Source organism: Pistacia vera, unplaced genomic scaffold (genome assembly GCF_008641045.1).
Source record: "Pistacia vera cultivar Batoury unplaced genomic scaffold, PisVer_v2 Contig531, whole genome shotgun sequence".
In the NCBI taxonomy this organism is placed as follows: Eukaryota; Viridiplantae; Streptophyta; class Magnoliopsida; order Sapindales; family Anacardiaceae; genus Pistacia; species Pistacia vera.
Genome location: NW_022196370.1, coordinates 82,753 through 154,841, shown reverse-complemented (window position 1 = coordinate 154,841; position 72,089 = coordinate 82,753). Strand labels below are relative to the sequence as shown.

Sequence of the window (72,089 nt, the reverse complement as noted above, 5' to 3'; positions counted from 1 at the left end):
AACCGCGGTTTGAAACGATTTGACTGTAAATCCTGGTTATTTGCTTTCTTTAAACCGGAAATGCAAGCGGGTGGCGGTTGGACCGGTTTGACTGCCTGGTCCGGTCCGGGTTTCTGAACCTTGTTAAACATATAGTTCTTTTATGTCAGTATGAAACATGTAAGGTGTAGAATGTTTACGTCTATGCTAAACATATGTGGTTTACGATTTGTTCAGTGGACCATGACCGTTATTATATTTCAAAGGTAACCATGGAATCTTAGTGAACATATGTTCTTCTTCTTTGTTTAGAATATAAAGGGAGCGTTTGGTTGAATATTCCTATAAATATTACAAATTCTATTCCCAAAATATTTCTTTGTTTAATTATTTAGGAAATATTAGTATTTTTTTAATAAATTTTAGACCCATTAACTGACTTAATTTCATTAATACCTCCTGAAAAAGTTTAAAAATTAACAAAAACACCCCCACCCACCCAACTTCCCAGATTCTGGCTACCACCGACTGCTAAAAATGATTGGAAATGGCCAGTATTTCACAAATGTGACATTTTTCAGCCAGATCCACTATGGATCTGGCCGGAAAAGGCCACATCTGGCCGTCATCGACTTTCAAAGAAATGGCAGACGTTGACGGTCAACGACGGCCAAATCTTGGGCATCGTTGACCGAAAACGACGGCCATATATTTGGCCATCGCAGACGGCCAGATGTGGACTTTTTCGTTCGTCGACAGCTAGATCTGGCCGTGATCTGCCTTTTCCGGCCACATCCGACCATGATCTGGCCTTTTTCGGCCACATCCATGGTTGATTTTGTCGGAAAAGGCCATATCGATGCCCTATCCGCCTGATTCGACTGCTATGCATCGTAATTCCCTTTCCTGGTAGGATTCCAACGGTGGTGGCCGAAATTTGGGAAGTTGGGTAGATGGGGGTGTATTTGTTAAATTTTAAAATTTTTCGTTGGTCGATTAAGCGATCGTACTAAAAGGAACTTCGTTTACACAGGGTCGCTTAAGCGATCGTTCATGTGATTGGCAGAATCAAATCTTCCCAGGTGCATGATCGCTTAAGCGATCCGAGATATCGCTTAAGCGATTCGTGTCTTTTTGTCTTGGTCGATTAAGCGATCCGTGATATTGCTTAAGCGATCCTGTTTGAAAAACCCTTTGTCGCTTAAGCGATATACTTAGTCACTTAAGCGATCATGGGCAATATATACTTTTCCAGCTTTTCTCCTGAATTTTGACAAACTAAAATTACCAACATGTATTAATTCCATACTTTCTCCTGAATTTGACAACCCTAATTCCAAACTAAAATCACCAACAAATATTTAGGCCATGTAACAAGAAATATAAAGAATGATTCATTAAAGGTAACAATAAAATTTAAAACATCAATAATTGAAAACAATAACTCATTAACAGTTGGCCTTTGCAACTCCCTGAATTTCATCCTTCTTCAAACCTAATTTTCTAGATCTGCATGTGATTACTTCTGGTAACTGCTTCTCTTGTGGCCAGGTTGCTTGCAAATTGAGCACTTATTCATCTTCCGGGGAACCTTAGAGGCTGATGGAATACGCTTAACTTTTTTTCTCCCCTTTACTGTCTTCTTGAATGGCAGATGGATGATAATGTCAGCCAACTCTGGTGGCACTACCCATTGCTCTTCTGGAGGCATTGGATATATTGTTTCTAAATAAGCTAGCATGTAGTGATCTGCCATATAGAGAGGGGAGCAAAGTTCCATGTAAATTCTTGAACCAAAATCTGGCTTCCGTTGGTGTTTCAGTGCTACTAGTGCATGAGGACAAGGTAAACGTTGAATGTAAAGCACTTTACAGCTATAAGTTTTACTGACAAGGTTAACTACGGCATCCGAACCATAGCCACGCACAGTGAACTGTTGAGCCTTAAGAGGATAGGCAAACAGTGCATTTGACAGTTCCATATGTTCTCGCAATAATTTTTTAGCTGACGGAACAAGGGTTATAGTAAAATTATCTAACTCCGTACGATGCTCATGGAACCACTATGACAATGTCCTCTGGATTGCATCAAAAAGTGCAACTATTGGAAACTCTCTTTCTATTAACAACTTCGAATTTATAGACTCCGCTATATTCGTGGTCATGACATCAAACCTTCTTCTAGGAAAGTAAGCTCTACTCCATCGCTTGAAACCAACATCATGCTCAAGATACTTAGCAACTCTATCATCCTTGATTTGGATTTGCTGGAAGTGCTCCTCAAACTCATCAACCCGATAAGCTTTTGCTGCCATGTAGTATGTCTGAAGGAGGCCAGCACACTTAAGCTTTTGTTTTATGCTCTCACCAAGGTGCCTCATACAGAATCCGTGATGTGCTTGACGGTAAATAGTGGCAATCTCCTTCTTAATAGAGTTGTGCCTATCGAATATTATGCATAACTCGTCACTGTCAGGCACTATCATACGTAATTGCCAAAAAAACCAAGTCCACGACTCGTCATTCTCAGAGTCAACCACACACCATGCAACAGGATATGTGTGATTCTCGTTGTCCTATGCAGTGGCCACCAACAATGTACCTCCATACTTTCCCGCTAGAAAGCAACCATCAATAGGCAACACCTTTCTCATGTTTAGAAAACCCCTTATAACAGAACCGTAAGCAACAAAAAAATATTTAAACATCATATTCCTGTCCCACTTCAAAGCCGTCTTGCTACCTTGGTTTGTCAACTCAAGCATATAACAGTACGCTTCTAATTAGAGGTGGAAATAATGGGCCGGGTTAGGCGGGCTAACCCTAACCCGGCCTGTAAAAAAGAGGGCTCAAACCGGCCCGCCTGAATGGCGGGCCGGGTTGAGCCCAACCCGCCAGCAACCCTCGGGCGGGCCGGGTTACACAATGGTAACCCGGCGGCCCGCCGGGTTGCTAATTTGTCCTCTTTGCAAGAGGCCCGCAACCCGGCGGGTTGCTGGCGGGTTGGCGGCGTTGGCTACTGCCAACCGCCGGGTTGGCCCGAAAAAAAAAAAAAATTTGTAAATATTTTTATTTTTTCAATTACACTTTTACCCTTGAAATCTAGCCGTTTTATAGCCGTTGGAGGGGTCTTTTTCGTCATTTTCTTTCCCTATTTTTTCTATAAATTGGACCTAAACTCTCAATTTTTCTCACAACTCAAATCTCTTATTCTCATATTCCTATTCTAATCTCTATTCTCTCAACTCTCAAGTTTCAATTATCATTTATTCTCTAATATTTTGTTATCAATTTGCTCTTTTAATTTTTATTAGGTTTTGCAATTTCAAATCATATTTCCAATTTCCATATTCCAAATCTCTTTCTTTAATTTTTATTTCTTCTACATCATTTTTTTTCAACTACAAGTCTACAATGGATAGATATTCTCTCCATCAATTTCAATGAGGAAGAAAACTATTACCTAGTCCTAGTCCAGCTGATTTTACTATGAATGCAGGAGATTCAAATAGTCCGCTGTCCCAATCCCAGTCTCAGAATCCGATACACCTCACAAATATGCCGTCAATTCCAACAGCGCCGGTGGTTCTAGAAGTCGTCCTGTAATCGTCGTCCTCGTCCAACTTCATCTCAAGCTGAGGCGGGATCATCAACTGCCGTCGAAAGCGAAAACAGACACACATCAGACGTTTGGGCGCATTTCGACAAGTTTTACGAGACAGAAAATGGCGTTCAAGTCAAGGAAAGCAAGATGCAAATATTGTGCAAATGTTTATAAAGCTGATTCAGGTAATGGTACTAGTACTTTAAAAAAGCATGCTAATAAACATATTAATCAACATGGAAAAGAGAAAGCAATCAAACTCAAATAAAATATGGGTAACTTGGCGTTATAATTCTGATGTATATGGGAACAGTTAGCTTATATTTGTTGCATTGATCAACCTATTATATGGCAGAAGATAAATTTTGAAAGATTTGTTCAAAATTCATTTTTCAGGATTTAAAAGTTATTCTAAAACTGCAACTAGAAATGATTTAATAAAATTGTTTAAAAAAATGAAATTAGAATTAAAAAATAATTTCATACTTGTCATATTAGTGTGGCTTTAAATGCTGATATTTGGAGTGGTAGAGTAAAACAGATTATATTTGTGTGACTAGTCATTATTTTGATAATGAATTTAAATTAAATAAATCTTTATTAGGATTTAGATTAATGGATGTGGATCATAGTGGTTTAGAAATCTATAATAAAAATATTGAAGTTTTAGAAGAGATGATATTATTGATAAAGTGATAAGTTTAACTTTAGAAATGCAAGTTCTAATAGTAAAGCTATAGAATTTTTCAAATAATTATCTTTTATATAATAATTTGAAGTTTTTCACAACGTGTGCATGTCATGTATTAATTAATTGTGAAAAGTGGTATGAAAACAATTAAAAAATATTGATAGAATTAGGGAATCTTTAGCTTGGATTACTAGTAGTAATAAAAAGAAATGCTAATCAAGAAGCTTGTATAAAATCAATATGTCTCCTAGAACTTTTGCATTAGTATGCCTGTTAGATGGAATAGTACTTATTTAATGCTTGATTCATGTTTACCTTATGCTAATTAATTAGTTATTTTGTAGCAAAAAAGAGGTCATCCTCATTTGGTAGAAAATGATTGGAAGATAGCTAAAGTATTTCTTCTTTTCTCAAATGTTTTTACAAGCCACTTTACAACTTTCTGGTGTGTATTACCCTACTAGTCCATTGGTAATACATGCAATTATAAAAATTTCCGAGTTATTTACAAAAAACAAAGATGATGAAAATTTACATGCACCAATAAAGGCAATGGAAAATTTTTTTTTGAAATATTGGAGACCCGTTCCTTTTCTTTATTGTTTAGGTGCTATATTGATCCTAGAATTAAATTAGCAGTTTAGAAAATGGTCTTGACAATTAAGTGAAAAATTACAAAACGAATCATATATCAATCACAATAGGAGAGGTAAAAAATAGTCTTTCGAAGTATATTTCCAATATGAAAACAGGTATGGGAACCCGCAGTCGCAAAGAGGCGAAATATCCAGAGAAGCTGTAGCAGAAGAAACAAATGAAGACTTATTCTCTTGGAATGCACTGAATAGGCGAAGAGGACCCGAGTCCGAAGCACAGCCTCCTCTTCAGACGCACCACCACCAACAACAACAACAAACTAATATGCTGTCCTCCATGGAGTCGTAGAGTAATGAACTTCAACAATATTTGGCAACCCCCGAAATGTTTTCAACAGGTCACTTTGATCTCTTAGAGTATTGGAGAGCCAGAAAATGTATTTTTCGGTATTATCAAGACTTGCCTTGGATGTTTTCGCTGTTCCTGTCTCAACCGTCTCATCCGAACAAACATTTAGTGCAAGTGGAAGGATTTTAAATGAAAGGAGGACTAAACTTGCTCCAAAAATGATTGAAGTCCTCACATGTCTTCGAGATTGGGAACGATCGCGCCATCAAGATCAATACGAGGTTATCGACAATGCTTTAGTAGAATCATTTCAATTTTGTAATAAAGATGATACAAATGAGGGAGGTCCTAGTGAACCCCCCAATTTAGTTGTTTTGTAAAATGTAAGTTGTAAATTAATTGTCAAATTGCACTCTTTTCTTACCAAGTTTTTCTCCCATTGGGTTTTTCTTGGTGAGGTTTTTAACGAGGCAATAATTGTTGTAATTTCTTATTTTATTTTGATAAATGAATAAGTCTAATTTTTCTATATTACAATTTTATTGTATTAAAATTGAATTAATATTTGAAATGTTAACAAAAAAAAATTGAATTGAATTGAATTATTGATATTTGAAAAGTTAACTAAAAACAATTATATTAAATTATTTGAAAAGATAAATTAAAAAAACAAAAAACAAAAAAAAACACAAAAAAAAAAAAATCGGGCTAACCCGGCCCGGACCGTGCCTAACCCGGCGGGTTAGGGCTGGCGGGCCGGGCTGGGCCAGCCACTTTCCCTTAATTGGTGGGCCTAACCCGGCCCGCCTTTGTTGGCGGGGGTTGAGCCAGCCCGCCAAAACATGTAACCGCCGGGGCCGGGCGTCGGGCTGGGCCGAGCGGTTACTTTTCCACCTTTACTTCTAATACTGCGTACTTGTGCTCTGGGTACCCTCACAAAATCTGTGCATGTTGTCTCCCTTTCAGCATTTCCCGTAACTAACAGTACATCCAACTCTGTGCGCACAAGTCTCTGAATGTCTTTAGGAGATGGACCTTTCCTCAACGAACCGACTTTTGACAAATGTCCAATACATCAACGGAAGCTTGTCAATACCCATATGAAATATGTCACAAACCACAAGTGTGCTACGGGTATAGTGCTAAGAATAAATTTTTTGACTCTGCCAACCTTCTACAATAAACCACACATTGCACTTTCGGTCACGACATGCAACGTCACAGCCAATGAATTTGACTTTTGGTGATGAACTCAAAATTACCTCTCACGGCAACAAGTTTAGCTTCCTCACCACTTCCCTTTGTTGTTAAATAAATATCCTAGTGAACTCGATCCATCCATAAAAACATGAGCTGATTCATTACTACCTCAATTGCCCCCTCTAAACTGCATAAACGACCATAGTGTTCTCTTCCTCACAATCTACGCCTACATAATCTGTATTTAAAGGAATCTCTACATCTGTGGGAACATCACGAGGGTCTCCTCTCAACATTTTCATTTGCCCCCATCACTAACTTTCTACAGTGTCCTCCTTACCACCCAATTCACCATCTACTCTTGATTTTTCAAATAACAAATCAATGGCCTTGTAGTTCAAATAAAACCAGGCAAATCTCTGCCTACTTCTCGTTATCCCCTTCCTTTGAAACAACTTCCGACGCTTTACTACAAAAGAAACCCTAAATCGTCCTCGAACCATTATCGACCACATCAATCATGTATAACTTCACACTTTCATCGACTTTAATATAGCAGGAGGTACCTTAAATGTTCAGGAACTCTGCTTAAAACATACTTTACACACTATATCACTACGCGAGCAACTCAAATTACCTTTTTAATTATTTATCAATCAATCATCAAAACTAACCTTGTGCTCACAGCAATTGGTAACTTCTTTGCTCTTCCCAATCCACTTCCAGCTACTTTCTTCTCCACCACTCACCAAAATATTCAACACTCAAAACAACTTGTCCCATGTGTAATAATAGCCAACTACCGTAATGCAAAGAAAAAAATATTCTAAATGCTGTACTAAGGTTCAAATTTTAAAAAGAATCGCACAGTCGTTATATGGTCTGTGTATCGCTTAAGTGATCATGGTTATTATATGAGATCGTTAAGCTAATAGCCAACTACCTGTAATGCAAGAAAAAAAATATTCTAAATGTTGTACTAAGCGTCAAATATTTTAAAAAGAATCTGCACAGTCGTTATATGGTCTGCTGTATCGCTTAAGTGATCATGGTTATTTTACTGGATCGCTTAAGAACTACCTGTAATGCAAGAAAAAAAATATTCTTAAATGCTGTACTAAGCGTTCAAATATTTTAAAAAGAATCTGCACAGTCGCTTATATGGTCTGCTGTATCGCTTAAGTGATCATGGTTATTTATACTGGATCGCTTAAGCGATCAAGTGTATCGCTTAAGCGAAGCGATCCAGTATAAATAACCATGATCGCTTAAGCGATCTTATGCCATTTACTGATCGCTTAAGCGATCTGCTCCTATACACCAGACTTTTACCAGATCGCTTAAGCGATTTTATGCCACATACTTGATCGCTTAAGCGATATATCTACTGCATTACCAGACCTACCAGATCGCTTAAGCGATCCATCATACCCAAAACACATTTTCAGTTATCTCCACCTCCAATCGATCCATCATACCCAGAACAAATTTTCAACAAATTTCACTCCTTTCAACTTGCATTATATCAAACACAACCCAACAACCTAAACAACTAAATCAAAATTATAACCCAAACCCCATCCATTATTAAATCTTGGTAAATCTAAATATAAAATATAAAAAGGAGATACACATACTTAGACGAAATGTCAGGAGGAGGAGGAGGGGGATCTTTGGGGGAGAAGATGTTAATGGTGGAGGAAGAAGAAAGTGTTAATGGCGGAGGAACAAGAAGATATAGAGGAATGAGGAAGAAGAAGATGTAGAGGAAGGAGGAAGAAGAAAAAGATGCAGAGGAAGAAGAAAAAGATGCAGAGGAAGAAGAAGATGTAGACGAAGCTAAGAAGAAACAACAACCAAGTAGAGATGCGTTAGTGGCGGGAGGAAGAAGAAGGTGTTTGGGTTTGTTTGCAAGCATTTCAGGTTTTTGGGAATATAGTATAATTTTTAAAAGTTACATAATATTTCATTAATCCTAATTAAGCACTAATCAAGTTTAATTACCCTTAATCAATGATATAGCTATTTAGTTAATATTTTAAAACTTGATAGCCTTTTAATTAAATTCAAACTTCAGATATCCTTTTAATAAACTGTCCCAGATGATTCAAGTTTTTGTAATGCTCTTAGACGAAACGAAGAAGAAGCTGAACTGAATCTGAATTTTTCTGCTGCTTTTATAGAGTTGATTGGAATTGAAGATACCAGCCGTTGGATCTTTGTTTGATCAATGGTCTGAAATTGTCCATTCAAAGCACAAAACGGCAGCGCACCACTAACTCCAAAACGACGCGGCTTCAAGTCTTCACTCAACAAACATGTCTATGTAAAAGAATTTAGTGTGACTTGAAGCTTTATTTATTGAGAACCCAGCTGGAAATTTCACTGATGGAAATTTAAAAGATTATTCATGTAATTACTTTGCAAATTCAATATTATTCATAGAGATATATATAATAATCATCAAGCAATTCTTGATAATAACTACTGAACTATGTAATAGAAAAATGTCAAAGTCTTTCTTGAACTGAATTCTACCGAACCTGAAGTTTTTTATTTCGGAAATAAAAAAATAATGCAGATTTCATAATCATTGATCTAAGGTTCCCATTTATTTCACCATATATTATATAACTACCTTGCATATGTACTTAAGCTCTTAGTTCTGCTAGCATGAAAAATTGTAAATATATATTAATTTTTTTAATGGATTTAATCAAGTAATTGAAATTTTGTTGGAAAAATGATAAACATTCTAACCTTTACATGTAGTATATATAAATTGCTAGCTATAAAATCTTTATAGACCTTGTTTAAAACTAGATAATTTGTAGAGGTAAATCTCCTCCATAATTGTAAAACCAAAAACTAATTAAATTATGTATTTCCAAGCAAGTTTTACAATCAAGTAAAGAGGTAAAAAAAAAAAAAAAATTCTTACATCGAGTAATTATTATTATTTTTTGTAATTTTCAATGTGTAATTTTATAATTCTTTAAAATAAATAAATGAGACTTATAAAAAGCTCTACTGGTCTGAAATAATAACTGTCTTAAAAAATTTAAAAAAAAAAAACAAAAGTGCTAAAAATGGGCCAGTGCCGGTGGGTTTGTTGTCCCCTCTGCATTGAACTTCTCAAATTCTTTTCGTGTATACTTTAAAGAACTATAAATAGATCAACGTATTTAAGATGATAAGATCTGTAAGATTACATTCACAATAAACCTCTTTTCAGGCCAGCTTACAATTTCAATGTAGATATTTATACTCCTCAATTATTATATCATTCTAATAATCTAATTCTTATGAAAACAACTAGTTTTAAGGAGGGAGTTTATATGCTTTTGGGCACAATCTATTACTTTTACCAAATTGACGTTGTGGGGTAAATAACTTCTAGCACAAGAATTGAAAATATGTGCAAAACTTACCTAACCCAATCTGAAAACGAATAATAGCTCATATGCTTTTTGGCACAATCTATAATTTTGACCAAATTGACGTTGGGGGACAAATAACTTCTAGCACAAGAATTGAAAATTTGTGCAAAACTTACCTAACCCAACCTGAAAACGAATAATAGCTTGTATGCTTTTTGGGACAATCTATTACTTCGACTTATGGAAATTGCTTTGCCTTTATAATGAAGTTTTCATTGAATTTCCTTCAACTTTCACTGTTGACTAAAAATGTATCTATTGGTACAAACTATTGCTACAATTAATGGACATTTGTTTGCTTTTTTAGTGAAATTTTCATCGAATTTCCGGCTAAATTCATCGTTTGACTAGAAATTAAAAGATAAATACCCATAATAGACGAAAACAACATCGAGTCCAGAGTTAGCTCTAATAATATTAGGCAATTCAACTTGTATATTTTCCTATATGATACCCAAAATAAAATTAAAAAATTAAATTAAGGAGACAATATATCTTAAAAGAAATAGTTATATAAATTGAATATGTGTCAATTGATTGACTTAAAACCAATAATAACATATATGGTTAACTATAACTAGGGGTAAGCATTGGTAGCGGATAGAACCGAAACCGACGGGTAGAACCGGAACTAGTGTTGGGATTATGCCTTGAATCTCATATTGCTTAGGACTGAGAGTTGCAAGGGGACTCATCCCTTCAAATAGACTAGTAGATTGGGCTTTTAAAATATCTCAAAAAGTGTAAAATAGACATGAAAAGAATAGTCATTGTGGGTTGTTATTAAGGGTGTAATTGGACTTTTGGGTATAGTGTAAGGAGTTTGCAATTTTTCTCCTCTAAAAATTGCACAGTTGTAAGCTTTTGCGTATTGGATTGTTTGAGTGGATAGTAGACATAGGCTAAATTGATTGGCTGAACCACTTTAAAATTCTTGTGTTTTGCTTGCTTTATTTTTTGTTGCTTGCTTTAATTTTGCATTTGAGTTGTGGGAATCCTTTTTTTCAACAAGTGGTATTAGAGCCCACGGTTCATGATGTGGGAGAATACAAACTCGAGAGGAGGCTGGATTTAAGAGTACATCAGTGACTGTCAAGCATCTCAAATTTTCTGGAGGTGTGTCTAAGTTTGAAGTTCCTTTATTTGATTGTAAAATTAATTTTATGTTATGGCAAAATATGATACAAGACCTTTTGGTAAAATAAGGTCTTGATCAGACATTAGAGGAGATTAATCCAGAGAAGATGTCTGATAGATAATGGAATAGAATTTAGAGGAGAGCTGTTAGTACAATCAAATTGGCTTTAGGTCTTGAGATAAAGTACAACGTGCTCATTGAGTCTACACCAAAGGGTTTGTGGGAAAAATTGGAGGGTATTTATGCGTCGAAATCATTGACTAACTGATTGTGTTTTTCAAAGTCCTCCCTTCATTAACTAGAAAAGTGTTTGCAGTATTTGAAGTCTCCCTTGCATTGACTTGAAAGGTATTCGTTGAATCCAAACCCACTTCTTTTTCTTCTTCCTTTTCATTAAATTTGAGCAGATTTGAGGAGTTTTCACCATGAATTTTGATTATGAATTTATACAGAACATCTTTAGTATCATAAGCGATGTCTCTCATGTCGGATACCCACTTGCGAATTATAGCATCGTCAATTTGTTTTTCTTCTGCATCTTTTATGAAACATTGCATCCATTCAAGCTCATTCTTCAATGACTCAACTTGATAGGGTGCCAAGAGGGTGGATGAAGGTGTCTATAGAAGCTTGACAGGCTGCTTGCTGTACTTGACACCAACCAGGCCTGATCTGATGCATACCACTAGCCTCCTATCCAGGTTTATGAGCAAGCCAAGTGAGGTACATTACAAGGTTGCAAAGAGGGTGCTACGGTACATTAAGGGCACTATTGAGTTGGGAATCTGGTTAAGAAGGACTGAAAAATTCAGTTTAGCTAGCTATTCAGACAGTGATTGGGAAGGCTCAGTTGATGACATGAGAAACACTTCTAGGTATGTTTTCTTTGTCAATCATGGTGCCTTCAGTTGGCTTTCCAAAAAACAGGAGACACTAGCCCAATCTACTGCTGAGGCAAAATACATTTTTGCCGCTATTGCTACAAACCAAGTAGTCTGGTTAAGAAAAATTTGGGGGACTTGAGGCTGAACCAAGGTGAGCCTACTACCATCTATTGTGATAAAATGTTAGCTATTGCAATATCTAAGAATCCTATTCTTCATGGTCGAACTAAACACATCAAGATTAAATACCATGCTATCAGAGAGGCTGAGCAAAACAAAGAAATTAGCTTGGTTCATTGTTTGGGAGAGAACCAAGTTGTTGATATTAGACCAAGGGATTGAATAAGTCCAAGTTTGAAGAATTCAAACTCAAACTTGGAGTTTCCAGCATGAATATCAAGGAGGAATGTTGATCAAGATGATATTATGCTGGAAACTCATGAAGGTGGTCACATTTTTGTAATACTGGAGCTGCATACTTTGGCAACAAAAATTGAAGTTCTGTTGCTGTTTGGTTCTACTATAATGCATCAAAATTTCTTTAATTGATATAATGTACACCTTAGGTAAATTCAGCTAAAAATTTTCTATTGATTAGGTGTTAATGTAATATGATGTGTTTGTAGTTGTTAGCAAAGTATGGCTGATTATTTTGATTGTAAAACCTGTTGCAGAGTAGGTGCAACAGTATAATAATCCTTGTATATTTTGCCGTGTTGCTTAATGAATTCATATCATTCACGCATTATGCTTTTGTAAGTTAACTTTGCTTTAGTTTTTCCTTAGAATTCTCCAGCTTTAAAACCATCATTTGGTATCAGAGCCTACCGTTGAGCCTCAAAACCAAAACACAACTCAACTTAACCTTTAAAGATCTTCTTCATGGCAACAAATCTAACGCCCCTTTCTCCACCTATCTTCAATGGGGAGCAGTACCATGTTTGGGCTGTCAAAATGAAGACCTACTTGAGAGGCCATTCCTTATGGAAATATGTGGAGGAAGAGAGACAAATCCCTTAACTTGGAGCAAACCTAACACTAAATCAGATTAGGGTACATGAAGAAGAGGTAGCAAAAGGCTCCAAGAGCACTCTCTTGCATCCATTCAGTAGTAACTGACCAGGTTTTCTCTAGGATAATGGCTTGTGATACTCCTAAAGAAGCTTGGGATAAGCTCAAGGAGGAGTTTGCGGGAAGTAGTCAAACCAGAAACATGCAGGTCCTAAACTTGAGAAGAGAGTTTGAAATACTCAAAATGCAAGAAACTGAAAATGTCAAGGAGTATGTGGATATATTAATGAATGTGGTGAACAAGATTAAGCTACTTGGTGAAGAGTTGACTGATCAGAGGATTGTGATGAAGGTTTTGGTCAGCCTACCCGGCAGATTTGAAGCAAAAATCTCCTCACTTGAAGACTCCAAAGACCTGTCCCAGATCAGCCTAGCTGAACTTGTGCATTCCCTTCAAGCACAAGAGTAAAGGAGGTTGTTGAGGCAGGAAGATTTGAGTAAGGGAACTATGTTTGCAAGCCAAAAAAGGAAGGGATTTCAAGGTGAAAGTAGGAGGTATGTTGGAGAAAAGAAGGGAAAAGAAAAAGTTGACAACCAAGGGGCAAAGAATACAGGTACAAGAACCTTTTCTCCTTGTCCCCACTGCAAGAAAAAGAACCACTCTGAAAACAGATGCTAGTTCAGGCCTAGCATACAATGCAGGTCTTTTAAAAAATTTGGGCACATTGAAAGAGTGTGCAAGAATAAGGGGAACCAGCAGGATCAGTAAGCTCCAGTAGTGGAGAATTTCCAACAAACACAAGAGAGTTTTGAGCAGTTGTTTATGGTCTTGGAACGCGTGGTTGCAAGCAGCCCTGATGTGTGGTTGATTGACAGTGGCTGCCCCAACCATATGACCCAAAATGCCAGCAATTTTGTGAACCTAGATCAGGGCAATCAATCCAAGGTGAAGGTGGGAAATGGTGAGCTGTTGGAGGTGAAAGGCAAAGGTGACATAGTTGTCCAAACCAAAACAGGTATTAAACACATAGATGATGTTTTGTTTGTGCCTAAAATCAGTTTAAGCCTACTTAGTGTAGGACAAATGTTATAGAAAAAAATTCTCTGCATTTCAAGGACCTTACTCGTGTTATTTTAAAGGGTGAGGGAACTGAATTGATGAAGGTTAGGATGTAGGGAAAAAGCTTCCCTGTAGAATGGGGAAAACTTGTCTTTTAAAACCACTCAGCTAGGATACATGACTCAAAGTTGTGGCATAAGAGATTTGGACATTTCCATTATCATGCCTTCAAGGAACTCAAACACAAAAACCTTGTCCATAACTTGCCCGAAATTGACCAATGTGAAGGATTGTGCAAAACCTGTCAAATTGGCAAGCTTAGCAGGTCCTCATTCCTTGTAAATAAAGCTTGGAGAGCAAGTGAAAGACTCCAACTTGTGCACACTAATGTGTGTGGTCCAATGCAACAAACTTCTCTAAGTGGAAGTAGATATTTCATCCTTTTCATAGATGATTTTTCTAGGATGACATGGGTGCATTTCTTGAACCAAAAGAGTGAGGTAGCTGATATGTTCAAAAGGTTCAAGCTATTGGTTGAAAAGCAAATAGGTTTGACACTTAAATCATTGAGAAGTGATAATGGTGGAGAGTATACTTCCAATGAGTTTGAAGAAGCATGCAAAGGGGCTAGAATATGGCATCAGTTTAGCAGTCCATACACTTCACAACAAAACGGAGTGAGTGAGAGGAAGAATAGGACAGTGATGGAAATGGCAAGATGCATGATGATTGAGAAAAATCTGCCAAAAATTTTCCAGGCAGAAGCTGTCAACACTGGGATCTATCTTCTTAATTGGTTACCAACCAAAGCTCTAGACAACAAGACTCCTTTTGAAGCATGGTATGGTGTCAAGCCAAATGTGGATCACTTGAAGGTATTTGGAAGTGCGTGCTATGTTTTTGTTCTAGCAAACAAAATGAACAAATTGGATGAGAAGGCTGAAATGGGCATTATGATTAGATATAGTAGCCAGTCTAAGGCCTACAGAATTTACAATCCAAGCGTTAAAAGGATTGTGATTAGTAGGGATATCAAAGTAGATGAAGGAGCCACATGGAATTGGGAAAAATGCAAGTTAAGAGAAGGACCAGCATCCAACATGACACAGATCCAGAAAACCAGATATAGAATTGAACTTAGAAGAAGTGGATGAAATACTAGTCTGTGGTACTGGGTCTCTGCATGAAATATATGAAAGGTGTAATGTGGCTGAATTGGAGCCTACAAGTTATGTTGAAGCTACAAAATCTGAGGCCTGGAAGGCTGTAATGCAGAAGGAGATGAATGTGGTTGAGAAAAATCAAACTTGGGAGCTGGTAGATAGACCACTTGATAGGAGAGTAGTACAAGTTAAATGTATATTCAAAAGGAAGTTGAATTCTAATGGATCAGTGAACAAACTGAAAGCTAGGCTAGTTATTAAAGGCTTTGTACAACAATTTGGGGTTGATTTTTCAGAAACCTTTGCACTTGTGGCAAGGCATGACACCATTCGGCTTCTCCTTGCAGTGGCAGCTCAATTCAAGTGGAAATCTTCCAATTTGATGTGAAGTCTACATTTCTAAATGGATGGCTTGATGAGGAAATTTACATTGAGCAACTGGAGGGGTATGAAGTTAAGGGAAAGGAGGAGAAGGTTTATCTACTCGAGAAGGCCTTGTACGACCTCAAACAAGCCCTTAGAGCCTGGTACAGCAGAATCAATGACTATTTGTCCAAGCTAAGATATGTTAGAAGTCCAAATGAGCACACCCTTTATGTAAGGGAACAACATGGTAAAGTGATAATAGTTTCTCTTTATGTTGATGACCTCCTGGTGATTGGAAGCAATCTTGATCAGTTGGGAGAATTTAAAAGGGCAATGGAGATGGAATTTGATATGACTGATTTGGGTGAAATGAGCTACTTTCTTGGCATGGAAATATACCAAAGCTTAAATGGTATATTTGTGTGTCAAAAGAAGTATGCAAATGAAGTGCTAATGAAGTTCAATATGGACAATTGTAAATCAGTTGATATTCCTCTGATTCTTAGCCAAAGGTTGAGCAAGGAAGATGGTGCCAAGAGGGTAGATGAAGGTGTCTATAAAAGCTTGATAGGCTACTTGTTGTACTTGACAGCAACTAGACCTGATATGATGCACACCACTAGCCTCCTATCCAAATTTATGAGCAAGCCAAGTGAGGTAGATTACAAGGTTACGAAGAGGGTCCTACAATACATTAAGGGCACTATTGAGTTGGGCATCTAGTTCAGAAGGGTTGAAAAATTCAATTTAGTTGGCTATTCAGACAGTGATTGGGCAGGCTCAGTTGATAACATGAGAAGCACTTTTGGGTATGTTTTCTTTGTCAATCATAGTGCTTTCAGTTGGCTTTCCAAAAAATAGGAGAGAGAAGCCCAATCTACTGTTAAGGCAGAATACATTTTTGCCGCTGCTACTACAAACTTGGTAGTCTGGTTGAGAAAAATTTTGGGGGACTTGAGGCTGAACCAAGGTGAGCCTACTACCATCTACTGTGATAACATGTCAGCTGTTGCAATATCTAAGAATCCTATTCTTCATGGTTTAACTAAACACATCAAGATTAAATACCATGCTATCAGAGAGGCTGAGCAAAACAAAGAAATCAGCTTGGTTTATTATTTGGGAGAGAACCAAGTTGCTGATATTATGACCAAGGAATTGAATAAGTCCAAGTTTGAAGAATTCAGATGCAAACTTGGAGTTTCCAGCATGAATATCAAGGAGGAGTGTTGATCAAGATGATATTATGCTAGAAACTCATGAAGTGGTCACATTTTTGTAATACTAGAGTTGCATACTTTGGCGGTAAAAATTGAAGTTTTGTTGCTATTTGGTTCTACTGTAATGCATCAAAATTTCTTTAATTGATATAATGTACACCTTAGGTAAATTCAGCTAAAAATCTGCTATTGATTAGGTGTTAATGTAATGTGATGTGTTTGTAGTTGTTAGCAAAGTATGGCTAATTATTTTGATTGTAAAACATGCTGCAGAGTAGGTGCAACAGTATAGTAATCCTTGTATATTTTTCCTTGTTGCTTAATGAATTCACATCATTCACGCATTATGCTTTTGTAAGTTAACTTTGCTTTAGTTTTTCCTTAGAATTCTCTAGCTTTAAAACCATCAGAAGCAAAGCATCCTGACCTATTTTTTGAAGTCCTTCCTTCATTGACTTGGAAAGTGTTTGTTGCATTTGAAGTCTCCCCCCTTGCATTGACTTGTAGGGTATTCGTTGTATCCAAAACCGTTTCTTCTTCTTCATCGAATTTGAGTGTATTCGAAGGCGTTTCATCAAGGATTTTGGGCATATATTTATCCAAGACATTCTCAACATCATAAGCAATGTCTTTGATATCAGATACCCACTTGCGTATTATGGCATTCTCAACCTGTTTCTCTTTTGCATCTTTTATGAAACAATGCATCCATTCCAGCTCATTCTTGAGAGGCTCCACTTCATTTCTCACTTCTCATAAAAACACTGTTTCTAGGATGAGATGGTCCCTAACCTTTTTCAACACATACGAAACCACTGCGTCAACCATGACTCAGTGGCTGGCTTTGTTCTTTGTTGAAGAAATTTTGTAAAAATATTTCTCTATAAAAGAATTTAGTGTAACTTGAAGCTTTATTGATTGAGAACCCAGCTGGAAATTTCACTGATGCAAATTTAAATATAAGAAGAAATACTATTACTAATAGTACCATGATAAAGTATATATGGATAGAACTCACTTCTAAAAACCTAGTTTTAAGGAGGGAGTTTATATGCTTTTTGGCACAATCTATTTACCGAATTGTCATGGGGCAAATAACTTCTAGCACAAGAATTGAAAATTTGTGGAAAACTTACCTAACCCTACTTGAAAATGAATAGTAACTTATATGCTTTTTGGCACAATCTATTACTTCGATATATGGAAATTGCTTTACCTTAATAGTGAAGTTTTCATTGAATTTCCATCAACTTTCACTGTTGACTAAAAATGTATCTATTGGTACAAACTATTGCTAAAATTAATGGAAAGTTGTTTGCTTTTGTAGTGAAATTTTCATTGAATTTCCATCTAAATTCATCGTTTGACTAGAAATTAAAAGATAAATACCCATAATAGACGAAACACAACATCGAGTCCAGAGTTAGCTTTAATAATATTAGGCAATTCAACTTGTATATTTTTTATAAGTGTTCAATAATCGATATTTTCAATTCCTTTATATCAATCTTTATGATTTATTTTGTGATTAATTGAGTTGATTAATATATTTTCTGAATTAGGAAAGGAATGGAGGCATGCGAATGAAAGTGGAGCATAATGTGCAGTTTTCAAACATTAGCAGATTCGAACTCTGAAGGTTCAGTGGAGACTTTGACAATCTTAGAGTTCTAGAATGAGAAAGAGGTGTTCTTGAGTTTGAAGTAGACGTCCTAAGCTTTTTAAATTCGGCTTACACGTTTTAATCCTAGTAGATTTGGGTATTCAAAGTTTACATCGAAATTAGAAGATCCAATCCCATCACAGCTTGGGCATGGGTCAGTAATTGGGCTATAACTTGAGTTCTAGAACTCCCATTGAGATGCTTGAAGATGTGTTGGGAAGCTTATAACCAGGGCTACAACTTTCATGAGATCCTAAGCCCAAATTCAGTTGTTTTCTGACCTGAAGTCAACTCACAAGTTCCAACCGAAAATTAGCCAGCCTGTTTTTGGAAAGAGTAGGACTCAATGCCTACAATTTAGAAATTTGAGTTGTAAACCTTTCGGGAGGCTGTACACACATTTTTAAGGTTATTTGAAGGGGCTATAAATAGAACATTAGGTTTTTAAGGAAGAAAAAATGCACACACACACAAGGGGATTCATTCAGAAACACTTGTAGTTCTCAATTTACGATGTTTGGCGAAGCTCTTTCAATTTAGTTCAAGGGGATTTCAATTCCTAACACATATCTATGGTATAATTGATAAAGTAATGTCATTTCTTACCTTTCTATGGATTTGATTTATGTTATTTTATTTTAATAGAATAAGATATTTAATTTGTTTAATTTACTTCAGACTTGATAGATTGATTGAATTGATATCGATTGCTAGAATTAGGGATTGTATTACTTAATGGATCTAGTCCTAATCACGTCATAGCAATTAGTAATACAAGATTGTGGACAAACTTTTTATTTTATTACTTGAATAACAAGACCTAAGTTTAATAATCCGAGCTTGTGAAATTGTTGCTTACATTTACCTATTTCATTGGAACTAAAAGCAACCATTACATAAATCTAGAGAGCTTGTTCTAGGTTGTCTAATGGTTAGAGACTTTTGAAGAGCGTGTTTCATTAGTCAATTTTCCTATATGAAACCTAAAATTAAATTAAATTAAATTAAATTAAGGAGACAATATATCTTAAAAGAAATAGTTATATAAATTAAACATGTGTCAATTGATTGACTTAAAACCAGTAATAACCTATACGGTTAATTATACCTAGGGGTGAGCATGGCTAGTGGATAGAATTGGAACCTACTCGGAATCGGCCTTCATAGAGTCGGTTCTAGTTCTAATTTTATTACAAACAAGAACCCAACTGAAAACTTTTACTTCCCAAATTTGTGTCAACACTTTCACTTAAAAATCAAGAAAACTAAAAGGAGAAATTGAAAAGAAAGTGCACAAACAACAATGAAGGAAATCAAACTTGGAAGTAGCTCGAGTTATTAATAGGTATTCTTCCATCTTCGTATTTCCATTCTCCCAGAAGAGGGATTGATCTCAGTATTTCCAGAATTTTTAGCTTGGAGTTCTTCACCATCTTTAATCCTCTGAGCATAGGCATAACATCTTCATCTACTTGCCACTCCTCTAATTCCTCCAAATCAAGTTGCTTAATTTCAAGCCTCAGAAAACCCTTTGAGCACATCAATTTCCAGCCTGTATAAGAATTGAAGCTCAAGACAAGAATTGTGAGATTTGGCAACTTCTTCAAGGAGGCCATTGGATCATCATTCATAAGTGAACCTGATAACTTCAAGCATTCAAGATTTGGTAAGAGTTTATGCATGTCAATTGGAAGTTTCTCTAGCTTCCCAGTTAATCTCAAATGTGCAAGACATGGACAATGACCAAGGGGTTTTAGTGAAGTGAAAGACTCGTAAGGGCCTATCGAAACTGATAACACTCGTAAGCACACTGACAGAATCTAAACTGACAACCTTTTTAATCGACAATGGCATGCACGATCTGATTTGTAGCTCTCGACCTGTTGGGGTAACATATGTGAAGCGTGGCTGGTCAAAATCCTGAGGAGGGGGGTTGGTTGCTGATTTCTTAGCTCAGCCATGCTCTGTTGCACCACTTGTGTAACCATTATTCTAATCATCTCCACCGGTTGGCCGTTCTCGGGGTTCAACATCCCTACCCCTTGATTATACGTGGTCTGTTGTGCTGGCGGTGCTAGTGCTCGACACCCGACGACATCTTGACGCACCTTCTGGTGGGTGGTTTCCACATCATCATGGTTTTTGGTGGTGGTTTTTGATTGTGTACAAACTATTGTGGGCCTTGAGTTTCAAGTCACTGGGATTGTTCACCAGAAATTCTGAGACTTTAGCGGAGGCCCTCTTTCTAGCGTCAAAAAGCAACAATGTAAATGGCATAATGAGTTTTTAAAGTAGTTCGGCGAGTTATACTCTTGAGCCTACATCCACTGTTTTTGTATTTGTTGTGAGAGCTTACAACAATAATCATAGAACAATTTGCTAACCCCTTTCTCATCATTGGAGGGGGTTTTTATACAGATTTTGTACAAAAGAAAGAATGAAAATAAAGGGATTACAATCAAAATCGAAATGTAACTCTAACATCCTCGTGATTGAGCGTTGAGATTGCGCCAAGATTGTTGTTGATTTGATCCCTTATGAGATATTCGGGATCTAAAGTTATCTGTGAGCTGGTTGAATAGCTGTAAGGATTGGTCGCGTTTAGTTTACGCTAGGTCGAGCTGCAACTCGACGAGCTTATGTTGGGTTAGACAATCGAATGAGTCAAACTAATTTTGGATCGAGTTAATACCTCGCCATTCTCGAACTTGGTGGAAAAATTACATACAACAAATGCCTATACCTTAGATTTGACATACTCTATTAATTAATTATTAATGTAGTGCATACTTTACCTCTATACCACTTGCACTAAAGATTAAATCAAAACAATGATCTTTGTAACTAGGGGCAGATCCAGAGTGTGTTGGCCCACCCTCAATTTAAAAAGAAAAAAAGAAAATTAAATATATTATTCTATTTGGTTTGACTTTGGCCCACCCTTAATTTTTATTTTTAAATATTAAAAAATGTGGCCCACTCTCAAATTTAGTACTAAAAAGTCTTGGCCCACTCACCATTTTAATACTAAAAAATTTGGCCTAATGCCCACCTTAAATTTTTTAATAAAATTTGTAAAAGTAAAACCTTCATTTGCTGTTACAATTTGCAAACCCTCAGTACGACAGTCCCTCAAGTTTTGCATAGTTCCTCTATTGCTCTCCCTAAGTCTTCATATTTCAGACTTCAACAAAATTCAATCAGCTATTTTCTCTCTAGTTAGTACTTTTTTTTTTTTTTTTTGTGTATAATGTTTTTCTTTTATTTGTGTAGTGTGTATTAGCATAATAGCATTGTGCATTGAATTTTTTATTGAAAAAACTTTTAGGAAAAAAGGGGGAGTTTTTAGATTCCAATATTTTGTGATAAGTAAATGATTGTTTTGTGGTCCCAAAATTTGGAAGAAAAATAATATATAGATAATAGAAATAGAAATATAGATAGAACCAAGGAGGCTTTTATTTTTATATATTGTTTAAGTCTTTAAGACTTTAAGTTGATGATTGAAAAACTTTAAGTTGGAAAATTTAGAATTTCCATAGTTATTATAGAATTTAATTCATGAGTTAATTTATTTCTTTGTATTTATATAATTTTATTTTCTTGTATTTAGATAGCAGATCTAGAAATTTCTGTCAGGGTGGGTTAAAATAAAAACTAATTGCACATTAATATTTTTGTCTATTATTGTTTTTGTTAGGGTGGGTCGAAATCTAGAAATTATACATATTATTTAAAAAAAAAAAATTTAGGGTGGGCCAAAACTAGGCTGGATCTGCCCCTGTTTAGATATGGAAAAATATTTTAAAAGAAAGTCAATTGCTGAGACATCTCAATTTTGCTCTGCTGTCAATGATAATGAAAACCAACATTCTTCAAAGAAAAATTGCTTTAAAGTTGACTTGGAAAATCTTTCTTTTGATCCTGGATTTCAACCAAAAATTACGTTTTATCATCATAATGTTTGAGACCAAGTCAGAATGCGTTATTTACAAAAGGGTCCTTGTCAACCTCGCAACCATAAGTTTCCCACATCAAAATCTGGTGATCATGAATGGAGTTTCCGACGTTCTTGGTTTGACAAATATTCTTATTGGTTGGAATATAGTGTTGAGAATGATGTTGCATATTGTTTATGTTGTTATCTTTTCAAACCAGATAAAGGTGAGCAAAGTGGCGATGATTCTTTTGTTCTTGATGGGTTTCGCAATTAGAAGAGACTTGAAAATTTTAAATATCATATCGGAGGTCCTAACATCTATCATAACCAAACTTTGAAAAATTGTCAAGCTTTGATGAACCAAAAGCAACATGTGAGTACAATTATTAATAAGAAATCTGACCAATAGCGAGCAGATTATCGTATTCGGTTGAAAGGATCAATTTCTACTAGTCGGCTTCTTCTTTGGCAAGGATTGCCTTTTCGTGGCCATGATGAGTCTGATAATTCAATGAATCGGGGAAACTTTCTTGAACTTTTACGCTATACAGCTGAGCAAAATGAAGAATATAGATTAGTAGCATTGGAGAATGCTCCTAGACATGATAAATTGATTGCTCCTAGGATCCAAAAAGACATAATCAATGTATTTACAGTTGAAACCATCAACAAATTAATTAGTGATCTCGAGGATGCATTTTTTTCTATATTAGTTGATGAAGCTCGTGATGGATCCAACAAAGAGCAGATGTTTTAATGAGGGTAATACATAATTACTTATTTCCATGGCCTCCCTAAATCCAAGTGATTGCTTTCAAGCATTTTGATAAGGGAAGATTAGTTCATTTTGCTCAATTTTATCCACTTGAATTTTCTTTTACTGATCTTATGGCATTTGAACTTCAACTTGATAATTACATTGATGATATGCGCTCGGCTAGTGATTTTTCATAACTAAATGATATTACTAGTCTTGCTTAGAAAATGGTTGAAAAGAAGAAGAATCTTATTTACTCATTGGTATATTTGCTCATCACATTGGCTTTAACCTTACCAGTTGCAACTGCAAGTGTAGAAAGGACATTTTCTGCTATGAAAATTGTGAAGACTCATTTACACAATCGGATGAGAGATCAATTCTTGAATGATAGCCTAATTCCATATGTTGAGGAAGATATATTTGACAGTGTTGATAAGGAGATGGTCATGCAATAATTCCTCAATATGAAGCCCCGCCAAGGACAATAGTAAATGTAATTTTTTTTCTTTTTGTTACAATTTTGACTAGAAAGACAGAATATGAATGTTATGTACAATTAGTTTTCATTTGGCCCACCCTAATAGAAATTCCTGGATCCGCCCCTATTTGTAACTATACTCCTATTAAGTTATAACCTTCTCATAGTAATAAAATTAGTTTGATTCGATCATTAAGATTATCAATGTTTTAAAACCCAACCCGAGATGACTTTGCCGGGTCCCGGGTTGACGGGTTGAACCGGTTTGAATGTCAGTCAAATCGGTTGACAAAAACTTTTAAAACTTAGCAAATACACCCCTAAAAGTTCGTTACATCCCTATAGGTTTGAAATTTATCAAACACACCCCAAATACAAATCAGTCAGTGACTGGTTGGCGGCAGCGACACCCCAGATGCAACCCCAATCGTCCTTTGAACCCATTCCCCTTAAAATATACCCAAGATCTGGCCGATATAGGTTCAATTTCGGCCAAATCTCACTGACGTCGACGTTGGTATTCTAGGCTAGATCTCATCGACGCCGGCATTGAAAACCCTCTCCATCACCCAAAAATTACTCCCCTCTTCCTTGCGACCAAAACCCACTCACCCCACCCTCGTTAGCCTCGCCAATCGTCGGCAAAAATCGATTATTGCCGCTGACTATTTTGTCCGATTTTCGGTCGATTTACTCACCGAAAATCAACACCGTCACCACCATTGCATTCAGCGGCAGTTTCTCTTCAAAAGCCCCAACATCCCGACCGACAACTGTTCACCTATCATCCTCCCAAATCCTAGGGTTTTGGATGAGTTAAAAAAACATAAACCTGGCTCGTTGAAGCTTCTGGGTCCCAGTTCAATCGGTTAAACTGGTCGGGCCGGGCCAGGTTTTAAAACAATGATAATTATAGAGAAGTTTTACTATACATATATTCATAAATTATGATATAGTTTTCCGTGTTAGGATTAAGACACCTTGAATTATTGTATTTTGGAAATGACTTAATTTAGATATAATAGTAACCATTCAAATAAAATATTCAAGAATTGAAAATTTGTGCAAAACTTACCTAACCCAATTTGAAAACGAATAATAGCTTACATGCTTGTTGGCACAATCTATTACTTCGATTAATGGAAAATGCTTTGCCTTTATAGTGAAGTTTTCATGCATTGAATTTCCATCAACTTTCACTTTTGACTAAAAATGTATCTATTGAGTACAAACTATTGCTACAGTTAGTGGAAATTTGGTTGCTTTTATATTGAAATTTTCATTGAATTTCCATGTAAATTCATTGTTTGACTAGAAATTAAAAGATAAATACCCATAATATATGAAACACAACATCGAGTCCGGAGTTAGCTCTAGTAATATTCTGCAATTCAACTTGTATATTTTCCTATATGAAACCCAAAATATATATAAAAAAAAAAAAAAAAAAAAAATTAAATGTAGGAGACAATATATCTTAAAAGAAAGAGTTATATAAATTGAACATGTGTCAATTGATTGACTCAAAACCAGAAATAACCTATATGGTTAACTAAAATCTTGCTTTCCCTTATCCATCTTCTGATTCCTATTTTAAGCATGCGAAAATCCGGTTCTCTAGTTTGACTAATTATTCTCCAATTTCTTAGACTAATGGAATCCTGAAAAGATATTACCCTTTCACAAAAACTTAAACATATAATGAATCATAAAAGTAATTAACCAGCATTCTGTTTCTCTTCAACTCATCTCTTTGAGAATCCACTATGGTTTCAGAAGATCAACAACTTCACGTAATGTTCCTTCCTTACGTGGCACCAGGTCACATGATGCCAATGGTGGACATGGCCAGGTTATTTGCTGCAAATGGCATCAGGGTCACCATTTTAACTACTACAAAGAATGCTCTTTCTTTTCAGAATTCCATCGCTCGAGATGTTCGATTCGGGCAGAAAATTTCCCTCGAGATCCTTCGTTTCCCTTCTGTAGAAGCCGGCCTACCTGAAGGCTGTGAAAATTTGTACGATGCTACATCACCAGAAATGCACAAAAGGTTCTTTCGCGCCCTGGAACTACTCCGACCGGAATTTGAACATCTCTTTCGTCGAAACCATCCTCATTGTATTGTTTCTGACAATCTATATACATGGACATTTCAACTTGCAAATGAACTCGGCATTCCAAGGCTTGCTTTTAGTGGCAGTGGATTCTTTAATCTTTGTATCTCGCATAACATTGATCGGTATAAGCCTCATGATGATATCAAACTGGAAACCGAAGTTTTTATCGTTCCAGGCTTGCCGGACAAAGTGAAACTCACAAGATCACAGCTTCCGGATATTGTTAAAACCAAAAACGAATTCTCTTCTTTGTTTGAAGAGATCAAGAAAGCAGAGAGGGACAGCTTCGGGGTGTTGGTTAACAGCTTTTATGATTTGGAGGCAGGTTATGTCGATCATTTTAGGAAAGATATCGGAATCAGGGCGTGGTCTATAGGCCCTGTGTCAATGTTTAATAGAGATACAGATGATAAAATTGAAAGAGGGGGCAATAGTTGTGTATCTAAACACAGTTGCCTGAGTTGGCTTGGTTCCAGGGAAGCCAATTCAGTTCTCTACATCTGTTTCGGAAGCTTGACAAGATTCAGCAAAGCCCAAATTAGAGAAATAGCTTGCGCACTTGAAGAATCAGGACATTCCTTTATTTGGGTCGTCGGAAAAGTTTCAGACTCTAAAGATTGTGATTTCTGGTTACCAGAGAGATTCCAGGAAAATGTAAGTGGAAAAGGACTGATTATATGTGGCTGGGCACCGCAAATTTTAATACTTGAGCATCCGGCCATTGGAGGATTCTTAACACACTGTGGTTGGAACTCAATTGTGGAAGGGGTGAGTGCTGGTGTACCAATGGTTACTTGGCCTGTTTTCGCGGAGCAATTCTACAATGAGAAGCTGGTAACACAAGTGATTAAATTTGGAGTTCCGGTAGGCAATGAGTTTTGGAAGATTTGGGCGACGGATGAATCACCTTTGATAGAGAGAGATAAGATCAAGAAGGCTATTTGTGCAGTTATGAGTAATGAAGATGAAGCATTAGAGATGAGGAATAAAGCGGATCGCCTCGGGGAATTGGCAAAGAAAGCTGTTGAAGAAGGGGGGTCATCTTACAATGGCATGAAGGATCTAATTCAGGAAATCAAAATGTACAAAAAGGCGTGAGAATTGGAAAGTATAGAATTAACTATCAGCTATTAATAGCATATCATATCATTTATAAACAGCATTTGTTGCAGTTAACAATCGAATATAAGAACTTAACTTGAAGGTAAACCAAGGTCAAAGAGAAGCGCAAGTAGAAAACTTATCCATTGGTTTTGTTAACCTTAGGCATTCAAAATTTGGGAAGACTTCATCCATGTCGCTATCTGCGAATTCCAGTGAAACATGCATTCTTCAGGGAATTCCAGTGAAAGAATCCAATAAGATGCCTCAACTCTTGCAACTTGGTAGAGAAAAAGAAAGATGATAACCGTCTAAATGCAAAGTTTGTAACCTCTGCAAGTTAGCAATTGCTGGTAAATTTTCCGCAGCTACAGATCTTAAGTTCTTAACCTTAAATATATCAAGTAAATCACCGTTCTTATAATCTCTTTAGGAGTAATAGAAGTCTCAACTTCGAGCACTCTTAGAAATCTAAATTATATTTTCTAATTTTCGGCTAAATAGGAGAAGAAGTGGAAAGACCCTTCGAGGATTTCAATATATACTTTCTTTTACAAGCATGTTTTTGATTTAAAGCATGTTCATTCCATTGAAAGTTTATTAAACACCTTGCTTATCCAAATTTTATTTTACGGGTTTGAACACCTATCAATATCAATGAATCTTTGTTTATTTTATATTGACATGATTTAAAAAATCAGTATTTTTGTTGATGCGTGATTTTGACACCAACGAAACGCACGTGAGAAACGCTGAGCTGACTCAGGAGATGCACGTGAAAGTGATGGATAATGAGATAATAAATACAATGGGGACAATTTTTAAAGTGGTTCGGATGCTAAGGTAGCAAGTCCTACGTCCACTGAGGCTTATATTGATGATAAGGGTCAGGTCGTTTTTCGCTGACTGACTTTACAATAATATTACAAGGTATTGAATGCTAAGAAAGAGACAGAATAATTAATCAAGCGTAAATGTGCCCGGAAGATCCCCTTTTATGAGAGAGAAGCTTCCAATTTATAGTGGGATTTATTGAGGCAATGATCACTAAATCTGAAAAGTTGGTGGGATTATCCGTGCAAATCCCTCTTTATGTCACATTGCCCATCTTCCAGAGTGATTTGCGCGATTTAGAGTAGGGATTGGACACGTAGAAGCACCACAGCTCCTGACTGGCCTGACGCGCACCCACTATCCTGACAGAAGCAGACGGTGGTTGTTCCAATGATCTGACTCTTGTGGACTGAATGGACCTAATGTATGCCCCTATACTTTTTGGGCATAACAGAAGTCCCCTAGTTTTCAAGGTTTGAGGGTTGAACCTTGGAAACTATAAGTAATGCCACAGCGGGGTGATTTTCTGGAAATTCTAGCCTGTTTGAAAATAGGTCGGGACTACATTTTTATGGGCGCCAACTTGCGTGTTCATTATTTGCAGAGGACAAGCGACCTTATTTCGTCTGACGTCAAACGTTGTTCTGGTGATAGGGAGGCATTTAATGGAGCAATTCCTGTGCTGACAGGTGTGTCCTTTGCGTGATAAATGCTAGCCAAGCGCATTAAATGCATTTTATGCTGAAACAGCGCACTTTATCAGAACATTAAATGCGTTATACGTTGGAACGATGCCCCTTATTAGAAAATGAGGATTTGAAGCGCAATTAATGCTCTGAGAGGTATGACCATCGCTTGAGCTTTTCAAATGGAAAGGTGAAAGTTTGACTTTATCCAGTCGTTTCGTTCGCCCTTCCTTGCTGATGAGCGACACCAAACTGTTGATTCTTGATTTTGAACGCCAACGACTCGCACGTGGGAAACGCTGAGCTGACTCAGGAGACACACATGAATGGATCCACGAGATTTGAATATAGAGCTGAGATTATATATGTTGCAGAAAACATAAATAAAAGATTGGCAAGAGGGGCTCTTATAGTGGTTCGGATGCAACAAGCGACTCCTACATCCACTGTTATTTTATTGATCTCTGACTATTTCTATGATTTTGCCCCTAAGGCATACAAAGATGAAGAAATACAGTGTTTTTACAGAGAAAAAGAATTGAAGCTCAAATCTTAGCCCAGCCTCCTTCTTCGGGAAGAGGACTACCCATTTATACACATAAACACTCAATGTAATGAGTGTTTTGCAAGTTGCCTTGACACATGGAAGCCTCTCATCCATTCATCTCTTTGAAATGAGATAAAGTTGGTGTGAATATCTTTGGAGATATAGGCTTGGCAGCTAGTACAAGAAAACATTAAATGAGCTGACATAGGCGTGACTTTTAAGGCATAACAATTTTATTTGAATAAAAGTCAGCAAGTTAAAGTGAGTAAGATTAATTCTATTAATAGCCAGTAAAGGTTAATAATAATATTAACAAAGTCAGTTTGAGAAACTTTAATGGACTGAGGATAACTTTGTTGTAGAAACGTTAGAAGTTTTAGACTTAAAGCAATGTTTTTAAACTCAGACCCACCTTGACTTGGTCAAGGGGCCGGGTCCCAACGTTGGCCAGTCCGACCAGCTGGACCGTAATGTCAGCATATCCAACAGGTTTGAAATCCAGTAAACACACCCCTGAGAAATTATTATCAATGCCTGTAGGTTTGAAATCCGGCAAACACACCCCTGTAAAATTCCCCTTAGTCCTTGCAGGTTTGAAATCCAACAAACATACCCCTAAAAAATCACACATTAGTCCTGTAGGTTTGAAATCCAGCAAATACACCTCTAAAGATTTACACATCAGTCCATTCAGGTTTGAAATCTAGCAAACACACCCCGAGAATGTACCTAGACCGAATTAGGGGCCGGTCCAGTCTGACTAGCTGGTTCGGTCTGGGTTTTAAAACGGTGCTTAAAGGTTATTTCCCATAATCAATTATTAAGAATGGTGAAGCCAATATATTTTCCCTTGGACCATGTTAATGCCTACAAGCACTTAAGATTGTTAAACATTCAAGCACTTCGTAACTTGATTATGCCTTGGGATAATGAATAAATTTTTGTTATCAATTTATATAGTTGCTAGGAAAACCAATCAAATATATTGTTGTAATATGTTAATTTGATGGGGTGTCCACAGCTTGGTTAAATAAATTATCAGGATAATGAATATGTTACTTTACGGAAGAATCCAACTTAGGAAAATTGTTGTAAACCACTTGCATTCTGACCTCAAAAATATTTTTTCATATATTATTAGAGTAATAAGAAGAATACAAATTTAAAGAAAAAGCAAATGTTAGAGTTGTCGACTACTTCAGTATTAATGGGTAACGGAGACGCACTCGATAGTAGGTGTTCCACAAGCGGGTATGTATTCTCTTTATTTGGTGCTGCTGTTTGTTGGATGAGTAAAAGGCAAAGTACTGTGGCTTTGTCATCAACTGGGGCAAAATACATGGCATTGACACATGCTGGTAAGGAAGCTATGTGGCTTCGAAGATTGAGTTTAGAGCTTGGTTTCAAGCTTGATGCTGTGAAGATTGGGTGTGACAATCAAGGGGCTATTTACTTAGCTAAGAATCCTGCCTTTCATTCGCGATCAAAACACATTGACATACATACCATTTCATCAGGCAAAAGGTGGAGGAAAAATTGGTGTTGTTAGAGAAGGTTGATACACTTGTTAATGCTACAGATTTTCTTACCAAGGCTGTGAGCTTAGCAAAGTTTACATGGTGTGTTGATGAGGTAGGCCTTCATTGTGTGAAATATTCGCCAAGTGGGAGAATGTTGGAGTTGTCGATTACTTCAGCATTAATGGGTAATAGAGACGCACTCGAGGGTCCCGCTGGGTTAGGCTTAGGAATAGGAATCCTTGTAAAACTTGTTTTAGTCTCTTAAACCTAGTATATAAACATACTTTTCTCTTATTATGTGTGTGAAAGCAATTCATTCATTGTAAACGAGAGAGGTGAGGCATATTGCAATAATATTGACTCGGCTGGACGTAGTCCACATTGGATGAACTAGGATAAATCGCTCGTGTTATTTTCTTTATTTACTGTTTGATTTGTTTTACTATTATAGTTTGTTCCTGTTGTTGTCTCTATTTCGTTCAAAGCAGTAGTAGATAATTTATAATATTAGTAGTAGTTTACAAAATATCCTACGAAGTACCAATCCCCTAAAGATCAGATTTCGGAAACATACACACATTTCAGATTATAATACATATTTGGCTCTGCGCATGTGTATAACAGATTAAGTTGCTATGCCTAAGCGATGAGCTGCTTGCCAGGTATGATAGGTTTAGTTGCTCTGCCCAAGTGATGTTAGAGCTTGCCCAGTATGACAAATTTTTCCTCTCTTTACCTTTGTGTGGGACGCCCCTAGGTATGACAGATATTCCCCTGGGTACTATTTACAGTAAAAGTTTTTAATATTAGTTGCTAGTTTTATAGTATCATATCATTTCTTAGTTTTACAATATCAGAATAGTTCTTAGTCTTCCATATTAGATCAGTTATCAGTTATCAATTGTATTGTGTTAGAGGTGAGCTAATAAATCAAAAAGATAATAATGATAGTTCAGTACCCTATATTTAGATATCAGAAATATTGAACAGATAAGATTAGATAATACATTACTAGATTATTAATATCAGTTATACGAAATAATTCGGATAAATGGTAATATACAAAAATATTATTTTCAAAAGAGTTTACTATTTTTAGAAGAATGTTATATATATAAGATAAAAAAGTTTAGTAATAGTTTAGTCAGTAACCGTTTTTCAGCCTCACACACAACATGGCTCAATCATTTGAGTCTTATAGGATAGCGAATGGTTGGAATGGCTCTTTTCATAAACTAAAGTAACAACCCTGTTTTTTGAAATGTGAACGGCTTTTTTCCTTCATATTAAAACCCATCAATTCCTATGAGAAAGTTTGTTGTATTTAATATGGATAAGTTGCATACATAGATTTTATTTGATGACATAAACGTACATATATGTCTATATATAACACGACACTCTCGCTTATTACTGGAAGGGAATTACACAGCTCATAGAGAAAACTCAAAGGCAACGCAACCACAGCAACAAATGAGATCAAAGTTCAAAGTAGCTTGAGTGAGAAATTACCACGTAGATGGTCTGAGCATTCCCATTTGCCTGGGAGAGGAATTGATTTCAGTTTTTCTGGAATTCTCAATTTATTGGAGCATTTTGTCATACTCAAGCCTCTAAGCATTGGCATTGCATCTTCATCTACTTCCCACTCCTCCAACTGAATTAAATTTGAAAGATTTAGAACTTCAAGCCGAGGAAACCCATTTGCCCTGCAGCTCAGTTTCTCTCCGGTATAAGATTTACTGAATAAAACAAGAAACATGAGATTTGGCAACTTCTCTAATGAAGGGATCGAGTCTTCCTTTAGCAACGAATTCATTAACTTAAGGGCTTCAAGATTTGGAAATATTTCGTCTAAGTTTTCTGGCAGTTTCTCTATTCTCCCACATAGTCTCAAATCTACAAGACATCGGCAATGACCGAGTAAATGTAGAGAAGGCAATGACTGACGGTGCCCCAACCAAACTGATAAAAGACGAAGGCTTCTAAGTTTTGCGACAGTCTCAAATTTGAACACTGGAATAGAAAGATCTGTTCTTTCATTCAATTCAATTTGCAGCTCTTGAAGATCAACCAACCTTTCAGGGTTGAGCTTCTCCCAGCTTGAAAGACATACATATTTTAGAGTCAAGAGCTTTTTCAAATTTGCTATGGGCAAAGACTCTGAAAAGAATCCAATTAGATGCCTCAATTCTTGCAACTTCGAAATTCAGTTGGTAGAGGAATATACTCTCGGAGTGATTCCATCGCAAAGTTTGTAACCTCCGCAAGTTGCCAATGGATGATGGTAAATATCCACTCAGCCGATGACCCCAGATATATCAAATGAATCAACTTTCCTATCTCTTCAGGTAAAATCATCCCAAAACGGTCGACTTCGAGCACTCTAAGAAATTTAAATTTTTTGCACAAGGTGTCAACTCGTTAGGTGGTCGATTGAAGAACAGAGGGAACGACAGAGCTTATTAGAATGTCGCAGAAACTTCCCTTCCCGAATAAACAGCTTGACGTCGACATGATGATGCAATTGATGAGCGAGTACTTGAACGACTGATTCATCATAAATATGATAAAAGTTCAGTTCTTTTGCCTCCTAATGCAAGATCTCGTAAAAGATCATGTACTCGACATGTTACAACCGCCCCCAACATCTTTTGCTATTTGCACCAAATTCTATTAATCAACTTTATCAATAATCCGCAGCCACGTCTTCATTATTTGATCTCCATCTTCCTGTATAAAGCCTTCTGACAACAATCGGATTAATTTTTAATGTTGATCAAAATCCTCTGGAAAGAGACCCATATAGAGAAAGCACAGCTTCAACTTAGAGGCACATAAAACTTAAAGCTAGCAATGTTCAATATGAATTGAATTATCACTTAAATGTCGCCAAATGCTGTCATGACCGCACGCCATTGCGGAGGCTTCTTCGTGGACAAGAGCCACCCAACACAATTATCGCAAGTGGAAGGCCACCACATTTTTGCAACATTCTTCCTAACTTCTTCAATCCACCATCTAAATATTTAGGTTTCGAAAAGCTTTCTCAGAAAATAGTTGCCAACTCTCCTCTGGACTTAAAAATTGAAGCGCGTGGGCATACGTTTTTCTCGTCTGAACGCTCTGCTACTTCTTTGATGCGTGTGGTGATAATTATTTACTACCATTATTGTTGTCTGGGAAAGCTCGTTTCAGGCTTCCCAAGTTTCCTTTTGCCATACATCATCCAACACCAGTAAATATCGCTTTTCTAGCAAAAATATGAAGCTTTCTTTCCAAATTTCTTTGCTCATCTTCCCTATCTCCTTCATCTCCTCTTTGGTTGTGATCATCTTGAAGGATTCTATAATTCTTTGAAGAACATCACGATTATCGAAATCTTCTGATATCGAAACCCAAGCACAATGATCAAAATGTTTGTTAATGTCATGCGTATGTAAAACTTTTTAGCAAGAGTAGTTTTACCCAAACCACCCATACCAAAAATTGAAATGACAAAACGTCCAGGCTCGCCCCCGAGAAGTTTGGGCAACAGTTTCTCAGCACAGCATGGAAGCCAACAACGTTCTCTTCAGCTGTGAAGGAATTCTGTCTTCTCAGATCTTTCAATTGCCAAGAGTTTTGCTGGTACTTCACTCATGCTACGAGTATCTTGAAGTTTGTATGTTCTCGCTTCCGAGAGAGATCACTGATTCTCTTTCTGAGTTCTCAATCTCTTTCCAATGTAGCAAATCTACCATTCCGAATATGCAAGAGCATTCATAACAGAAGGAAAGAATCTTAGCTCTCTTTTTAGTGTTACTCCTTCATCCACGTCGACCGTACGAAATCTCTTCATCTTGCACCTTGAGCAAAAATGTATCTAAGACATCCTCGGTATCATCAGCAAGTCAATGATATCAGATACCCAACGGCGTATCATGGGATTGTTGCTTTGTTTCTTCTGCATCCTTAATGAAACATTGCATCCATTCCAATTCGTTCCGAAGCAACTCCACTTTATTCTTCACTCCTCTAGGAAAACTGCTTCTGGATGATTAAGTTCCCAAGCCTTCCCGAAACAAATGATACTACAGCATCAACCATACTGTAAAAGCTAGATTTTGTTGCTTGTTAGAGAGTTTTGGCGGAGATGGACTTGATTTGGATCAGAAGGTACATTTGTTGGAGTTGGCAGTTCTTTCAAAATTACTAACCATATGATTTTAATAATTTTATTAATTATTTAATGATAATTTAGATTAATAAATTATTGAGTCGGTTCAAGGTTATTCTTTTCTTGAGTCGGTTCAAGATTATTCTTTTCTATTCTTGTTCCTGTTTTTATGGAATACTAAAATAAAAAGTAAAGCATGTTGCATCCTTTGTCAATTTGGGGTCATTAATATAATTGAATCCAATGCTTTGTCTCTATCTTTTCTTAAACTTGTCACAATATCAAGAACCCAGCTGGAAGCTTTCACTTGATTCTCGCAAAATTTGGCATATGATTATGATTATATGCAAGAGGCCATTGCGAATTTATAATTGCCCAAATAACCCTCAATTTCAATATAAATGGCATTTAAGTTTTTACACAATTTAATGAAACAATTTATTCTCTCCAATTTGATTTTTTCCTCTAATTTTGCAGGTTTGTTTTTTCCATTGCACATATAAGTGAAATATATATATATATATATATATATATAATATATATATATTATATATATATATATATATATATTATATAAGAGAGAGAGGAGATGTGAGCCATTAAAAAAAGTCAAGAATGGAGATATGAGCCAGAGACAAGACAGAAAAAAAATTTAACACCCCTCAAACACATTTATAGAAAAACAGAGGAAGTATTTTTTAATGGATTCTAATCAAAGTATCAAATAAATTATTGACTATTCATCTAATATTATTGCCACTTGTTCAACCCCATCATAAAGTAGAGTTATCTCAGTTTTCATGATCAATTTCGGTCAAAGCTTCTACATTGATAGAGTCTAGAACTTTTTCATCAGATACTTTCTCATATTTTCGTATTCGATTCATAATTTCCATCAAATTACAAAAATAATCATTCATTCAGAGACTAGCCATTTTTCATCAATGAAGATGGCATCGTTGCTTTGTTTTTCTTATTCATCCTTAATGAAACATTGCATCCATTCCATTTCTTTAAATATTCTATTGAGTTTAAAAGTAAATTACTTGCTCACAATACAATAATTGTTTTGCCGAATATAATTTATTATAGAACTTTACAGTAAATCAGTAGTTGGTGTGATTTCAAGTACTTTACATACTTGAAGCTCAATATAGTCACATCTTTCTAAGATGAATTCAACGTAAAATATACGCAATCTGGTAGCAACTAGCTGGTATTTTAGTACTTAATTATCAATCGATACTATAATTAATGTCTTGCAACATATTTTGTCATAAAGCTACTTACATTAAATCAGTATAATATATATGTTACCCCAAAAAAAAAAAAAAATCAAATCAACATTTCTAAATATTTAAAAAAAAAAAAATAATGCTATGCTTATAACTTAATTATACAATTAGAGAAAAAAAAAAAAAAAACAGAATAGTCATTTTACATGTATTTTGGACAATTTTTACATGATTATATAACTCACTTATATGCAAAACATTACTCTTAAACCATCCACTCTTTTCTTATCCTATTCTCCCGTTGTTAATATCTTCCGAGTTATTATTGGAGTTATCAATAATACTAGATGTAAAAAGAAATCTTACAAAGATTTCTGTACAAAGTGATATGTCAAGAAATGAATAGAATAGTAAATATAATGAGTTTGACTTTTTGTCTCACTCTTCCAATTATTTCTTGCCATATCACTTTGTACATAAATCTTTGTAAGATTTCTTTGTATATCTAGCATTACTCCATATGTTATATCACATAACTCTCTCTTATGACCGAAAGGAAATCGCACAGCTCATACAGAAACAGAAACAAAAACAAAGCAAATAATAATAAATTGAGATTCGAAAGCAACGCAACCACATCAACAAATGAGATCAAAGTTCAAGGTAGCTTGAGTGAGAAATTACCACGTAGACTGTCTGCACATTCCCATTTGCCTGGGAGAGGAATTGATTTCAGTTTTTCTGGAATTCTCAAGTTATTGGAGCATCCTGTGATACTCAAGCCTCTAAGCATTGGCATGGCATCTTCATCTAATTCCCACTCCTCCAACTGAATTAACTCTGAAAGATGTAGAACTTCAAGCCGAGGAAACCCACTTGCCCTGCAGCTCAGTTTCTTTCCAATATAAGATTCAGTGCTTAAAACAAGAAACATGAGATTTGGCAACTTCTCTAATGAAGGGATCGAGTCTTCCTTTAGCAACGAATGCGCTAGCTTAAAGCCTTCAAGATTTGGAAAGATTTCGTCCAAGTTTTCTGGTAGTTTCTCTATTCTCCCACTTAGTCTCAAATCTACAAGACATCGGCAATGACCGAGTAATTGTAGAGAAGGAAATGACTGATGGGCCCAAACTGATAAAACACGAAGGCTTCTAAGTTTTGCAACAGTCTCAAATTTGAACTCTGAAATAGGAAGATCTTCATATTCAATTTGCAGCTCTTGAAGATCAACAAACCTTTCAGGGTTGAGCTTCTCCCAGCTTGAAAGACATACATATTTTAGAGTCAAGAGCTTTTTCAAATTTGCTATCGGCAAAGACCCTGAAAAGAATCCAATTAGATGCCTCAATTCTTGCAACTTTGAAATTTCAGTTGGTAAAGAAACATACGATTGAGCTCCTTCTATCTTCAAAGTTTGTAACCTCCTCAAGTTGCCGATGGATGATGGCAAGGTAAATACTCCAACCCGTAACCCCAGATATATCAAATGAATCAACTTTCCTATCTCTTTAGGTAAACGCATTCCAAAAAGGTTGAATTCGAGCACTCCAAGAAATTTAAATTTTTTGCAAAATGGTGTAAACTGGTGGCTAGTGTCCATTGAAGAACAGAAGGGAACGAGAGAGCTTATTAGAATGTCGAAGCCATAGAAACCTCTCCCTTTCCAAATAAACAGCTTGACGTCGACATGATGATGCAATCGATGAGCGAGTACTTGAATGACCGATTTCATCATAAACATGATAAAAGTTCAGTTCTTTTGCCTTCCTAATTGCAAGATCTCGTAAAAGATCATGTACTCGACATGTTACAACCGTCCCCCAACATCTTTTGTCTATTTGCACCAAACTTCTGTTAATCAACTTTATCAAATAATCCGCAGCCACTTCTTCCATTATTTGACCTCCATCTTCCTGTATAAAGCCTTCCGCCACCAGTAATCGGATTAATTTTTCAACGTTGATCCCAAAATCCTCTGGAAAAAGACCCATATAGAGAAAGCTCAGCTTCAACTTATGAGGTAAGTCATTAAAACTTAAAGCTAGCAAATGTTCAATATGAATTGAATCGTCAATCAAATGTCACCAAATGCTGTCATATACCGCACGCCATTGCGGAGGCTTCTTCGTGGACAAGAGCCCACCCAACACAACTATCGCAAGAGGAAGGCCACCACATTTTTGCAACATCTCTTCTCCTAACTTCTTCAATCCATCATCTACGATATTTACGTTTTGAAAAGCTTTCTCAGAAAATAGTTGCCAACTCTCCTCTGGACTTAAAAATTGAAGCGCGTGGGCATAAGTTTTCTCGTCTGAACGCTCCGCTACTTCTTTGATGCGTGTGGTGATAATTACTCTACTACCATTCTTGTTGTCTGGGAAAGCTCGTTTCAGGCTCTTCCAAGTTTCCTTTTGCCATACATCATCCAACACCAGTAAATATCGTTGTTCTTGCAAAAACTTGTGAAGCTTTCTTTCCAAATTTTCTTTGCTCATCTTCCCTATCTCCTGCATCTCCTTTCTGGTTTTGATCATCTTGAATGACTCCATAATTCTTTGAAGAACATCACGATTATCGAAATCTTCTGATATCAAAACCCAAGCACAATGATCAAAATGTTTGTTAATGTCATTGTTATGGTAAAACTTTTTAGCAAGAGTAGTTTTACCCAAACCACCCATACCAAAAATCGAAATGACAATACGTCCAGGCTCACCCCCGAGAAGTTTGGGCAACAGTTGGTCAGCATCTGCATGGAAGCCAACAACGTTCTCTTCAACTGTGATGGAATTCTGTCTTCTCAGATCTTTCAATTTGCCAAGAGCTTTGCTGTTACCTTCACTCATGCTACGAGTATCTTGAAGTTTGTATGCTTCTCGCTTCCGAGAGAGATCACTGATTCTCATTCTGAGTTTTTCAATCTCTTTGCCAATGCTATACAAATTTACCATTTTTAATGCGCAAGAGCAGTTCATCACAGAAGAAAAGAATCTTAGCCTTCTTTTCAGTGTTACTCCTTCATCCACGTCAACCGTATCCGAAATCCGTCCCTGTTGCACCTCGAGTGAAAATGCATCTAAGACATCCTCAGCATCATAAGCAAGATCAATGATACCAGATACCCACTGGCGTATCATGGGATCGTTGCTTTGTTTTTCTTCTGCATCCTTAATGAAACATTGCATCCATTCCAATTCGTTCTTAAGCAACTCCACTTCATTCTTCACTCCTCCTAAGAAAACTGCTTCCTGGATGATAAAGTCCTCAAGTCTTCCCACAACAAATGATACTACAGCATCAACCATACTTTAAAAGCTAGATTTTGCTGCTTGTTAGGGAGTTTTTGGCGGAGACTGGACTTGATTTGGATCAGAAGGTAAATTACTAACTGAAAGAGTCCTAGGATCAAATGAAAAAGAGAAACTAGAAAGCTGTTATACTTTCCCGAGAAACAGAAAAAAATTCCAGAACTGATCTTGTTAGGATCCTAGGGTTTACTAATTAACACTTACAGCCCAATAACATAATCAACAGTCGAATTTATCAATCAAAAGCAAAGAGATAAGCCAGCAAAAAAGAGCACAGAACACGACAGATTATAGTGGTTCGGCTTTGCAGTCTGTATCCTCTCTCCAAGGCTTACAGTAGGGTATTTTCACAACTCAATCACCAAGAATGTACAATAGATGAACAAAGAACAAAGAAGAATACAAAGGAAGTAACACACCCAAATTGAAAACCCTAAATTTCGCAATTGAGATCTACCTCCTCTTCTGCCGCAGTCACACTTAAATACACAATCATCCTTCTCTAAATCAGCCTCCACCTATCTTTGATTTCTTCATAGCCGTGAGATGCGGCAACAATCCAGAAGATTCTTCATGTGTTGTGTGAGGAAAAGAGAGAGATGATAAGCTTTGCAAGAGTCAAGGATCGGGGGACACGATATTCATCTTGGTCCAGGACAAAAACGCCGCATGCTTTCGTGGCAAATCACAAGCCACATCAGCACATATCTTTTATTAATTTCATTCAACTTAGCTTACAAAGAATTATTGAACTGTTTTTATACTAAGCTTCGCAATCCGTGTGACTCGAACAGATAAACACCAATTACTGTAAAACTTTTTTATAGATATAATAATGAGATTAACTAATTTTATTATTATAAAGAGATTCTAACTTAATAGAGGTATAGTTAAAAAAAATTATTTTATAATTCATATTTTAATAATACAATATTAAAATTTTAATTCATGTTTTAATAATATTAGGGTTTTAATTCAGTGCTTCAATTCCCTACTTTTGAAACAGATAAAAGTTCGTATTTTAAAACCAACAAAGATATTTGTCTTTGATGTAATTGTAAATGTAATTGATACATGACAACTGATGTGAACAGATAATTGTCAATTATTTTAAGTATTATAAAATTAGGACCCCCAATGTTGTTGAATTGTAAGTTACAAATGAAGTGGATAAAAAGAATCAAAGAGTCATTGTAGAATTGAGTGATCTCGATAACTTCATTACACTAATTGAATTAATATTAATGTCTCCATTAATCATCCAAATGAATAACAAGTCATGTATGCTTTAACAAAAGAAGAAATCATTTCTACAATTAAACAAGAAGAAAAATGAAATAATTATGAGGATAATAGTACGGAAATATAAAAAATTTCATGTCAAAAAGTTCTAAACATGCTTGAGAAGCTAGAAATATTTTGACTTTAACAAAAAAATGTTCATGTTAGGTAATGTACCCGCAAGTTAAAAGATATAATAATAACTCTAAAGTATAAATTATTATCCCAAACAATTTCAGATAAATTCATTTTAAACCTTTAATGTAACATACTATATATATATTTTTTTTTTTTTAATATACAGATAATTATTATTATGTGGAGGTAACTTTTCTTAAGACGGGAATTAGAAAAATTATAACTTATTACAATGTAGAGTTTATTCTTATTTGTAACTATCCCAAATTGGGAATATAATTTTTTATGACTATATAAAGTTTATTCTTATATAGAGTATCATTATAGAGAGGTTGTACTATATTTACAAATGAACACAAAATTACGCATTAAAGTTTATTCTTATATAGAGTATCATTATAGAGAGGTTGTACTGTATTTACAAATGAACACAAAATTACGCATTTTAGCCGTAGATTGCAAAATAATGAATTTTAATCAAGGAGTAATACTATACTTACAAAATTTTTTTATAAAGATCTCTATATAAAATGATGTGGCAAAAAATGAATGGAATAGTGAATTTAATGAGTTTGACTTTTTGTTTCACTCTTCCATTCATTTTTTTTCATCTCACTTTGTTTCACTCTTTCATTCATTTTTTATCACAAAGATTTTTTTGGAAGTATAGTATTATTGTCGATCAATCCTAGAACATCAGCTTATGAGGTGGCAATCCATGTGACTTGCTGAAGAAAAAAGATCGCAGCCCTTCAATATTCATACAACAAACACAAAATGAAGATTTCCAGACCGTAGGATCTGAACTTATTTGAACTATTAAAAAAGTAGTGTGTCGGTACTGTAGCTACGTTAAAGTAGTGTATCTCTGTTAACATTAACCGTTGAACAGTGAATAATAGTGTCGAAGTATACTGTATCGGTACTGTGGTTACTTTAAAGTACTGTAGCTTTAATATAAACGTTGAACGTTGAAGATTTTTGAAACAAATACTGTAGATCTTCTTCTTTACTTATTAGCTGCTGAGCAGTTGCGTTTCTGCGCTTCTTCTCTTATAGCTGCTGAATCACCCTTCTAAATTCACTTTAACTGAAATGTTGGTCTCAGTTTCTCCTTTAACGCTAACCATATGATCTTAATAATCTTATTAATTAATTTGATGATAATTTAGATTATAAATTATTGAGTCGGTTCTTAACGATAATAAGCTTATTCTTTTCTTTTCTTTTCTTTTCTTTTTTCCTTTGTTTATCAAAAGTAAAGCATGTTGCATCCACAAAGTAGAGTTATCTGCTGAATAATTATGTGGGTACTGGGTACTAGTTAGTAAATACGTATTTTATATGTTAATTATATAATCAATCATATAATTTGTAAAATATCCGTATAATTCATAAATTATTTGTCAATAATTCGTGAATTATTGAAAAAAAACTGTACGGATTGAAACGACGTGGAATGGGATGGGACAAGATCTAATTATTTTATCTAAATTTAGAATCCCAAAGCAATCTGTGACTTGGAGGGTCTAAATTAAGTGATGATTTATTAGTAATGTGGGATTATGAAATCGAAATAAAATACTAATTAACCCAACAAAAAATATCTGGTTTCCTAATAATAATTATTATGAAAATACAATTATATTGTGAAGAAATTGGAAATGGGGTTTTTGATTGGATTAATGATATTAAAATAATAATTTATTGTAATTAACCGGACTAAAGTAAATGACAAAGAATAAATAGATGTGTGAATGCGCTAACTTCTTGCCTGCTCAAATTTTTTCTTTTTCACTTTTTGTTGTTTTGGTTGACTGAAGAAATCACCTTATTTCTTACTGTTAGTTAAAGGGAATATTTTCATGAAAAAATGTTTTTATTAGATATTAATATGAAATTGAATTTGAATATATATATATATATATATATATATATAACCAAACATCATTTGTGATGCCTTACTTGATATAACTTCATTTTTTAAAGTTATAATGCATTAATATATTATTTAATATGATTAATTATTATTGCATTATACTTAAATTTATTGGATTTTATGATTTCTTTATTTAACTTTCTTACACAGCCTAGTAATCGAGTAGTCTTAACTATTATTGAATCAAAATAAATAAATAAATAATAAACAATTAAAGTCATATATTATAAGTATAAAATAATAGTTAGACTATTGTAACACTAATCTTTTATATAGATTTAGATTTGTGAGACAAAATTTTAGTTCTGGATTTAATATAATTTAATGGATTAATGGGAAGTTAAAATTGGTTGCATTTAATACCAAACTTATTAAGTTTTAAATTAGTAAAGAATCATGGTTAACTATTGTGTTTGAGTCTGGAGACTATAATTTGAATAATCAGTTATAAATTGTATATTTGTGTTTTTGGTTAATTGAATACTTTACATTTGAAATGCTATATTGATTTTAATTAAGTAATCCATAAAAGTGTTAAAACTAAGATTGATATTACCGTATTTTTTAAAAATTATTATTGATAATGCACCGTATCAAATATGTATATACCTGTATAGTATTTTTTCCATATCTGAATTTTATGGCCGAATTTTTATAAATGTATTTTTTACCATTTACCGTATTATACTCATAAAATTTTTGTATCATTTTTTTGCCGTACTCGTATTTACTAACTAGTGGGTAGGCCTTATCTCAGTTTTCATTGAATTTCGGATTGTCTAGAGTCTAGAAACTGATAATATATCAAGCATTTCAACCCACTCAACCTCTTTTAAATTTCAAAAAAGACTTAATGTTTTATGAAGTTTTACAAATTTAACCCTATTTAACTTCACATAGACTCACAAAATAAATTATTAATTAATATTTTTTTAATACAAAATGAATTATGGCAAGAGTATTTTTAAGGATGAAGATTGTGAAAAACGGACTACTAAATCGAATAGGAGATCAATTATTAAATAATTGTCTTATTACAGACATTAAGAGAGAGAAATTTGATGAAATTATCGATGAAATAATTATACAACGTTTTCAAAATATAAAAAATATTCGAAGACAATTATAGAATTGATAATTTAGTGTGTATAATTTTTAAAAGTCAATTTTATATATTTATTACTATGATATATATTTTATTATAAATTTACCAACTTTAATACTTTGAACCTCTGACGAATCTTGACTACATCCCTGTGTATGATAGATTTAAAAATTAATGTAACTCTGTGACTAGGGCTGTTTGTGTTTATTTTTGCTGGTTGTGTGGTGGCCTTGCTGGTTCGTTTTCTGGGTTTTGTTCTCCCTTGCTCCAGGTTGTTTGGGTCTCCTGTTAGTGGTTGCTGTTATTTTTTTTCTCTCTCTCGGCCGTATGAAGGGCCTCTCCTTTGCCTTCCTGGGCCGTTTCTTTGTCGTCATCCATGAGACGTGTTTTGGGTGTGATAAAGGAGTTTTTCCGAGCTGTTTTGCTTTGTTTAGGCGTCATCCCTTCTTGTTTTAGAGGCATGCTTTTCCGGTTAGTCCCGTTTAAGTTGCAATTCTTTATTCTTCGTAAAATTACCATTTACTTTAAAAAAAAAATGCTAAAAGTATTTCAATTTTCATTTTAAATATGTTATATGGAACTAATTATTTTTAAGTACTCAAATTGAATAAGAGTATGCAATTAGGAAACATACTTAAATTGTACAGGCTCGTATGAAAATTATTTTTTTCAACAACTTTTTCATCAGATAATTCTCATCATATTTTCGTTTTCGATTCATAATTTCCATCCAATTACAAAAATAATCATTAATAGACTCGGCCATTTTTCATCAATGAAGATACCCACCAGCATATCATGGGATCGTTGCTTTGTTTTTCTTAAGCATCCATTCCAGTTCACTCCTAATAAGAAGACTGCTTCCTGGATGATCAAGTCCCCAACCCTTTGCACTACAAATGATACTACTGCATCAACCATACTTTGAAAGCTAGATTTTGAACTTGATTGGATCTAAGTGTAGTTTGTTGGTTTACAGGATCTAGGAATTAAAACTTGACTTTGCTTAAAGTTATTGGGGCAGCAAAGCTCCAGAATAGGGACCCTGGCAATAGTTGCTGTGGTTAGGGAGTTTTGGCGGGGACTGGACTTGATTTGGATCAGTTTTTGAATCAGGATCACAAATGCCTTGTATTATTATTATTTCTCGAAAGTGGTTAAATTTTAGATCTGAGTCTTCACTTTATTATCAAATGAAGTCAAGTCACAATGATTTTCCAAGTAATAATCTAGGAACTTCATTTTAGGAGAAACATACATAGGTCAAAAAGTGGAGAAAACTATAGTATATTCATGTTTGCTTGTCTAAGAATATGATTAAAGGTCCTGAAGTTCTTAGATTTTGTGGATTATAAATATTGTTCTATGATATTTGAACATGGTATGCTAGTTCGCATCCTCTTAGTCGATCATTAATTTGAAATGAGATGAAACTTCCCTAGAGTTAAAAGTGCTACTGTCATTATTCCAATTGTTTACACCGATAAATTTAAGAGCAAAATATTATTATGGAATTCTAAGACAATGCCAAAATCATATATTGCACCAGAATGTTGGGCCGAATGTAACCTAAGGTTGGCTTGGCTGGTAGGCTCAGAAAGTAGTTTGTTAAGTTTTCTGTGTGGGGCCTAATGCAGAAGTAGCGAGAGAGGTTATGTGAAGTTTTGAGTAGCAAGTAATCTTAGGGCGATGGAAAAAAAATGATGAAAAAGGACAATGAGGAATAGTCACTTGGTTCTGCAGATTTTACTTTGAAAACCATCTAGAAAACAAGGTTTTTATTGAAGCTGCAGAATTTATATATTCTATCGCTGTTTCATTATATATTTAATTTATCGATGACGATGATCCGAAGGAAACATGTACTTGCACATCTAACCTTAATTTTTTATTCTGTTTTGGGAGGTGAGATCACAATCAGCCAATCCTTGTTAACTTACAAAAAGAAAAAGAGGTAGTGACAACTTTTTGAAACCTCAGACAAAGGGATGAAAAGTAGAGTGCATTGTTGTAAACTAGGATTGATTGTCCGCCGAGGGATAAACAAAGTAGAAAAAATATGTATAAACAAATAATGGGATAGTGGAAAGTTCATAGCAAGATGTAGACAGAGTTTAGGTATTATTAGTTGTTCCAAACACAAAGAGCCAGAAAGTTGTAGCTAATGGTTTTGAGATAAACCAGGCCTACTATGTTTGACTTAAAATGTTGATTTTCAAATTGATATCAGAACAGCCTCTGTTTAGGTTCATATTAGCTGAATCCTGCAATTATGTTATGTTTCTAGAGATATAAATTACTAAGTTGGATTGTTTCCAGGTTTGGTGGCAATAATTATAGGCAGAGCTTTTGAAATGATTAATGATGTATAGAATTGATTATAAGCTGATGGCATTGCCCTTCTTGATTGGCTGCTGAGAGTGCCATTATTTGTTCTAGAGATCGTATATAAATCATGCTTAATATGGTGCTCGCGTCATTATTACGAAGGCCAAAACCATAGAGCATAAGGCACTTGTTTACTCTTTACTCAAAAGATTTGCACTGCATAAATAAACCCATGAAGTTTGTGACAAAATAGTCGGTAGAATGCATGTGATATCTTTGCATATTTTAATTGCAATGCCCTTGCTTTTACATTTGTTTACATTTTTTAGATTGAGTATGATGCTCAAAAAGAATACCTTAGCATGTACTTCGCCAAGATTCAAAATTTATTGTTTTTGTAGGAATCGAGGAAAGTAACTTTTTAAAATTATATTGCTCATAAAGAACTGTGAACTATGTTGGTTGTTCTTAGCCAAAGATGCTGTTCCTGGTGCAAGTTCAATACTAAACTCAACCTCTCTTTCCGGCGGCAAACGTGGTAAGTCTTTCAGAAACACATCTAAAAATTCTTGAACTATCGGCACCCTCTGAATTTCTGACTGTGGAACATCACTACTCTGTACTACATGAGCAATATATCCAGAACACCTCTTTCTCAACATTTTCCTAGCTCTTACACTACTAATCAACATACTCAACCGATGGCCCTCTCCAAAATTAAACTTATCTCCATTATCGAGATTAAATCTCGCTTTCTTTTTCCGACAATCAATTTCTCCTCCATTCCTCCCTAGAAAATCCATACCCAATATCACATCAAAGTCGGGCATATCAAAAACTATTAAGTCAACTACCAACTCTCGACCATGGATCACCACAGACTCTCCTATCAACATCTCTTGAGTCAACACACTAACCCCATCGGGCAACTCTATCTTAATGGGTTGACTTACTTTAACAGGTTTCAAATTTAATCTCTCTATCATTCCATGAGATATAAAAGAATGAGTGGCTCCAGAATCAATCAAAGCATATAAAGAAATAGCATGAAATAACAACTGACTAGTTACGGCTGATGGACTGGCCTCGGCCTCACCCTGGGCCACTGTAAATACCCTGGCATTTGTACCTCTAGGGATCTGAGCCGTCGGTGGAAGGGGGGGCTTTACAATCCCTCCACATATGCCCTGGCTGTCGGCACCTGTAACACACGTTTTGATCCTTCAAACACTCTCCTGGATGGTTCCTCCCGCATTTAGCACAAGGGGGAAACCCTTCTGTCCTAGGCCGCTTGTACTGCCGATCTCTCCTATTCTTCCTTGGTTGAAACTTCTTCTTGGCCCTTACTTCTCTGTTCTTTGTGACATTTACTCTCTCCCTCTGTAAGGTGGTTGATGGCTCACTAGGTACTGTTAGAGCCAACCCTTCTGCAATGTATTTGTTCACGTAGATCTCTGCCCTTAAAGCCCGTGCTAGAGCTTCACTGTAGGTATGAGGGGGCTCGACTCCTGTCATTACATCTCGAGCAATATCTGATCTCAACCCTTGCACAAACTTGTCTCTCCTTAATTCTGGTGTATACACTATTCCGGGTGCAAAACGAGCAAGGGAATTGAATCTTACGGAATATTCCTTCACAGTACTAGTCCCCTGCTTCAGGTGAATAAACTCTTGAACTTTCTCATGTACTCGATCTTCTGTTCGGTACTCGGCCTCAAACAACCTTCTTAATTCCTCCCATGTCATCTAGGCTATATCATGAGTCTCCTCCATTAATTCCCACCATATTCGGGCATCTCCCTTAAACAAGAAACTAGCATATCTGATCCTCTCTCTATCATTCAAGGGAAACAGTGCCACCGTCCGCTCTACAGACTTAAACCACTCCTCTGCCTCTAGCGGGTCCCTTGTACCTTTAAATGCTGGCGGCTGGTGCTGATTTACAAGCCCCTGAATCGGATCACCCCGAGTCTGTACTGGCTGAGGTACCGGCCCTTCTCGCTTTTGTCTTGGAGGTGGTACTCTACTGGGAGTCTCGGTTCTCTCCTGAACAACTCTTCCCTGACTCTCTGCTAAAACCTGTTGTACAATGGCTCGAATCCTCATCTCATCAAGGGTAGGGGGAGTCAATTCTGGTGGGTCGGAAGATTCTCCCTCATTCATCACACTTTTACTCTTCCTCCTGTTATTACGCCTCATCTACAAAACAACTATACTTGATCAATTCAAAAGAACACTTAAAGTAAGGAAAAAATTAACTTACACAGTCGGCTATCGGACATCATAACAAGAAGAATGGCACACTGTCAAATCCCAAAAATCTCGGCTCTGATACCAAAAATGTAATAGCCACTTTTTACTCAAATACTCATAATAAAATACATATAAAGTAATATAAAGAAATTGGGCCCAAAATTTTCTTTTTATTAAGTATATATATATATATATATTCTTTACAAACATATACATTTTTACACAAACTTATAATGTGTACAAAAGGTATTAAAATATGGTGGACAGTGTAACCGCTTCCCCTCGTGTGTTGACATCCATCCGACTGTGTCCTCATCTGGATCCTGCAAAACATAGGAAAACAACGGGGTGAGCACTAAAATAATGCTCAGTAAGTAAATCCTCTACTCATCTATCCCCGTAACTCTCTCTCTCTCTCTAATTCTTTCCTTACAACTCCTCATTCAATTTCTCTTTGGTACTTTACTCTCTCTTTCTCTTTCTCTTAGAACTCTTTTCTAGTAACTCTCTTTAGTAAGTCACGGCCCCATCTTACTGGAGGCACGGCCAGGACTCGCTCCCACTCTACGTGACCTCTACTCATTCTAGCCGATCGGACTCGGTTATGCATGGATTCGGAACCCTTGGCCATGTGAGTGTATACTCTCTCTCTCGGGTACTCGGGTATAGCCCTCATCCGCATGCACTCTCACGGGCTACACCACTTCTCTATCTCATACTCATGCCGCTCTCTCAATGTGGCGTACATGCGGGAATACTCTACCCATTACTCACGGGTTCCCCATCGCACAACCTACTCTATTCTCTTTTTCTCTTAGCTCTTAAAGTAGCTTATACTCAAATTCTCCACTATGTCTCAAGCTACTTCTTAAGTGCAATAAAATATGTATGGACAGCTCATGCTCACTAATGCACTTATAAAATGCCAAATAAAAGATTTCCTTAAAACAGTCATTCTGCACAGATCACACTAAAAAGGCCATAACTTGCGTTATAGATCTCGGATTGCTACGGTTTTGATCTCGTTTTAAAGCTTAGAGACAGGGCTATAACTTCTATGTTTTAATCTCAGCCCAGTTCAATCTGTAAGATGCCAAAAAATTACTTAGAAAGTCACGGCAGTGACAGGGCAGATTTCACTTAGGCATTTCATCAAACAACTCATGTGCATATAAATACTCTACTATAATTACTACTATACTTCATTCTCTAGCCATCCAAAATGGGGGAAAACTCCCTCAAATACTCATAATCCCTGTCAAGAAAAGCACTTCCAAAAAGGTTTACACAACATCTCTCAAACTTCATCTCAAATTCCATTTCTCATCACATATCAAAAACACTTCTCATACATGGAGTCTATCCAACAACCACAAAAATAGCTACTCATCTCAACTCAATTTCTCATCAAGCATACTACACACTGATCATGCATACATCTCTACTCAAAAGCTTATTCAAATCTTAACTTGGTTGGATTTACTTACCTTGTAAAAAAGTGACTTCTTTAGCACTTTTCCTTTCTTTTGTTGTCTTGTCTCCTCTCTACAACTCAAAACAACAACAAGAACAATAACAACCAAATAAGACTTCACTATAACTATAAGAAAACTCACATCTAAAGCATGAATCCTTAGCTTAGGATGCTTTAGATGAAATCTCTACTCAAAATTACTCAAAAGCTCTCCTAAATCCCTTAGAAATCTTGGAAAATTGGATGGAGAAATTAGGAGAAAAATAGGCAATGGAAGAGGCGGTGGAAAGGATGGACTAAAGGGTTTCTCTACACTTAACTCTTTTTAGCTCATAATATAAGCATCATTTCCCATTTTGCCCTTGTCCTACCTTAGAAATTCCATCTATATCCTTTGATTCTTTACAAATACACCCCCATCCAAACACAATCTCTACTAAATTTCCTTTCATTTTACTCCCCACTTTTCCTACTAATTAGGGGTAGAATGGTTATTATGCCCAAAAAGAAGAATTCTCTAGAAAATTCAAGAAACTTTGTAGTAGGCTCGTCGCCGCGGCGAAGCACTTTCCGTCGTCCCGGCGAAACAGGGCAGAACCTACCCGTAGGTGCAGCTCCTCCTCGCCGCGGCGAAGCTTCTTCTTCGCCCCGGCGAAGATTGGATTTCCAAACTTCACCACAATTCAACCAATTTCAAGGCAACCATTCAGCCAACTCAACATACCATGACAACAAATAAACTCAATTGAAGCTGAAACAGTAAACTTTTAACTAATACAGTAAATCTTAAATACGTACCTCAAGTGGGATATTACAATTTTTGAATGATTTTGTTAAAACTTAAGAGACCAAACCGCAAAACCAAAAGCAAGAAAAACAACATTTAACAGCAGATAAAATCCAACATATAAGCAGCAGATAAAATCCACATATAAGCAGCAGATAAAAAATGAAATGTAAAGGAGACAGAGATTTATAGTGGTTCGGTAATCTTAAGATTACCTACATCCACTCTTCAGGGCAATAAGCAGATTTTCACTATGAGAATAAGAGAATCTTACAGAGATATGCTCACCCTTTACACAGTGCACACACCCCTCTGTAAACCCAGATCTCAAAACCTCTCATACACCACACACCAAATAACCAAGCATTAGATTCGATTTATACAGAAGAGGAAAACAGAAAAACAATCCAGCTAAGACCTACTACTACCGTTGATTCCATCAACGCTCTTCGAAACTCCAGCACATCCCACATTTCGTAACAAACTTTTCTCTCTCTATTAACCAAGAGACAAAACTTGAGAGAAATGAAAAATGAGCAAAACCTAATTTGAATTAGGTTTATTGAAAACTGGTTTTGACAGAACTACCCCTTAGCTTTAGCAAAATGACTTTGACTGCCCAATTAAACTTTGACTTCCACATGGGCATAAATCAATTGCCACCTTATAACAAATTCTAAATCCAGAGCTCTTCATTTAAAGAATTTGCTTCAATGCACTAAAAAAATTGTCGGGAGTTCTCAGACGAACGACGTGGTCATTTGTCACTCAAGCTCCTTTGAACTTTTAAGTATATGTCTCCTTTTTGTATGTGCTTTTCCTTTCAATCAATTTCTCTTTTTCTTAAAATTGTTGGGCTGTTAGTTTTCAGTTTACGCAAAGATATCATGTCGTCTGTGTGACTATCACATAAAATTCTTTCATATTTTCATTTTAGATCTACTCCATAGATGTTTTCCCTGAGCTACAACTTTGATTTCCTTAAATTGGAGGAGTGGCTAAGTAGATGAAGATGTTATGCTAATGCTTGGAGGGTTGCAGATCCCAAACATCAATCCCGCCCTTGCCGATTTTGAATGTGAAGATGCCAGAGTACTGAGTACCTATAAATAACTCAAGCTATTTTTAATCCTGATTATTAATTTTGTGTTAATCAATTCTCTTTCAGTTTTTCCTTTTAATCTCCTATTGCCTTCAAATTAAGTAACTTGGGAAGAAGAAGTAAATGATTCTGTGAGCTCCTAAGTTACCAAGACTATTTTTCAGTGAAAGTCAAAAGCAAATTCGTACGAATTTAGACCCAAAATAGATAATACCTTGACAATAGACTGAGTGTTTCAATAATAATATCAGCCCGTCCAAGCTTGGACTCAAAGCAAATAATATTTTAACTGATGGATGTTTCAATAATAAAAATCAGCAAATTGTTCCTCTTCATGAAGTTCTAGAAAGAATAAAATTACTTGAAGTTCTACAATTTGATTTCTATGAATTGGAGGAGTGACAAGCAGATGATTTCCCTTGACTTGAAATTCTACAATTTGATTTCTATGAATTGGAGGAGTGGCAAGCAGATAATTAGTCCAATTTTGCAACTTGTAATTATGTTTACAATTACATAATTTGTAAAACTGAATCCCAATTGCATATAATCAAGATGACAGTAATTGATTATAATTTAATATTATTATACATTACTTTTTTCTTAAATTTAATTTTGTAGCAGTAATATTGAAAAATGGTTGAAAATCAAAACGTTTGCACAAGAAAATCTATGAATATATAATCAATACTTCTAAGTTAATGTATAGTATACTTCAAATAGAAAAACACACTAAGACAAAGCATTCCAGTTGCTAAATTTTTCATCAGAACGAGCGCGTACAGTCGAATATCTCCTGGTAGGGGCAGGGATTGATATCAATCTTTCTGGAATTCTGAGCTCGGAGTTCTTTGGCTTGATCTCCAGATTTTTAAGCATAGGCATAGCTCCTTTCTCAACTTGCCATTCCTTCCACTCGTAGAGTTTAAGAATTTCTAAACTTTCAAGCTGAGGAAAACCCTTTTCCCTGCATATCATTTTCTTTCCATGGTAAGAATGAAACCGCAATTCCAGACTTACTAGGTTCGGTAACTTCTCTAACTTTGGCATCAGATCATCCTGAAGATTCGAATTACTTAACGATAAGCATTCGAGATTCGGCAAGATTGTGTGCATGTCTGCTGGTAGTTCCTCTATTTTCCCACCCAATGTCAAATCCTGGAGCCGTGGACAGTGAGAAAGTGGTTGCAGTGAACTGAAAGAATGAACGCCGGACAGTTCTACCGATAAAATTCTAATGTTTTTCAGCTTGGCAATAGAGTCGAATATGAATGGTTTTGGTTCTTGTGTGTGGAAATGATGGATGTGCAGCTCGCGAAGACTAACCAGCTTTTCAGGATGAACTTTACTCCAACTTTCATAGCTTACGAACTTCAGAGTCTGAAGGTTTGTTAAATTGTCTATCGGCAAAGGCCCTTCAAATGTTCCAATTAAATGCCTCAACTCCTGCAATTTGCCAATTCCAATGGGAAGCTTGAGGGAGAAATTGGGAGAGTATAAGTCCAGAGTTTGCAGTTTTCGTAAGTTGACAATCGATGGTGGAAGATTTCTGATGAATGTAATCCTTACCGTTAAATATTTTAAGTGGACCAACTGCCCAATCTCTTCGGGTAAGCTATGGCAATCAATATATCCTACATAATTCTCGACATGAAGAAGTCTGAGCAACCTGAGTCTTGTGAAAATAGCGGTTGATGTTTGCCTGAAAGAGTCCTGATCTCGATCGTACAACAAGAGGGAACGTGAGAGAGAATTACAATGTTGGAACGAAGAACTTGTTTCAGAATAAACAACTAGTCGGCGAGCTGATGATGTTGGAGTTGGAGAGCAAGTTGGATGGTGAATTCCGTCGTAAATGTGAAAGAAATTCAGCTCTTTTGCCTTTTGAATTGCAAGATCCCGCAAAAGATCATGGATCCGTCATGTTTCAACCCTCCCCCTACATATGTTTTCAATTTGAATCAAGCTTCTTTTGATCAACTCATCCAGGTTGTTTTTTGCCACCTCTTCCATTACTCGATCATCATCTTCTCGTATGAAACCTTCTGCTACCAGTAATCGGATTGCTTTCTCTATAAAGAATTCAAAATCCTCAGGGAAAATCCCAAGATAGAGAAAGCAGAGCTTCAATTGATAAGGCAAATCATTGAAGCTTAACGTTAATAAGGAAGGTATGTGAATTGAATCATTCCTTAAATGTTGCCAAAAGTGATCACGAACCGAGCGCCACTCTTGTGCTTTCTTTGTAGACAACAGCCCGCCTAATACAATTATGGCAAGTGGCAGACCGCCGCATTTTTCAACCATTTCTCTTCCTAGCTTTACCAATTCTTCGTTTGCATTTGATTTTCGAAAAGCGTTCTCACAGAATAAGTTCCAAGACTCGTCAGGCCTAAGAAAACGAAGTTTATGAACATGAATTCTCTCATCCGAACGCTCAGCTACTTCTTTGATGCGAGTAGTGATTATAACTCTGCTTCCATTGTTGCCATCCGGAAAGGCTCTTTTCAAACTCTCCCATGCTTCTTTCTGCCATACATCATCGATCACCGCCAAATATGAGCGTCCTTGTAAAGATTTATACAGACACCTCTCCAAATCCTGTCCGCTCATCTTCTCTAACTCCACTCCGTTAATTTTGATCTCAAAAGACTTTATAATTCGTCGAAGAAGATCTTCAGTTTTGTAATCTTGAGAGACAGACACCCAAGCTCGAAATTTGAATTTATTCAAGACATCAATGTTGTGGAAAAGTTTTTTAGCTAGAGTGGTTTTGCCCAAACCTCCCATGCCAAAGATGGAAACAACAAAACGCCGTGGCTCATCCTCAACAAGTTTACCCAACAACATTTTAGCATCATCCTCAAAGCCAACGATGTTCTCATCAACTACAAAGGAAGTGACTCTTCTTAAATCTTTCAACCTCTCAAGATTATTGCTCTTTCCTTCCCTCCTATTACCAATATCCTCAAGGCGATACAATTCCCGTTTACGAGATAGATCGATGATCCTTTTCTGAAGTGATTCAATCTCTTTGCCTATGCTATACAGATCTTTCTTCTTGCCTATATCAAATAGGCATGAATACTTCCTGATCGAAGCAAAGAGAGCCGGTCGATCTCGATTCGGAGTCTTTCCGTGATCGATTTTGAGCATAAATTTATCCAAGACATCCTCGGTATCATAAGCAATGTCTCTGATATCAGACAACCACTTGCGAATCATAGCATCTTCAACTTGTTTTTCTTCGGCATCCTTGATGAAACATTGCATCCATTCAAGCTCATTCTTTAGCAACTGCACTTCATCTCTCACATCTCGTAAAAAACACTGCTTTTTGGATGATATAATCTCCAAGCTTATGTACCACAAATGAGACTACTGCATCAACCATGCTTCACAATTTTTTCTTTAGAGTAGGAGTGGACTAATTTTCAGCAATACACTAATGTGAAATGAAAGTGCAAGGATTTAAAGATGGCGTCTCCTGAATTTTAAAGTGAATTAAAAAGATTATCTTCCCATTGGGAAATTGCTACGAGTTTACCGTGAAAGTTGCAGGCAATATTCATCGAATTTCATCATTGACTTCTATGCAGTGTTTGCACATGTAGCCATAACTATCCATGTGAGGGCGGGTGAAAGGTCTATTTCTCGGCGCTTGCCCACAACATTCAAAGTCAATATGTTGACGAGGAATGAAATTGCCAGGATGTTTCTTTAAATTCTAACAACAAAGAAGCAAAGGCAATGCACAAAATAATTGAATTGCAAAGACATATAACACAAAACAACTTAGATACTAGCAAAATAATTAATGAAATTACTTATTATATGTATACTTGATTTGTTCTAAATTTCTATCTTTTCCCAAATCAAAGAGAAAATATAATCAAACGAGATTACAGTTATAATCATAAAACAAGGAGATTAAATATTTGTCTTGTAACACTTATATATTCTCTGCGAGTATTCTCATGGTTTTGCGCGGCTCTGCCTGCTTGTGACCTCACGGTTTTGCCATTTGAGTTTTTCAAGCCAAAAGGCATTGATATGTTATTGGACACCCAAAGTTGGTTATATACCTTCGCCTAGGCTCTCCCTAGACTGTAGAGAATGTTTTCTTGTCTTTAACTTTGGTCAATCGTTGAATTGAATAAATTCAATTGACATGTATTGGTTATATACCTTAGCCCACGCTCTCTCTGGGATTTTCTTGTCTTTAATTTGGTCAATCGTTAAATTAAATAAAATCAACTGAAATCGTTAATTGATTGTGATATTTTTTTTATAGGGATATTATCAATTAAGATACAATGTTTTAAACCTTTAAATGAGAGAAAAAAGTAACAAATAGTTTAATTAATGGATATTTAACGGTTATTTTAAGGTTAACTTTAATGGAAAATGATTAATGGACTTAAATGCCCTTGATCTCTTTTTTTTTTTTTTTTTTTCCTTTTCTGAAGTTAGTTTAATTCTTAAAATCTAAAATTAAAAACGTTAAAAAACAAAAAAGATTAAAACCAATTTTTTACGGGAATCAAAAAACTAAAACTAAAAAAAAAATAAAACTAAAAGAAAAATAAAAAGTAAAGGAAAATAATAGTAGCTTTTTTTATTTTATTTTTTTAATTTAAAAAATTTGTTGTTTTTTGTTCTTAATTTTGATAACTTTTAATTTTAATTATTTACTTATAAAAATAAGAATTTAAAGCTATTTTTAGTTTTATTTTAATTCTATTATTAGTTTTGTAAAAATAATAATTTAAATTTGTTCAATTCTATTGTTACCATCGTATAAAGTTAAGTTTAACCCTATGTAACTATTTATTGTTCCTTAACGGAATGATGTGTAACTACTATCCTAATTGTAATAAAAATAAAAAAATAAAAAAGGTTATTTTTATAGTAGCACTTTTGATTGGGATCTCTCTTTGACTGACTTTGAGTCCTCAGATTTCTATACTGACTTGAAGCTACATAAGACTTCGTCAATGGAAACTGCCAGCTAATTTTTATAATAAAATATGTATTTATTTTAGAAACCAAAGTTATAATTGTGGTTATTTATGTGAAATATAATATAAAATTTCTCTCCATTAATGTGTATCTTTATTAATACTAACTTAGAGCTACTACTATTAGAAAAAGTTGATGAAATTGGGTTGTAAGTATAATATTGTTATATATTATTATATCATTTTATAGTAGGAAAATTAAATTCTTTAAAAATATAAGAAAGCCTTAGAGGTTGTTGTAGCTTAAGAAATATTAATCACTTCATTCTTAAACTATTTTACCTCCCAATTCACTGGCTTAGATTTAAACTCAAATTTTTTTATTACATTTTAATCTGGAAGGAACATATATCATTAAAGTAAATTGCTAGCCATGATGACTATTACATAATATAAAAATAAAATTATGTTAGTATTTCATATATATATATATATATATAATATATATAATATAATATATTATATATATATATAGTAAAACCTCTCTATAATGATACTCTATATAAGAATAAATTCTACAAAGTCATAAAAAATTCTAATTCCAATTTGAGATAGTTATAAATAAAAATAAACTCCACATTGTAATAAGTTATAATTTTTCTAATTCCCACCTTAAGGAAAGTTACCTGCACATAGTAATAATTATCTATATATTGCAAAAAAATATATGCTATGTTTCATTAAAGGTTTAAGATGAAATAAAATAATTATCTCAAGTTGTTTGGGTTAATGATTTATGTTTTATAGTTGTTACCACATCTTTTAACTTGCGAATACATAATAACTTGCTAGCATAGATACATTCTTGTTGAAGCCAAAATATTTATAGTTTCTCAAGCATGTTTAGAGCTTTAAGACATGAAACTTTTTATATTTTCGTATTATCATCGTCAAGATTATTTCATTTCTCTTCTTGTCTAATTGTAACAATGATTTCTTCTTTAGTTAAAGCATACATGACTTGTTACTTATTTTGATGATTGAGGAAGACATTAATATCCATTCGATTAATGTAGTGAAGTTGTCAAATTTTATCACTCAATTCTGCAATAACTCTTCTATTCTCCTCATCCACTTCATTTGTAACTTGTGATTCATCGACATTGGGAGTCCTAATTTTGTAGTGCTTAAAAGTTTAAACAACTGACAATTATCTATGGCTTCACCATCAATTGATCATGCAACAATTGCATTTACAATTCCATCAAGAATACTTATCTTTTTTAGTTATAATGCACGATAATGTATCCATTTCAAAAGTAGGCAATTGAAGCGCTGACGATAATAACCTTTGAAATTTCTAGAGATGTCTGCATCACATGGCTGGATTTTGGAAGTGTTAGTTGGTGGTAGGAACAGAACAGTTGTGTGATGAAGTGGGGTGAGATTCTCCTTTTTGCCATATGTGTTACAATTATCCATGACAAGCAAGATATTTCTATCCAAATGGCTATCAAACCACTTAAGCCATTCCATAAAATCAAAAATGTCATTTATGCTACTAAAACAATGAATTAAAATTCTGTTAAATGTGAAGTCAGAAACGTTGTGTTTTGGCTTGCATCTTTAGTGACCTTTAATTAGAGAATGATCCAAGGGTTCTAAAAGTGCCACCTGCCCAACTTTATTAAAAAGGATCTCTCCCTCACGAAAACAGATCTGAAGCTATCTCATTTTGGGTTTTTCTTCTCTGTAAGGTTTTTGTTCTTGCGAAAAACATTCTCCTTGATTGCTGTATTCTGAGTTGTGATCAAGTGATCACATATTGGGGGTTTTAGTTTAATCTCTGTGAAGAAGTGCCAAGTTGAGTATTTCTTTGTGATAGTTTGCAGTTGTGTATCAAGAGAGTGTTGTGAGATCTATTGAGAGAAGTTGAATCTTGTTTGTATAAACTGAACCAAGGTTAAATCTAGTGCAGGGAGCCCCTCAATTGTGGAGCTCAACGTGGATGTAGGCTATTCTTTAAAGGATAGTTGAACCATAGTAAAATTCTTGTGTTGTGGTTTATCGTTGTGATTGATTGTGTGTTTAGATTGTTGTTGATAAGTAGATTGATTTAGGCTGGATTATAACAGTGGTATCAGAGCCAATTAGTTGATTTTGTTGAATCTTGGAAGTCTAGGGTTTCACGATCTTGAAAGAATTATCTCGTCTGTGACTTGGCAATTGTTAAAGAGTTCTTGATCCATTGTTTCCTAACAATCTAGGGCGTTTTCGACCTTTAGGGATTAGCAACCAAAAAGGTTCTTGAATTCTTAGGGTTTGTCAAATTTGGGGCTTTCTTGATCTGTTACAGATTTTGGTACTCTAGATCAGTTACGTTTCCTAGCCAGGTATTCAATTGTTAGAATATCAAACAATCTTGGGTAGAACACTAGGGTTTCTTGAAACCTTTTGAAACCAATACCAAACAAATTTTCTCCATGTCTACTGCACAAATGGAGATTACCCAATATGATGAGAAAATAGACTTCAACAGTTGGAAAAAGAAAATGAAGGCATTACTCTCACATAATAAGGTTGCTACTGCATTAGAGAAGGATGAAACGAAGTGGCAGGAAGAGAAGCTGAAGAAGAAGGCAGAGATTGACGAGGAAGCACACAACCTCATTGTGATGAACCTGTCAGACAACGTCCTCAGAAAGGTGGACGGTATGGACAGACCATTGATGTTATGGGTTAAACTCGAATCTCTTTATGCTTTACAATCAGCTCCAAACTTAGCTTTCTTAAAGGGTGCTTTATTTGCTTATAAAATGGAGAGTTCTAAGTCAATAGAGGATAACCTGGATGATTTTAAAAAAATGACCATAATATTGAAAGGGACTGACCAAGAACTAGGAGATACTAGTTTGGCCATGATTTTGCTTAATTCTTTGACTAGGGATTATCAAGTAGTTAAAAATACCCTGCAATATAGTGGAACTGTTCCCAGTCTTGATTTAATCATTGCTGGGTTAAAAGTTAGGGAGTTAGAACTGAAAGTCCATAAATGTAATGGGAGTAATCTGTTTGTGAAGGGTAGATCAGATTCAGGTCAGTTAGGAAGTAGTGCTAAAAAAGTGACTAATGCTAAGAATAGAAAGAAAGGGAAGGGTTTTAATAAGAACAAGTCTGAAACTAGGAAGTGTTTTCACTGTAATAAGCCAGGACACCTAAAGAAGAACTGTTATGATTGGATTAGAAAACAGAAGCAAGTAAACACTGAAAGTAATCTAGCTTCTAATAGTGGCAACATAAATGAAACTGAAGTTCTCACTGTATCCAAAACTGATCAGGTTCATGAGTGGGTTTTAGACTCAGGATGTTCATTCCATATGAGCCCTAATAAAGAGTGGTTCCAAAATTTTGAAACTGATGAACATGAAACAGTATATATGGGGAATAATAATGCATGTAGAGTTCAGGAGGTGGGCAGTATAACTCTGAAATTGAATGATGGTAGGTTGGTAATGCTGACTAGGGTTAGATACATCCCTGAACTCAAACGAAACCTAATCTCCCTAGGTACACTAGATGAATCTGGCTGCTGCTATAAGGCTGAAAATGGTTGTTTGAATGTTTATAGAAATAACAGTATAGTCCTAAAGGGTATAAAAAGGAATGGCTTGTATATATTAAGTGGACAGCATTGCATTGAGAACCCTAACACTGCACTTGTTTCTACAAAACCTAATGTAACTTAAAAGTGGCATCTAAGGATGGGCCACATAAGCCAAAAGGGAATGAATATCCTCTGGCAACAGGGGCTGTTTGGTAAAGATAACATAACCAGCCTTGACTTTTGTGAAAACTGTGTTTTGGGTAAACAACATAGGGTGAACTTCACCAAAGGGACTCACCTAACTACCAATTGCTTAGAATATTTACATGCTAATTTGTGAGGACCTTAAAAGGTCAAATCACATGGGGGAAATAGCTATTTTCTTTCATTTGTAGATGATTATAGTAGAAAGGTTTGGGTTTATCTTCTTAAAACCAAGGATGAGGCCTTAGTTAAGTTTAAGAGCTGGAAAGTGTTAGTAGAAAACCAAATAGATAGGAAGGTCAAAACCCTTAGGACTGACAATGACCTAGAATTCTGTAACATTGAGTTTGATAAATTCTACACTGATCAGGGTATTTTGAGGCATAGAACTGTAAGAAAAACCCCTCAACAAAATGGAGTTGCTAAGAGGATGAATAGAACTTTACTAGAGAAGGTGAGGTGCATTTTGTTCACTTCCGGGTTACCAAAAACATTTTGGAGAGAAGCTTTAGCCACAACAGGTTACCTAGTAAATAGAAACCCTTTTAGTGCCATAGAATTCATGCGTCCTGAGGAGAAATGGTCAGGAAGGAAGCCAAACCTGGATCACTTAAGAACATTTGGGTGTGCAGCATATGCACACACAGTTGAAGGGAAGTTAGAACCTAGATCAATTAGGTGTGTCTTCCTAGGATACCAAGAGGGGACAAAGGGCTATAGGTTATGGGATAGAGAATCCCCAGGGGTAAAAGTAATTGTGAGCAGGGATGTGGTGTTCAATGAAATGGTATTCCCTTGTAGATCTGATGCAGGTACAATGAGCAATATCAATCAGCATCCCACTCAACCAGGGACTACACATATTGAGGTGGAGTCATCAAGACATTACCCTGAGCTGATCCACCATGATGAGGAACCTGATCAAGACATTGCCCAACCCGTACAACTTGATCAAGCAACTGAAGAAGAAGAAAGGGAGGCTGAAGAACCCCAACTAGAAGACTTGTCCCAATATCAGTTGGCAAGGTACTCTTATGCAGATTTAATTTACACTTCTCTTTTTGCAGGTACAGAAGTACAGAGGATAGAACCAGAGACTTATGAAGAGGCAATGAGGTCCAAAGAGAAAGAAAAGTGGCTGGCAGCAATGAATGAGGAAGTGGAATCCTTAAAGGTAAATGGCACGTGGTCTTTGGTCCCCAAACCCAAAGATCACAAATTAGTAGAGTGCAAATGGCTCTTCAAGGTGAAAGAAGGTATGAATCCCTCTGAACCCTTAAGATATAAGGCCCGTTTAGTTGCTAAGGGGTATACACAAAGGGAAGGGGTAGATTTCAATGAGATTTTTTCACTCATGGTTAAGTTTAAAACCATCAGGATAATGTTATCCATGGTAGCTTACCAAGACCTAGAATTAGAACAACTAGATGTGAAAACTGCATTCTTACATGGTGAGTTAGAAGAAAAAATATTCATGAGACAGCCCACTGGTTTCATAGATAAACAACTGCCTAATCATGTTTGTGTGTTGCATAAATCTTTGTATGGCCTCAAACAATCACCTAGGCAGTGGTACAAGATGTTTGACTCCTTTGTGTTAAGTATTGAGTTCTCTAGGAGCAAATACGATAGTTGTTTTTATTTTGCCTCTATTGATAAAATGCCTATATACTTGCTGCTATATGTAGATGATATGCTTTTAATAAGTAAATTTGCATAAAAAATAACTGAGTTGAAATCAAAACTAAATTTAGAATTTGCCATGAAAGATTTAGGGTGTGCTAGGAAGATCCTAGGGATGGTTATTGAAAGGAATAGAAAAAACCATGAATTAAGGATCCAGTAGTGTTCTTACCTACAAAAACTAGTCCTGAAATTTAGAATCTCAAATTCTAAACCTGTGAACTTGCCACAGCAAGCCATTTCACACTAAGCAAGTTACAATGTCCCAAATCTGACTCTGAGCTAATTAAAATGGAAAATGTGCCTTACTCTAACACAATAGGGTCTATAATGTATGCTATGATAAGTACAAGACCAGATCTTTCTTTTGCTATTTCATTACTTAGTCGTTTTATGGCTAACCTTGGAATGGAACATTGGAATGCAATGAAATAGTTGCTTAGATATATTAATGGCTCTTTGCATGTGGGATTGAATTATTGTAAAAGAAATTCTACACTTGATCTGGTTGGCTTTGTAGATTCTAATTTTGCAGGGGATAGGGACACAAGGAAGTCTACAACTTCCTACTATTTTACCTTGGGAGGTAATTGTGTCAGTTGGAAGTCACAACTGCAACCATTGGTAGCCTTATCAACCACGGAGGCAGAATATGTGGCTATGACGGATGTGTTCAAGGAAGCTGTATGGCTGCAAGGAATTTTGAAGGAGGCAAGTCTGTTGGACAGTATGGCAGTCATTTATTCAGATAGTCAGAGTGCCATACACTTAAGCAAAAATCCAATCTACCATGAGAGAACCAAACATGTTGATGTCAGGTTACATTTCGTCAGAGACTTAATTGCAAAGGGCATGATAGAACTGAGGAAGATTTCAACTGAAGACAACCCTGCAGACATGGGAACAAAAGTGGTTACTGTGGCAAAATTCAAGCACTGCTTGAATTTGCTACACATTGGGTGAAAGGGTTGGAAGAGCTAAGAAGCAATTGTGGGAAGGTTCTCTGCACTAGAATAGGTTGATGTGTTACTACTGGAGACTGACTTCAAGGTGGAGATTGTTAAAGGTGAAGTCAGAAACGCTACGTTTTGGCTTGCATCTTTAGTGAACTTTAATTAGAGAATGATCCAAGGGCTATAAAAGTGCCACCTGCCCAACTTTATTAAAAGGGATCTCTCCCTCACGAAAACAGATCTGAAGCTATCTCATTTTGGGTTTTTCTTCTCTGTAAGGTTTTTGTTCTTGCGAAAAACATTCTCCTTGANTCGGCCTTGACTCCGGTCCGGTTCACTATAAAACCCAGTATATACTTGAAAACCGTTTCGGACCGATAACAGATCGAAGAAATAGTGTCGAATTGCCGATTGACCTGGGACCTGGTCAACTTCTGGGCATTATTAATTTTTTTGGGGTATTTTTGAAATAAATAAAAATTTTAGGGACTAATTGGAACTTTTTTAGAAAAATTTTTGTAATATATTAAAATTTGAGGGATTAATTAATTTTTAAAAAATAAAATTGTCGCTGACTTCGTCAGTTCAACTGGTTGGCCAATGACTCGGATAGGAAAACAGGTTGTCTTCTGGTCTGGGTTTTAAACAATGCTAATGAGATATCCATATCAATAATACGGTCGTCAATTAGACATACATTGACTTTAACATTCAACTCTGCTTAAACTCGTCAATTTGCAAGGGATAATGTTAAAGGTGAAGTCAGAACGCTATCGTTCTGCTTGCACCTTTAGTGACCTTTGATTAAAGAATGAGCAGAACCTTTAGTGACCTTTGATTAAAGAATGATCCAATGGCTCTCAATGTGCCACCTGGCTAGCTGTAGAAAAAAGGACCTCTCCCTCACGAAAAAAGATTGACTCTTTCATTTTTGCGTTTTTCTTCTCTATAAGGGTTCTTTGTCTTGTGCCCAACATTCTCCTTGATTGTTGTATTCTGAGTTGTGATCAAGTGATCACATATTGGGGGTTTTAGTTTACTCTTTGTGAAGAAGTGCCAAGTTGAATATTTCTTTGTGATTAGTCTACAGTTGTGTATTAAGAGAGTTTTGTGAGATCTATTGAGAAGAGTTGAATGTTGTTTGTATAAACTGAACAAAGGTTAAATCTAGTGCTGAGAGCCCATCAATTTTAGAGCTCAACGTTAATGTAAACTATCCCTTAAAGGATAGTTGAACCACGGTAAAATTCTTGTTTTGTGGTTTATTTTGTGATTGATTGTGTGTTTAGATTGTTGTTGATGAGTAGATTGATTTAGGCTGGGTTTCTAGCAGTGATATCAGAGGCTTAAATATGAAGAATGCACCGCGAAATCAAGAACATTTACAGATTGTAAGCAATGAACCACAATGGTTTACTCAGAAATCTTTGAAGATCCACATTTAATGCTACTGAATCAGTGTATTCTGGGTCTGTCTACTGATTCTTAAATCTACTTCTCCTATTGGGATTGAAAAATTACAAACGAGGCCTAAGCACTCGGAAGACTTGCATTTTAGAACATTTTACTTGAGAGCATACAAATTAGAATATCAACACCAAAATCTTGGAAGAAGATAATGTCTAAAGTATTCGTATCCAAACCAAGTGATGCAGAAAGATCCAAACAACTTAAAGAACAAATAAATGTAATAACCATCAGTCTTTGAACATGGCACAACAATAAAGTAATATTTTGCTTAAGGATTATGACCTACTCATAAATTATGAAGACAAACAACAACACCCAAATAAAAATCATTATAAACCTATGCAGGCTGCAGGTCAGGAATATAAATCTTGTAAAGCATTTAAAACATTTTCTCCCCATAGTTTTTGGGAGAAATTACAATATCATGCAGATGATTCTACATATTTGCGTCCCTCGGCAAACTGGAAATTACCACCCACAATTGGACTATAACACATGCAAGAGGAACACAAACAACATCGGCCTTCTTTCACTTTAAGAACCACAGCATACTGATTTCTCTGGAGCAGCTGCTGAACCCTTGGCAGCGTCTGGTTTACTGATCTTGATAGTTTGAGGCTGCATGACAATGTCAAATGCATGAAACATCAGTTTAAAATATTAAATCAATCATCATACTCATATGAAAGTTGAGTAAAGAAAATACATACTTCTGCTTTTGAGTCAGTCTCTGCAAGTCTTTGCTTTATATCTCTTGCAATTGAAAAGAAAACCTGCTCCACATTGAAATTTGTTTTTGCACTCTGCACAAGTATCTCAGCACTATCAGAGACTATATAATTTGATAGCTTTCAAATCTCTGCTAGCTAGCTCCCCCCTGGGGTTTATAATCACCACTAAATTTTGTAACATACCGTCTCAAAAAATTTGATACCATATTCATCAGCTAGTGCTTGGCCCTTTGCAGTTGGGACAGCCTACAAAAAGAGTTAAATAAAATAAAGGGTACTTTCCGTTAGGTCTAGAAAAGAAGCTCAAGCTAATTTTATACAAGTGTTTTAACTCATTACCCTTTTGCTCTCATCCATGTCGGCTTTGTTACCCACCAATATTTTGTTGACATTATCAGCAGCATGTTGCTCTATGTTTCTCATCCAGTTCCTGATGTCTGCATAATATTTTGATTAAAGGTTAAGAGAAACATCAAAATTTTGGTTTCCACTATCTTTCAGTAATTTAGCTCACTGAAGAAATGGGGTGAACGAAAAAGGCATGAGTACGATATGCCAAATATGTAGAAACAAGACATGAAGAGAAAGATAAAGGCATACTATTAAAAGATGACTCATCTGTCACATCATAGACCAGCAATATGCCCATGGCTCCTCTGTAATAAGCTACACAAGAAAAAGTTAAGAAAGGTCAAACAATTTGAACAAACAAAAGGAAATGGACATTTAAGAACATCCCGATTCTCAATAACCAAATCAAACATTGAACCGATGTAATAACATGGAAATAGAGTGAGAACCATTAATGTCGTCTCCAAAGGGAGGCCAGGCAAAATTTAAGAAACTTGGAAACGCATACAATCAGATTAGCTATTTCAGAACAAAGAGCAACATTTTTGGCATTCAACAAGCACCCAATTACCAAACCTTTAAGAATACTATGACAAGTAGGAACCTGTTGTAATTGTTCGAAAACGTTCTTGTCCAGCAGTATCCCATATTTGTAATTTAATGCGCTTCCCGTCTAGCTCAATGGTCCTAATCTTAAAATCAATCCTGAAAAGGGCATTAAAAGTTCAGGAGAATGCACAAAAACCATTGACTACTAATAGTACAAGATTTAAGGAGTTAAGAGCAAACCCAATTGTGGTAATGAAACTCGTTGTAAAAGAATCATCTGAGAAACGCAATAGCAGGCAACTTTTTCCCACCCCTGCACATATACGTTAAAGTAAGCATAGAATAGGGCTCATAACTACCGCTTCCCTTGTGGTCGGATGGCAAGCCCTTTAGCCACTGGGGTTAGCTATACCCAGGGGTCTTATATTCGAGTCGCCGGAGAGGCAATTACCGGGTTTACCCCAACAAAAAAAAGGGCTCATAACTTGAAATACATATGTTTACTAAGACACATCAAACATTTACGATCAACTGTATAATAAAAAAACCAAAAAACTTGATCTATTAATTCAAACAGTCGATACGGAACATTAAAACTGCTAGACAAACAATAACTAAAAGCTTGAGCTGATAATTGCAGAAGCTTAGAGTGTAAGTAGCCATGTCACAGGATTAACTTAAACAAATGTTTGAAACTCTAATACTTCCCTGCTTTGCATGCCAAAGGAATAATAGGCGTAGCATGTAGAACCAAATACAGGAAATTAAGAACGAAACGTGCCTGAAAATACATGGCTGTAGTAATAGGTAACCAAACTAGATACAAAATGAAGTTACTTAAATTCAAACCAGAGGCCCGATCATAGCACAAGTAGTCATCTCATGCCATGAACTTAATCAAACGAGATATTCTAACAAAAGCTACATATATCGATGATCACTAGTAAAATAAAATCAACCTCGACAAACTCTAATGAATGTTTAAAAAGCTGAAAGTACAAGAACCAAACAAATTCAAAAAGGCACTTGAAGATTTGGAAGTACTTCTTAAAGACGCTTTATAAGTGCAGTTTCAGAAAGCAATTTTAAGATTGAAAAAACTTTTCAAGTGTTAACTCACAAAAGTGGTTTTTCAAAAAGCACATTCAAGTGCTTTTTGCTGAAAGCTCACACCCAAATAACACCAGTAACCGAAAAAACTCAAGGAGTTGAGCTTAAAATTTTTACATTAGAAAAAAAAAAAAAAAAAAAGTAATAATAAACCCTCAATTATTATGATAAGCACAAAAAAGTCTTCAAAGTTATGCAAATTAAGCCATTCAAGCCACCGAACAAACAAATGATTGGATCACAAAACAGCGAACAAACGCCTCTAATCAGATTTACACATTTTCAATCAAATAAACAAGAGCAAAAGCCCGCAGTTTCAGTCAACTGAGTAACCATCACTAAAGCTAAACTTAAATTCAACATAAACAAAGAGAAAAGATACTTGCCACTGTCGCCGATGAGAAGGAGCTTGATCAGGTAATCATAATCGGCGCGAGCTCTAGCCGGCGCAGCCGCCATTTCTCTTGAAGCTTTCTTCGATAAACAAGAAACAGGTCTCTCTGTTTACTTTCAGATCTGCAGCTTTAGAGCCTTCTGGTCTCGTATTAGATCAAGAAGGCTGGCTGGCTGGGCGAGCTGGCTCGAGAGAGGGAGGAGTCGAGCAACAAATGCTTTGCCTTTAACCTCACAAGTAACCAGAGTTAAGTACTGTATTTGGTTTTGGTGGGGCAGGAATCTAGTGTCTTTGGGTGTAACGAAGAACCAGTTGTTAGGATGACGTGGCAGTATGGTGATAACTGATAAATGGTTGGCCTGTTGGTGAGAATGTTAACGGAATGATTGGTTAGTTTATTGAATGATAATGATTTGGTAATTATATGATCAATTAATTATTATTACCATAATTAGAGTGGTCTTGCTTGGTCAACGCAAGTAATTAGTAATTACTTGCTTTAATTTTCCTAATTCTAGTCTTAATATCGAGAATGAGTTCTATATTAAAACTAATGTTGGAAAAGCAACCCACCCGATCCGACCCGACCCACGACGGGTTGAGACTTTTGGCAGGTCAGCCTGACCCGCCCCACCACTTGTTAGAATTGGTTGGTCCAGCCCGGCCCGTCAACCCTAACCCGATGGGTTATGTTGCGGGTCGAGCCAGGTTAGCCTCCTTTTTTTTAATTTTATTTTTTCTTTTCTTTTCTTTTGTGTAATTGTTTTTAGTTAACTTTTCAAATATCAATAATTCAATTAAATTAAATTTTTTTTTTTTGTTAGCATTTCAAATATTAATTCAATTTTAATACAATAAAATTATAATATAAGAAAAATTAGATTTATTCATTTATCAAGTTACAATTCACAAAACAACTAATTTGGGGGTTGACTAGGACCTCCCTTATCTGTATCATCTATATTACAAAATTGAAATGATTCTATTAAAGTATCGTCGACAATCTCGTATTGATCTTAATGGCGCGACCGTTCCCAATCTCAAAAACATGCAAGGACTTCAATTATTTTTTGTGAAAGTTTAGTCCTCTTTTCATTTAAATTTTTTTCACTTGCACTAAATGTTTGTTCGGATGAGACAGTTGAGACAGGAACAGCGAAAACATCCAAGACAAGTCTTGATAATACTGGAAAAATACATTTTCTAGTTTTCCAATATTCTAAGACATCAAAGTTGGCTCTTTGTTGTGGATTTGCTGGTAACATTTTGGGGGTTTCCAAATATTGTTGAAGCTCATTACTCTGTGACTGCATGGAGGACAGTATATTCGTTGACGTTGTTGGTGCTTCTGAAGAGGAGGATGTGCTTCGGGTCCGGGTCCTCTTCGGCCTATTAAATGCACTTCAGGAGTAAAAGTCTTCATTTGTTTCTTTTGATGCAACTGTACTGGGTATTTCGCATCTTTGCGGGTTCCCATACCTGTTTTCATATTAGAAATATACCTCTGCAAGACAATCTCTTACCTCTCCTAATTGATTGGCATATGCTTCATTTTGTAAATTTTCAGTTAATGTGTCTAAACCACTTTCTAAACCTGCTACTTTAATTCTAGGATCAAATATAACACCTAAGCAATAAAGAAAAGGAATGAGTTTCCAAAATTAAAAAAAAAAAAAAAAAATTCCATTGCCTTTATTGGTTCCTTTAAAATTTCATTGTTTTTGTTTTTTCTAAATAACTCTAAAATTTTTATAATTGTATATATTACCAATGCACTAGTAGGATAATACACACCAGAAAGTTGTAAAGTAGATTAGTAAAAATTTTTAAGAAAAGAATGAAATATTTTAGCTATATGCCAATAATTTTCTACCAAATAATGAGGACCTCTATTATTTGCTACAAAATAACTAATTAAATTTGCATAAGGTAAACATGAATCAAACATTAAATAAGTACTATTCTATCTAATAGGCATGTCTAATGCAAAAGTTCTAGGAGACATATTTGATTTTATACAAGCATCTTGAAATTCAGCATTTCTTTTATTACTACTAGTAATCTAAGCTAAACAATCCCTAATTCTATCAATATTTTCTTTAACTGTTTTCATACCACTTTTCACAATTAAATTAATAATGTGACATGCACAACGTTGGTGAAAAAACTTCAAATTGTTATAAAAAGGATAATTACTTTTAATCTATAGCTGTAGTATTAGCACTTGCATTATCTAAAGTTAAACTTATTACTTTATTAATAACATCATAATCTTCTAAAACTTCAATAATTTTATTATAAATTTGTTGACTACTATAATCAATATCTATTAATCTAAATCCTAATAAAGATTTATTTAATTTACATTCGTTATCAAAATAATGACTAGTCACACAAATATAATCTTGTTTAGCTCTACCACTCCAAATATCGGCAGTTAGAGCCACACTAACATGATAACTATGTATTTTATTTTTTAAATCTAATTTCATTTTGTCAAACAATTTTATTAAATCATTTCTACTTGCAGTTTTAGAATAACTTTTAAATCCTGGAAAAAAATGAATTTTTAATAGATCTTTCAAAATATTTATCTTCAGTCATATTAATAGGTTAATCAGTTGCAGTAATATATAAAACTAATTGTTCCCTATATACATCAGAATTATAACGCCAAGCAGTACCATATTAGTTATTTGAGTTTGATTGGTTTCTCTATTTCTATGTTGAGCAATATGTTTATTAGCACGCATTTTTAAAGTACTAGTACCATTACCTGAATCAGCTTTATAAATATTTCCACAATACTTGCATCTTACTTTCTTCACTTGAACTCCATTGTCTGTATCGTAAAACTTGTCAAAATGCATCCAAACATATGATGTGTGTTTGTCATCGGTTTTGATAGCAGTTGATGAACCCGCTTCAGCTTGAGATGAAGTTGGATGAGGACGACGATTACGAGGACGACTTCTAGAACCACTAGGAGCTGTAGCAGCATAGGGAGGAATCGGGGGCATATTTTGAGGTGTATTAGATTTTGAGACTGGGAAAGTTGGACTATTTGAATCTGCTGCATTGTTAGTAAATTCAGCAGGACTAGGATAGTAGTTTCCTTCATCATCGAAATTTATAGGAGAGAAATATCTATCCATTGTAGTTAAAAAAAAAAAAAATTGATATAGAAGAAATAAAAAATTAAAGAAGGAGAATTGGAATATGGAAATATGAATTGAAAATTGCAAAAACTAATAAAAATTAAAATAAGAGCAAATTGACAACAAAGAGAATAATTGAGAGATTTTAATAGAGATTAGAGAAAATGAGAGAATTTGGGATGTGAGAAAATATAAGTTTAGGGCCAATTTATAGAAAAAAAATGGGAAAAGAAAATGACGAAAAAGACCCCTCCAACTACTATAAAATGGCTATATTTCAAGGGTAAAATGGGTATTTAAACAAAATTAATTTTTTTATTTTTTTATTTTTGGCCAACCCGCAAGTTGGCGGGTCCTTTCCAAAAAAAACAAAACAGCAACCCGCGGGTTGTCGGGTTGCCATATATCAACCCGGCCGGCCTGGGGGTTGCATGCGGGTTGGGTTCAACCCGTCCCGCCTTATTGGCGGTCCAGGTTGAACCCTCTTTAATGCGGGCTAGGTTAGGGTTGACTCGCCTAACCCGACCCATTTGTTCCACCTTTAATTAAAACTATTAACAAATAAAAACGGATTATTTTGGTACATATTAATTAAAGAAAACACATTTTTTAATAAATTGATGCTATTAATTTTTTTTTTTCTAATGATTTTAACATATCATAAAACAGTTGTAACTATGTAAGACAACTAATCAAAATTAATTATTTCGCGGTGACTAAGTGATTCGATAAAGATTCTTGAGTATTGTTGATACTTGATTTTTGACATCAATTATTCGCACGTGCAAAGTGCTAAGCTGACTTAGAAATTACACGTGAATGGGAAATGAACTAAATAAACGGGAGATGATTTTAAAGTGGTTCGGATGCTTAAAGCAAATCCTATGTCCACTACCTTTTTATAAATGAGAGATTATAATCAGTCGCGTATAGCGATCAGAGAGTAGAAATATAGAGAGGGAGAGTGAGTGTTTTTTGTTATCGGAATCCCAAAAATTAGAGGGAAGCCCTCTATTTATAGTAAGAGATTTCTAGGTAATGATTACAAATCTGTAAGCGGGCGGCAGGTGTCGTACAATTCCTAACCTGCTTTCCATTGGCTAATTGTATAGGAGATATCCTTAAATCGCGCAAGGCTTGGGCAGGTGGACGACTCCCAGCCACTCATAAATCAAATCTTTACCTGCCAAGTTGATGACAGCCTTACTCCTTCCATCCTTGGATGACGTGGCAGCGCTTAGGCGACACAAAGCCTTCCTGAAATCTTATTGGTCCTTGCTGGTGTAAGCTTGCTTCAGCCCTGATTTCTTAGGCATAACAGAAGCCCCCCAGTTCTTAAGGTTCAAGGTTCGAGCCTTGAAAACTTCATGATTATGCCATGATTTGACTAGTCCTGAGGAATGCTTGTTCGAACTGCGAATGGTGAATGGCTGAAATAACATAAAGTTCACGGTCTAAAT

The 72,089-nt window shown here is 35.6% G+C and overlaps 4 protein-coding genes and 1 pseudogene across 4 annotated transcripts; 1 reads left to right on the top strand and 4 right to left on the bottom strand.

Moving 5' to 3' along the window:
- Window positions 1-25,307: 25,307 nt before the first annotated feature.
- Window positions 25,308-26,759, top strand: LOC116107299 (scopoletin glucosyltransferase-like). The gene has a single exon (XM_031393585.1). The coding sequence runs from the start codon at window positions 25,308-25,310 to the stop codon at window positions 26,757-26,759; it is 1,452 nt and encodes a 483-aa protein (XP_031249445.1).
- Window positions 26,760-31,662: 4,903 nt separating this feature from the next.
- On the bottom strand, window positions 31,663-32,558 carry LOC116107298 (putative disease resistance RPP13-like protein 2; the record flags this gene model as incomplete). The annotated part of the gene is made up of 1 exon (XM_031393584.1): window positions 31,663-32,558. A coding segment is annotated over one exon (723 nt), but the record flags the coding sequence as incomplete, so codon positions are not given.
- A 3,365-nt stretch (window positions 32,559-35,923) lies between these two features.
- On the bottom strand, window positions 35,924-39,706 carry LOC116107285 (annotated as a pseudogene).
- Window positions 39,707-52,142: 12,436 nt separating this feature from the next.
- LOC116107350 (putative disease resistance RPP13-like protein 2) lies at window positions 52,143-54,855 on the bottom strand. The gene is given in 2 exon segments (XM_031393630.1): window positions 52,143-54,803; window positions 54,805-54,855. Coding segments are annotated over 2 exon segments (2,661 nt in total). The 3' UTR covers window positions 52,143-52,193.
- A 9,669-nt stretch (window positions 54,856-64,524) lies between these two features.
- Window positions 64,525-67,536, bottom strand: LOC116107297 (ras-related protein RABE1c-like). The gene is made up of 8 exons (XM_031393583.1): window positions 67,464-67,536; window positions 66,208-66,280; window positions 66,023-66,123; window positions 65,668-65,733; window positions 65,407-65,504; window positions 65,251-65,313; window positions 65,047-65,139; window positions 64,525-64,954 (listed from the first exon to the last, which is right to left on the bottom strand). The coding sequence occupies exons 1-8, from the start codon at window positions 67,534-67,536 to the stop codon at window positions 64,871-64,873; spliced, it is 651 nt and encodes a 216-aa protein (XP_031249443.1). The 3' UTR covers window positions 64,525-64,870.
- Window positions 67,537-72,089: the final 4,553 nt, after the last annotated feature.

Bases quoted from the DNA above. Each gene is read 5' to 3' on its own strand.
- LOC116107297 (XM_031393583.1), bottom strand. From the start codon at position 67,536: ATGGCGGCTGCGCCGGCTAGAGCTCGCGCCGATTATGATTACCTGATC. The intron at 66,281-67,463 runs GCAAGTATCTTT...GTATATGTGCAG, and splicing joins CCTTCTCATCGGCGACAGTG to GGGTGGGAAAAAGTTGCCTG. The intron at 66,124-66,207 runs GTTTGCTCTTAA...TGCCCTTTTCAG, and splicing joins AGTTTCATTACCACAATTGG to GATTGATTTTAAGATTAGGA.
- LOC116107299 (XM_031393585.1), top strand. From the start codon at position 25,308: ATGGTTTCAGAAGATCAACAACTTCACGTAATGTTCCTTCCTTACGTG.